Below are 62,570 nucleotides of genomic sequence, written 5' to 3' on the forward strand. Positions count from 1 at the left end.
AATTAGTAATCAAGCCAAAACTTAGGAAAAATAATATATTTTCCATATTTATTCAAATCATAAGCTCTAGCACGTTGGAAATTTGAAATAGATTAATTTCTTAATGGGAGCTGCCTTCAACTGAATTCTTCACTTCCTCCTACTTCAGTCAAGAACTAAGGCTAATATGGACAGAAGTTTCCATGATCGAATCTATAAACCATATATATGATGATATTTTGTTTGCCGGATTAATTAATGTAAAACTTAAAAAAAAAAAAAAGATTCATAAGATTAAGAGGTTGTTGCCAACTAAATTCAAGAAGCGGAATATTTCAACATAGCAACAAAGAGAATGCGCTCTCGACTAATAAAGAAGCTGATTGCACAAGAGTGCATTGAATTGGCACAACTAGCTTCTATGGCTACCCGAATTGAGTTGTTCATCAGAGAAAAGGAACAAAAGAGGTCCATTGAGCATGGAAAAACCCACACATGATTTCCATTAGTTATGATGAGGGGATAAAATCAAGGGTTAATCCTCTAATTGGTCCCTGTGGTTGTGTGGCCGTCTGAAATTAGTCCCTCCCGTAAAATCTAAGTCCTCGTGTTTGGAAAGTGTGTGGAAATTAGTCCCTCCGGCGAGGACCTGCTACACATACTTTTTCAAACACGAGGACTTAGATTTTACGGGAGGGACTAATTTCAGACGGCCACACAACCACAGGGACCAATTAGAGGATTAACCCTAAAATCAATAGAGGATCAGTTCACTAATATCATGACCACTGAATTTCTCAGGCAAAACCCTACACACTTGTGCAACCTCTCAAGCGCCCTCTGTAACGATAGAAAATGAAGTTTGATTGTAGCCAGCGTGTTAAAATGCTCCTATAATTTTTTTTGATAAGCATGCTCCTATAGTTAATAGGGAGTGAGATTCACCAAATTTAGTAAACTCCACTTTAAAAGTGCAAGAAATTGCATTGAAAAAACTAAATTGCTATTTTTTTCTCGATCATCAGTTCATGAACATTCATCATCGATTAGCATAATAGCAAATTTATTCTTTATATTTTCTGAAATAAAATATTTCTTACAGTAGGTTTTTGCCCTGAGTGGAATGAAGGTTGCTATAAAGATACCAATGATAAAACAACTAATACCAATAATTTCATGAGTTTAGAGTTCATTCTTGTCATAATCTCTTTAAAGATAGCAAGATACCATCATTGTTTGGATCTCATATAGTTAGAGCTCATTTTAAAATAAAAAACAAGGCTTGAATAAGATTTTAATTCCGCTATCCACAATCAGATTTAGTTGTGGTTCCTTACCATCTAATATTTATGTTTCCGGTCATTGTTTTTACAAATAGTTGCCATTATGTCAAAATGTTACTGGAAATTCTATAAAAAAAATTATAGCTGCTAAATTGTGTGAAATCTCCTTTATTTTGCATTTTGAGAAAAGAGCTCATAGAATATAATTTTGTTTGGAAAATTTTAATTGAAGTAACCATAGCAAATATTCCCCTGATGTGCCCCCTAATTAGCAAAAAGGAGTTAGTAGAATAACAAAACTCTATTTGTTTCTATATAAACTAAAAAGGGAGCTATTTTACTTCAGAAACCTCTACTGATTCCTGCACAATGCTGCCGCCAGAGCATCCATAATGCATGCAGTAAAACAAAAGTCAATAGTTATGTAAATGTTCAACGGTCTCCTTGCTAATCCATGACTAAACATGGCTTTGAATCATAGATGAACTCTTTCCTTGAGCAAAACAAATCCACACCCATTTGCACCGGTGAAAGAAAAGAGGGAAAAGGCCAATGGACCTTTTCAAATTGCATCATTCACATCATGAATTCATCTATGAACAGATGCCCTTGCCTTAAATGTTGAATTTTGCTGGAACATCAAAATCATCAGAATCATATCTCGGCCGCTCTCTCCCAGCCTGAATAAACAATTGAGCATGTTATCAATATCTATATACAATTTCACTGGACAGTATGAGAAAAATTATACATGCTCACCTTAGACAGGTACAGCTGATCACATGAAATTTGTTCATCCATTGTACTTAGTTTCCTCGATAGTTCCATAATCCTGTGCGGAAATTGATATACATTTAGTATAACAGGGGTGCATATTATTCAGGTGGATCACCAACTTAACAACAGCAAAGATAACCAAGCCTTTACACACAAGGTAATAGTGGCTACATGAGTCACACACACAACAGCCTAATGTTTAATTATGTATCATGTTCAAAGACAGCCAACTTACCTCTAACCCTCTCTCTCAATGGTTTGACCTTTAGTTTTCATTGGTCTCCATCTACATCTAACTATTTGAATATTCTCCATTTGGTTTTTCATTGATACTTCCACGGGTCTCCACATATACCCAACCCACTTAATATGAGACTATCATCATTTCTACAATGGGAGCCCATTTTCTCTGTAATGATTATATTTCTAACCCTATATATGCAACCATTCATCCATCGTAATATTCTCATCTCTATGACACTTAGCCTACATTCTTGATGGCTCTTTACCACAAAATAGTAAGTCTTATAAAGCATTGCAGGTCTAATAGTTTAGAGGTAAAATTCTTCTTAAAGTTCGAGTGATTCTTTTCTAATGCAGATCACCCATGAAACATTCCTCCATTTCATCGTTCAAATTTGGATTCTATGATTGACAACACCCTCTATCTCCCGATTACTTGGTATAATGGACCTACGGTACTTAAAACATGAAAACTGTGGTATTATATGTTTTCCAATTTCAACTTATAAACTAGGATTTGCGGTCTCTGGTTAAAATTACGTTCCGTATATTCTGATCTACTTCTACTCAAGCGAAAATTATTGCTTCCAAGGTTTGTCTTCATATCTCTAACATTTCATTTATACCTTCTCTCGACTCTCCAACTAAGACTACATCATCCATAAAAACATGTAGCACTACCATGAGATTGTGTCAAGGATGTGTTCACTAAGCATGTCTAGAACCAAGAGAAACTCAGAATTGTTCTTGGTAAACACCTTAAGTAATAGAGAGATCTTCTGTATCCCCAACTTAACCATTAAATAAAAATTTCAGAATATAAAAAAACGGATTTGGCAGCATATTTTTAAATCTACAAGTGAAATTTACTAACCCTCTTATATACATTATAACAAAGTCTATGTGCTTGCTCAACATAAAAAAAAATCAAAAGCATACCTCTGGATTGATGAATCAATATGCTCAATCATCTCACACGTTTTATACTGTTCAGGATCCTCTAAGAATCTCACCATTCCATCCCTCTGGTTGATTGTCGCATGTATCTCACCATCCTGAATCTGCGGTTCAAGAATGTGATTAATAAATAATATTATGATCTTAATGCTGCAAGATGACAAATAACAACATCATTATGAGCATCACCATTTGTAGCACATGCATTTCTGCTTCCTTGGAGGTATTTAACTGCACTGTGCTGGCTATATCTTGGAGAGAAAGGGTCAAGTATGTTTGGGTCAATCTTTGAATATTCCGTTTATACATGGATGATACAACCTGGTTAACCAGTCCAAGATTGTTGTCCTGATACAAACATTACAAGGAGACACTAATAGTCAGTCAAAAACAAATAATTTAAGAGAGAGCTTAATAAGTATCAAACAAGAACAGAAGAGACTGGGCAAAGACAATCGTCCTCTAGTCAAATGCCAGATGCTTCAATTAAAGAATATGATTGTTAAGGAACCCACATTTACAAACGTCTCTGTGTTTGTGTTGACATAAGCTTCTAGTTCTGCAATCTTTGCTGTGCCATAAGTAGTTGCCAATTCAATGTACGGCTGATCAAATTAAGAATAACCAAAAGATGTTAACAAGGTAGAACATACTTGACCCCAAAATTCTAGGCAGGCATGTCAATGAAATCAACAATGTGGTTAGAAGTAATTAACAAAGTCGAAAAACACAAGTAACCCAATACAAGCAAAAATAGTGAAGTATGAATTCATTTAGCATGGTAGTACAACAGAAACAATTCTAAACAAGCAATTCTTAAATTGAGGGAAGCTACAAATTACAGAGTCCCTACAAACAGCAACCTGAAATAAGAAAAACTGCAGGCGACCATGCAAAAAGTATAACTGGTATAGCAACAAGCCAAAAACAACACATAACAATCAGAAGAATAAACATGCTTTACAAAGCGAGAGAGTGTTAATTAGTCTTGCTTAACTTAATGTCATGCGCAAAATATATTGTGTATCAACACAAATGTGCAAAAAAATTGCTAATCATTGTTTATGCTAACTTCAATTATAATTATACCTGACAAAAGTGCTTTAGGTTCCTTTGAGCAACTGAAGAGGTATACTTCGGAAGACTTGAAGCTAACTGTGACTGTACATATGACAAACCAGCTTCTTAGTTACAAAGATGAAACTTCATATGGAATAAGGTCAAATTAATAGAAAAAAGAAAACAGTGCCATACACAAAGTTTGTCACTGAATAACAATGATATTTAGTGAAAGTAAAGCATGAAAGCATAGTTGGGTTGTGAAATCAAAACAAATGAGCGAACCCATTTATCACTTCGTTGATTTCTTTTCTTCCGTATTTTTTTAGGCGAAAAACTTAATCCTCAATCATATTAGAGCACTTTTTTTATTTAATGCCTTCATTATACCACGAAAAGAAAATAAATGCTTACCTGTCCATGATGAATAAGAGAAACCAATATATACTTTTTGTAAGCTTCAACAGCTATAGCATTCATACAAGTCATTGGAGCAGTTACAACCTGAAAAATATAACCATTAAGCTAATAGAGAGGTCTGAACCAAGAGGTTATAAGAAAAAACCATGATCTATGAAGCATACTCCGACACAGACACCGCGAAAAGGCTAACATCCAAAAAGTAGGACACCGGGACACTGCTTATAAATATATCAAAAAATAAAAAATCATAAATATGGCAAATCCAGCTTCTCAAAATCAAGAAAAGTTAGTCTCGTTATGAACAAAACATAAAACAACTTCCTAATACTCTAACGACCAACTGTGCTGTTGATAGACAAGGAAAGCAAGGCGCAAACCAATCTTCTGCATTTTTTGAACGAGAATGTGAATCAAACCAGTGTTATTAAATATCCGCCATTGCGGAATCTCATGGCGGGTTTTTGGCTCTCCGTCATGGTCGATATCCCGTCATAATCCGCCATCATTATTTGTCAGATATGTCGGGTTTTTGGCTCTCCGCCATCAACAACATTGAATGAAAAAGAATGTCGTGAGTAAATGAAAAAAGGAAAAAAGTTTGATTTTAAAATAATTTAGAAAATAAAGATATTTTCTTCTTTGAATTAAAAACAATAATAATAATATCGGTGTCCCACAAGTGTCCGGCTTGCTCTCTAGCCATGACTGAGCCGAAGACTATTTTGTACTCATGTTTGACACTGACACGTGTCGTACGAGTGTGGCACGTGACACTTCTTATAACCGAGGTGTCTGTGCTTCTTAGATCATGATCAATATAAGTTAGAGTACCATAGAGCACAGATGGCTTACATTATGTAGAAGGTCCAATGCCTTGCGAAAGCGCTTCAGTCCAACGCATATCATACCCCTGTCCAAAATTCAAAAGAGTAAGCATATTTCTCATTAATGACCATACAGCTACTAGATTCAATATTTCCAGCACAAGATTCTCAATGTTAACAATGTTCCACTAATTCGCATTAGATTCATATACATCACTAAATGTGAGAATAGAACAAGTTCAACCACCTTAGAAAAAAGCCTTTAGCATGTTATATTATCTAATAACCTAAAACGCGAAAGAAAGAAAGCGTGCAAGCAAGAAACACACCCATAATAACAGTAGAGAAAAACATCTCTTGGTTGTTCAATCTCAGAAACACCATCCTCCAATATGGAGAAGCCAGTTTTATAGCACTTTGCCAACAAGCAAAGCTGAAGAAACTCAGAATGCAAAGGAGTCAAGTGTGCAGGTGAGAGCTGAAGCTTCCTAACAGCAGTGAGCAAAGGACCAACCCCTCTAATGGGAGCTTCAAGCAGCATCACCAGATCCTTCAGCCTCTTACAAACCAATATAACTGCAAAATTGACCAAAACAAATTTAGGGTTTTGCAAGCAAGAACATTAAAACCTTCAGCATTGTTGAAAATCATTACATTTTTCTGGTGCCAATCGAATTTGCTCAACGCTGCAAGCAGCAACGAACCCGGTAATAACTGGAATCACAGTCTCAGCTTGCTCCTTTGAAATTGAATTTGAGGTGAATGCTTCTCTGTCATTACAATTGTAAAACCCCAATCAGTGATTAAGGGTTTCGTATAATTGGCAACAAAATCAGAATCAGAAGAAAACACGAATTTGCGAGAGCGAGAGAGAGAGAGTGATTACAGGACATAGAGAAACCCAAGGGTATGGTGGGAAGGGTGGAGTTGGGAGAAGAGGGGAGACAACCGAGTTGACTCGGAGCGGAGCGAGTCATCGGCCTGCTTGAGGATGATGTGGAGGCGAGCGATGTCGCCGGAGGTGCTCGAGAGCCCTTGGATTTGGGCGGCGAGCGCTTCCAGTGGGTCCATGACTCGGTTCACTTTGCGCTTCACGGTGACTGAGCTGTGTGACTCGGTGGTTCAGTCGATTCGAACTCAATGAAGTGAACGGTGGTTCTCTCGTGGATTTGTTCCTTGTGATACAATCCTTGGGCCTGTGTTTGGGCTCATGGGCTATCTATTATACACATGGCCCTTGGGGGTTTTTTCTTGATATTATTTGTTTGGGTACATATATTGATATTATTTTAATAAAATATATTTTTAATTATTCATGAAATATTTTTCAGATACATATTATTAGTGTGAAAATATAAAACAAAGAAAATATTTTTCATACTAATTACATCTATATCCCAATACATTAACGGTGTGATTATTTCAATTTTTATTTATTTAGAAAATTGTTCACATTTGAATGACTTAGAAAACGTTTCGTTTCTGTAGGATAGCTCAAGTGGTAGGAGCTGAGGGACATATGAGTTGGGTAGGGGGAGGTCATGAGTCTACCGAAGAGGGTCAAGATCTATGAAGCACGAGCTCCGTTACGAACACCAGACACGACTAAAATCTAAAAAGCAAAATATTGAGACAACACTTAGACATATATTAAAAAATAAAATAAAATAATGTGTATATATACATATTAAAAATCCAAAAGAGTATTATATTCACAAAATAAAGAGAACATGATGAACAGTAAACAACCATTGTCATGATATACAATAATAAAATCAATCAACTCCAAACATCACCTATATAAAGTAAAAACAAAGGCTTTTACAGCCCAAACATATGAATATGATCTATGTTCTTCTGGCAATAGAACGTGTCAAACAATATTCTCCTTACAAAGACATCTTCACCATTGAAAAACTAAACAAAGAGGCTTTGAAATTAAGGTTAAGAGTGACAAGTTAATCTCATGACTTATAACTTTTTAAGTTTTATGTCGATGAGTTTCACCAAAAAAAAAAACTAAAAAGCTTCAGTTTACAATTTAAGCACTTTCTACTTTGTTTCTAAAGAAATAGAGTTAATCTATCTAGTGGCCCTCATCATTATTGAAAAATATAGCCTTCGGTTTATCAAGTGATAAATTAGAAACTTCAAGAATCCACATCTTGCTTTCCCTTTGTTGATATGGTGTAGAACTTCTTGAAGTAAGGCGGAGATTGCTATGAACAAATATTAGATTACCCGCTCAATCTGATGTCATCTTGTCATCTTGGCTGGTGCGGGTGCGGTTGTGGAGATGGCGCTGAGGCTCTGCAGGCGCTGTCATTTGCTGCTGTTGATGGTCCATCCTTTTGCTCTGGTTTTTTCGTTTTTCGATTTCAATAGGGACTTATCCGGTGGGTAGACGCTAGGGTTTTTTCAAGGTGTTTGCTATAGTGGCAGGGTTTTTGTTAGCTTTATGCTGCTAGGTAACTTTACCCATGTTGAGAGAGGTTGTTTCTCAACACTTTCTATATTTATATATAATTATCCATTTACTTTCGAAAAAAAAATAGTCTGTGCTCCAATTTCTTTCACAACATGAAGATGAACATGGTTGCCAAAGTAACTTAAGGGAAACTTTTTTAAGAATTGGAGCATGAGCACCATGAATAAGCCACCATGATTTTGTATCCATCTTTCCCATATCAGTTAAAGAGTATCTTCAAATCCTTCTCTTCCATCGAGAATCTTGCAAACTCTATATTCACTTGGTTCCTTTCATCCACATCAACAAAATATCCTTTGAAGCATTTGGTCCTTTTACGAGTAATTTCCATATCTTGATATGGATTGATATGGACGAACTCTATTAGTATCTTCACTTAGTCATTCATGACTATAGTATTTACAAACAATATATAAATGAAATATTGTTATAAATTCAAATAACATAGAGGTAAGTAACTATAAATTATATTTAAGAATATAGATAATGACCTTGGGTTCAAAGAGTCCAATGATCAACTAATATGGCATATACTACCTCCTAAAAGGTTGATCCCTCCGACTCCGTCTTTCTTTCGAACTTGTACATGACTTTCCTTACATTTTCAATCATTGAATCTCACATTTCATATACTACATGGAGATTTGATGCTTTCGTATCCCTTTTTCTTAAAACATCATAGATAGGGCTAGTGTATAAAAGAATGTAGTCCACCTTATCCCACCAAATATCATCCAACAAAGTTTCTTTCACAAATTGGCCTTATGAGGATCATCATCCCCATAATTAAGCGGACCATTGTTCACTGATGGTGATCTCTTCAAGTCCTTTATTTATTTGCCTAAACCTCTTAAGCATCACTATAATGGAGGAAAATCTTGTTAATCTCATAGAGTGGCCCATGATGAAGTTTTTTACTAGCAACATCGTCGCATCGTGTCATTGCCATGTCATCTTTGACGTGATGTGACGAATGGTGTTGGTGTGGTTTTAAAAAACAAATGATGTTGGAGTGTCATATAAACACTTATCTGACACGCAAGCACTTCGCATGAGCTGAGCCTCAACCAAAACCAATATTTTTTCTAATAATAAGGACCAAAATTTAACATTTTTTTAGTGATGGACCAAAACTAAAATGCGCTCTATTTACGATTGCTGGAAACATAAGTAATACTTCAAAGAATAAAATTTAGAACTTATTTGAATTTTATATATCTTATTATATAAATACTTAGTAAACTTATGAAAATAGTCTATAAACTCTATTAAGTTTATTTTTATAAGATTTATATATTAGCTTATAAGTAAGTGTTTATATCAACCTATAAGCTATTTTGTGCTTACATATGAAGTTCTCAAACAAACTTATAAATAAGCTTTTATATGTGGTAAACATTCATTATTGCAAGTGCTTATTTAACATCTTTATCATCCAAACACATTCATCTTTTGTTTGACTTATTGCAACAAATATTTCAATTTGCATCTGCTTCTTCTTTCTTCTGCTCAAGCAACCTATTTTATCAAGCAAATTGTTGAGCAATGTTAGAACATATTTATCTTCAACTCGTGGTAATACATCTATATATGGCAGGATATTAATTACCTTGGAGCTCTGAACCACCTTGAGAGCTGATACAATTGCACAGTTTCATTGGAGACATGGCATACAAGAAGATGTAGATTACGTGGTTTCACTACCCAAGCAAACCTCATGAACAATGCTGAATACACACACATAACTGCACACAACGCCACTTATCAATTAATTAATTACCACAATTAATTAATTGAAATTGGAAACTAATGGGCTCAGTTATTACCACCTATATATTAATGTTAATGCTGAAGAAAGTTATAGTAATTAACCTGCGGTCAAATTGACAGATATGGTTTCTGGTGGTTTCTTTGTGTCCATTGCTGCCTGATATATATAGCAGTTGCAAGGTGATTCAAATAAAAAAGATCACCACAATTTGATTGATGATATTAATATAGTTTGCTTTTACACTAAATCACTTTATAGTGGGAAGGCAAGTAAGAATGTACCGCAAGAGGAAGGCTCCAGTTGAAGGTAGGACCCCAAAAGTGAGTGGTTTTTGGACCAATGGGACTGTTCCAAAACGAGCGGAGGGCGTTCATTTTGTGAGCTAAGCAGCCTGTCAAAAGGGACACATCAAATCAATGTTTCAATTTTTAATTTATTTAGTTTGCATATTTCTAGGAATAAAAATAACGCAGCGGATTGGTTGGTCCGTTAAGCATCTCGGGAGAGTTACTACGGCGAATCTAGAAACTTCATGTTGTCATGTTGTTGCATCATATGTCGTAGTGTAGTTTAGTCATTTTTATCATTTCATATGTAACAACAAAAAAATTAATTTATAATCTCCCTTTAAACTATTTTAAATTTATTTTCATAAGCTATTCAGATTAATTTATGACTTAAAAGTTATGCTTACATATAATATAGGTTCAATTCAGTTTAATAAGTTTATCAAATCAATTTATCAATAAATTTGTATGCGATAAATTTGTATTGTCAATAAACATTTACGAGATAAGGTCTACTGCGCTTAATTAAACACTTTACCAAAAGATTTTTTTCCTTTATCCCTCCTTCTTTTCCAAAATTAAGAATCCATTCTTGTATAAAATAAAAAAATTATATGAACAGGGAGATTTAACTCCTACATCTCAGTTGATCTATTCTGTTTATATGTTTGCTTGGTATTGCATATCGTAGATCTTCAAATATCTATATACTGAAGAACAGAGAGCGAGAGAGATCTTATCTTACAACCTAAGAATATGTAGAATATATGTTGCCATATCTAAAATAAGAAATGGGTATAAATAATTAACAAGAAATTAAAAAAGCAATAGGAGTACCTGATTAATTTGATTGACTTCTATTCAACGTCAACACCTGCTCTGTCTTCCACACGTAGCTATGGTACTTGGAAAGGAAACACAAGAAAAGAAGCCAACTGAACTGAACTCTAAGCTCTCTTTGCTTCACATGACAACAAATCGATGGAAAGATAAAGGAAAGGGGAGATTATGAGGGGAACAAGTGACTGGACATCTTGTTTAGAGTCTTTAGACATTAAATTTAAACTGACTGAACAGAAAAGTTTTGCAGGTCCCACACATGAAAGTTATGATAAAATATATTTATAGCATTTTTGTAAGAGAATAATCTATTGACTCCAGGAGTAAAATAATAAAAATGAATTTCAATAAAAAAGTTTCTCGAGTAGGTTTTGAGTGTCGGAATTTATTATGAAAAAATACTAAATGCAGTAATATGTACTCCATTAAACTTCCATTATTTCCCCCTTGTAAAAAAGATATATTAAACTTCCATTAGAGTCCTATCTCTATGTAATACTTGATAGTGATTCAAAAGCAGACGACTAACATGGAGGTAAAAAAGAAAAAAAGTTATCAAATGGTGTTGTGTATCAGACGTGGATGCGATAAATTCTGGCATAAAATATGATTTTTCAAGTTTATGTCACGTTGTTTTCGATATTAAAAATGCATTTGCTTGGTAGACACTAGACAAGTCCCTCACGTTTCTCCAACAAACTGGGACAAGTTCAATGCACTTACATCCTATCCTCTCTTGAACGTCATCCATGATTAAAATGCTAGCAATCCAATCTTTCGAACCCTCTCTAAAGGATAAAGTTTCATACACACTTCTCCTTTGAGGTGGAGAGGTGGAATGAGGAGAGAGATAAGAAGAAAAAAAAAAGTAAGAGAGAGAAAGTATGAGATGTGATAGATGATAAGAAGAGAGAGATAGAAACAAAAAGAGGTGGAAATGGAGTGTTTAAAAAAAGAGGTGTGTATATATCATTACTCTAATCATCATAGCTTGGTACCCAAAAAGTTATTTGTTGAGAGGAACTGTAAAAGTTCTTCTGAACTAGTCTACACTCATAAAAATTATATATTCAATGACACACTTGATACGCAACAATTATATCAGGTAATATAATATGATAAATTACGATATTTAACATCTACCACACGTTCAAACCATTCTGGATTTTTCATAAGAGCACCACCATTTGCTAAAATCTGAGAAATAAATTGATAGACGAGAAGATCTACAACGAAAAAATGCAACAACAAAAAATCCATCTAACATGTTGGTATTTCTATCTTTGCCACTAGTCCTCTTGAAGTGAGGTGAATGTAAGTATTGTTCTATAAGTGCTCTTTGAGCCCAACAGCTTTCACTGCCTTGACCTAGGCACCATCCCCTCACGCTAAATTTTTTGTAACAAAATTAAGAGGAACTTGTGGCGGAAATCCACACATATAGCAGAGTATCACTAAAATAAAATAACAAGTAACAAAAAAAAATTCCTTTGACCATAAAAAAAATCCTATATTCCACCCGAGTTCTAACAACTTGCTAGTTCTAAATTAGCTCTGACATGTAGCTATGTCAGTTACCATCAGCTCCAAAAGTTTGATCAAATTTTGGGAGTTTGGAGACAGCAATATCTTCATAAGCTTTGTCTTGCTTCACATTCACATAATTTGTAGTTTTCAAAACCTGAAAAACATTAGAAACAACAGAACAAGGTTAAAATCTTTGTCCTTCAACATTGATAAGTAACAGAAATACATGTATGATCAATAAAAACAGGTAAAGGAGAAAGGTATTCCTCCTTCATGCCCCCTCTGGTTCTGCAAATCATATCATACTCTTGGCCTTCTTGACCACCAAAGGGTTTCTATTTTTTTGAAGCGAACACAAGAAAGATGACCTAATTGGCTCCAAACCTGAGCGATTATACAGTTGTCAACAAACCCGAATTGGAACGTCTTTCTTGTGTTCGTATTGCTACCTTTGCTTCAGATTGGTTACTTGTTTTCCACTGGTTGGGGTCTTAGAGCCTTGTCTTTCCTTGGAATCTCAGCATTCTATTATGTTAGATACAGAAGGTACCTAGATCTCCTTAAGTAAGCTTTCTTACATATGTGCTCTAGTTGTGACTGTTGAGAACCCTTGTTCCTTATCCTCTCATGGTTCTAGAACTATTTCAAAAAATTTGTGGGCTTTACTCTGGTGCCACTGACCATATGACCTTCAACTCTTCCCATCATTTATCATACCACCCTTGCTCTACTAATCATGTCACCATATTCAACGGTTCCCATACTCCAATTGCAGGTTGTGGTAATATCAGACTAAGTCCTTCCTTGTACCTAAAAATTGTGCTTCATGTTCACAAACTTGCATGCACCAATCTTATTTCCATTTATAAACTTACCTAAGACTTAAAGTGTGTAGTGGTTTTCTTCCATTCTCATTGTGTCTTTCAGGATTTTGACACGGGAAGGAAAACTGGAGTTCCTATAGGATGAGTGAAATTGGAGCAACTGTTGCTATAGAAAGCCATAGTAGGAATTTTAGGGATTTTGTGTTTGAGACACTTCTTGTCTTACCATAAAGGTTTAGCTGGAATTCCATGATAACATTGCAATGGGGAAATACTATTATATACAGGGGTAGAGTATCTTTATCAATAACTTCAGAATCCAAGTCTGGTCTCTAAAATCAGAATATATCTAAATTTATTACAGAAATTAAACAATCTAGCAAAATAACGGGAAAAAATAACTTCATGGCCTAAACTATCCATTACAATAATTCCTTAATCAAAATAAATTATGATTATTCCTAATGAAACTGCAACCACTCATAAATAATATTGATCAACTGATAAGAATCTTGAAACATACCAGTAGTTCATAAAACATCCTTGCGCTTTCTTTCCTATCCCGTCCTCCTACAACTTCTGAAAAGTTCACATCATCCCCCTCTTTTTGTTTCCCTTGATCTTGAAACACCCTATGCAAGTGACTTGCAAATTTCCTATCATCATCAAAGAAGATAAATCATAAGACAATCTTGCAAACAATATTGAACTGCTAACAATCCAAAAGCCAACTACCACCTCACCTGGTTCGCGCAGACCACCCAGCTTCTGTAAAGAAAGGAATAACCATGCACTATTAGGAAGACCACAGAATATAACAAATATTTTTTACAATTTATAAATAAAGATTTGCAAGAGTTCTCACCCAATTTTGAATTCTCTGTTTCACATGAATTTATCTCCTGAGACAAACACAATATATGCAAGGATTCATCAATTAGTTAATACTCCAAGAATAAACAGAACACAATAAAACTGAGAAGAATTTCTAAACTCAAATATGGTAAGGAAAGAAAAATAACAATCCAAGAAACAACATCTGTCGCGTGCACATCTTCTGAAAAGCTGATTGGGGTTTTTTTTTCTTCAGAAAAATAATTGGGGCTTGGCTTTGATGCTTGAAATCATCATGTCGAATCTATTTGATACTTATATCAGTCACCGTTTTCTTACAGATGCAAGAAGAATTTACTGAAGGAGCAGAGGAAAACAGGAGGACCAGGAATCCTCTAACCAAAAATGGAAAAAACAATCAAACAAATCAAAACATCCCCATTGGCTCAAGCTGAATTATTTTATCTTGAACCTCTATCACACCCCCTCATCCACTCTGAGTTTGAAGCATGAACAATACAGCTCATGTTTTTATTGGAAGGAGAGGGGGACGAGGGATCAAACTCTAGACCACTTGGTTATAGTGATAGAGACACAGAGCTAGGTGAAGATACATGGATGATTTTATATTACATCTCTAATAAGCTCAAAAGTGCTCTCCAATCTGTGTGATGCAACTCCAACTTGGATGTTGCCTATCAGGTCCGATTAGCCTCCGGTGGCTGGTCGCAGGGTTTAGGGGCAAAGGTAAAGGCCATAATGAGAATGGCAAGGGTTTAGACGTAGAAGCAAACCCCCATGGATCAAGAGCTCTGATACCAAGTTAAAAGGAGAAAAAAAAAAATTTATTTCTTATCTAAAGACTAGTCTACATTTATTAAGTAAAATTTCCTAAAATTCAATCGTCAGAATCATTACTCAATAAAAATTATCCATGTCAAGTTATACATTAAAAGCAATTACAAGAATCTCAGAATATCCTAATATGATAATTACGGCAATTACAAGATACTGTTAGCCTATTTACATTATTTACATATTTTCAGACTTGCATTAACCCATAAAGAAGCATTAAAATATAATCCTATCCCAAATAACATTCAGAGGTAAGTGGTAACTCCTAGCTGAAAGTTTTGGAAACTTTCTGTGACCAAATTCACCTCATGCATGCAGAGAGAGTGAAACTCTACAACACCTTTTCCTACTTCCTTCTACCAAAGCCTTGATAATAGAGTGAAAAAATTCAAGAAGAGTGGGACGATATGTCCCATGCTCCTCAAACAACCAATACAACTGTGACCATAACTGTTTAGGAAACTTACAATGCAGAAAAACATGAGTAGCAGCATCTGAATTCTTGCAAGTAATTAAGTACACCTAATTTAATATAGCCTATCAAGATCAGACCACGGTTGCTGGATCATGACAACAGGTTTATCAAAATCACCCTCAAAAGTGGAGGACACACTTTGGAGAAGAAAAATTACTGTATAATTCAAATTAAAAAGAAATTCTAACAAATCATACTATACCACTGCAAGATAGTTAATAAGATGAATTGTCGCAAATTTGCTATTGCCTTCCAGGTTACTCATAAGCATAAATGTGGTGAAAAAGCAAAACTTTAACATTATTGTGCATTATAGTAGTTACCTCATTTATCAGATTAAGTTCGTCATCTTTTGTTGAACATTGCTCCTGCTCTACACTTTCATAGGAATCTGAAGATTCTATATTAAACTGCAATATGTTTTTTTCTCTAGGTAAGTTGCTCAGGACAATTATGGATGTAGTGAAAACTACAAATTGTTACTGTCAGAACATAAACAAAACTTCCATGATTTAGCTATTTATTACCTTTTCCACCAGCTCAGGCACTTCAGTCTCTTCCAGAGGTTGCTCTCTCTCTGTGTTTGCATCAGGATTTGAAGGTTGCTCTTTCTCTGTGTTTGCATGAGGACTTGAAGGTCCTAAGTTATCTGAATATTGAATTTCAGTTCTCCTTGGGAGCTCAACTGACCTAACTTGTATATTTTGGCACGGAGGGGGGGTTTGTGGAGCAGTTGCTATATGTTCTGGATTGTCAAAAGTTTGACACCCTGACACATCTAGCGCCCCTGGAGTTTCATTAGTTACTAGTGGATCTAGGCCTTGAGGAGGGGTTCGTAGAGAAGTTTCAATATGCTCTGGACTGCCAACAGTTTGAGATTTTGACACATCTAACCTCTCTGGAGGTTCAACAATTTCAAGGGAATCTGATATTTTCATTTTCTTAGAGAAAAGGGATTGAAGCTGCTGCAGGAAACCTGCAGAAAAACAAGGTTAGTAAAGATAGAAAATTTTATGAACGAATAGAATGATAAACTCAAACTTACAAGGAAAAAAAGACTCATTGAATCCATCAGGAAGACTGGAAATGCAGGATTCTCTCCGCTTAGAAAGCAAAGTAGGACGAAATTGTCTTCGATTAGAAATTAAGTCACTTGTATCAATTAAGCTCCTTTTAAGTACCCTGAAATGGTCCAGAATGCAGTATCTTCAGTCAGAGTTCAGAGCATCACTATGTTGAGGGAAACAACAAGACTTGAAAGTCCAAATAATGTGAGCTAAATTAATGTTCAGTTAAAATGGAATAGTAGTTGTTCTTTCATTTATTAGGAGATCACATAAGATACATATGATTTTAGTGCAAATCAAAATAGGACGGTTTAAGAAAGCAAGTACAAGATGAGGAACACGAGAGACAAAGAAGGATGAAGAAAGTATGTAATTCAATCTGATAAAGAAATTGCAATGGTATTTGTAGTTTTGTTCCTCACTTATCTTAATTAAAACAAAGCTTATTGTAACACACACGCAACATTTCAAGTTCATAATATTCAATATACATAACATGATTCATAATAATCAAATGACATGGTGGCCATGAGATATCCAACTAGTTCAAAGCTTAAAAATTGTATTAACATCTAATATAAAGAAATAACAGGAAAAGAGGAAAAACCAATGTAAAAGTTCATTAATAAATGTTAGATAATGAATGGATTGACTTAGTGATGCTTTCAAGAGTGAAAATGCAAACTACATCGTAAAGGTTTTTTATTTATAACAAACTTACAGCTTTGTAAGCTATAGCTTGAGGAGTGTTAGAATTTTTGAAAAGTATTTCATAATATTTTGGTTGTATCTCAGAGTAATTTAGATTAGAATACACTAGTTTATTTGTTATAATTGGTTCCAACATTTCATTTTGTTCCACGATTTGTTTGCCTATATATTATAATTAGACATCATTTATTAGTATAAGCTATAGATAGAGCTTAGTGCTTTGTATTTTGTACAACATTATGCCACATCCTTCACACCGATATCAACAAAGTTCTATGACTGGGTATTATTTTTCTCCCCCTACGTCTAAACCCTATAATTTCAACATTATCTAACAATAAGCAAAATTTCATAAATAAAAAACTCATACTTGTGACGCACCTATCAACTATGATGTTAATGATCATATCATATTATCAATTTGAAAGGATTTACAGCTTAGGAAAAAATATGGGAATAATATTCTAGATATAAGGCACCGTCCTTTTATACCAGTCTTCTGCACAAGGAAGAAAGGTAAATAACCATTAAAAGAACAGTATCTCATACAATGGCATTATAGAACTCAGACATACTAATAAATTGAAGAAATAACGGTTGAAAAGAAGATTGTCTGAGAATACTTTTGTTTGCTTACTTATCAGACAGGACTGTCATTTTATCAATAACAGGTTTTCTTTTCCTTGAAAGGTGACCAGGCTTTCTTACAGCTCGTTTAGAAATAGGAATGAAATCTGATGTAGTAGTACCTGCCAAAATAGATTTCATAAGTAGGAAACCAAAAAAAATTGCCAATATTAAGAAAATGTCAGCAACTGCAGTGTCAACTTTCAAGGCCTCTACAGAATAATGGTTTTACAAACCTGGTTTTGGTATTCCAACTGAATGACCTTGAAACCTAGACTGAGGAGTTACATCAAGATTTTTTGACTGTTCTGGAATAGAACTAGGTGTTCCATCTTCAAATGAAACATTTTTTTGAGAACATTTTTTGCCTTCTTTACCATGCTCTTTAGTAGACCCTCCAACGACTTCTTTCTGGCTCTCCTTGGCAACAGAAAACGCAATATGGTCCACACATTCATTTTGGGAAGATATATTATCCTGAGGCCTTCCTATACTTTCTTGAAAATTTCTTGCTTCATGAATTTGAGTAATTTCCTGATGCAGTTGGCATGATGAGCTTGACGTTTCCCTGGCCATAATATGGTCATCGTCAACTTCACGAGATTCATTAAATGCTTCAACATTTCAAGTCCATAATATCCAAGATGCATAACATGATTCATAATAATCAAATGAAATGGTGGCCATGAGATATCTAACTAGTTCAAAGCTTCAAATGTATATTAAGTATTAACATTCTAATATAAAGAAATAAGAGGAAATGTGGAAAAACCAATGTAAAAATTCAATAATAAATGTTAGATAATGAATAGGATTGACTTAGTGATGCTTTCAAAAGTGAAAATGCAAACTACATGGTACTATTTACTAATTAAAAAAATTCCCCCTAACGAATGAATTTAAATGAGATTTCAATACTCCTGGGGTTGGAGTCTTCGGTACTACTTCCACTCATATTGCGACACCTATTCATGTTGCATGCATTTTCATTTTTTCTAAATTTAATTTTTAAAAAATATTTTCACTTTTACACTAAAGGAGTGCCCAGTCTTCAGTAGTACTACAGTAGTACTCAAGATTTGTTTGGTGCACATTTCTATTTTGTCACGTCTCTTGTTTCTTAACATGGTGTCTAGAGCCTAATGAGAGATAACCCTAATCCATGAATATCAGGTGGACCTACTGCCAATCAGCGATGCCATATTGTCATCTATCCGGCCAAAGCATCCAACTCTTCCTAACTATCACCAAAGACAGAACCCCAATCACTAGCACTAGGACCCCTACATAAAGTTTATTTTGGATCTAACTCCCTATAACAAAGATCATAATCTCTATGACGAGCATCTGTAACTGCATAGCATCAGAATCTCACTATCATCTGTAGTTGGCCAGCAGCATGGGCTAGGCACCATAGAACATGCCACAGTGCATGCCATAGCGATGATGACCACCATAGTAGTGGATATGCATCTTAGTGTTAGCCACCTTTTACCAAAGAACTTCCAAGTTTTCCTACTCATACAACTGTTTCTCATACAATGGCATTATAGAACTTCAGACATACGAATAGATTGAAGAAATAACGGTTGAAAAGAAGATTGTCAAAGAATATTTCTGATTGCTTACTCATTAGGCAGGACTGTCATTTTATCAGATTTTCTTTTCCTTGAAAGGAGACCAGGCTCTCTTACAGCTGGTGTAGGAATAGGCATGAAATCTGATGTAGTAGTACCTGCCAAAATAGATTTCATAAGAATGAAACAAAAAAAAGCCAAAATGAAAATAAATGTTCAGCAACTGCAATGTCAACTTTCAAGGCATCTCCAGAATAATAGTTTTACAAACCTGGTTTTGGTATTCCAACTGAATGACCTTGAAACTTAGACTGAGGAGTTACATCAAGAGTTTTTGACTGCGCTGGAATAGTAGGTGTTCGATCTTCAAATGAAACCTTTTTTTGAAACACTAATTTGCCTTTTCTATCATGCTCTTCAACAGACCCTCCAACGACTTCTTCATGGCTCTCCTTCGCAACAGAAGACGTAACATGGTCCACAAATTCATCTTGAGAAGATATATCATCCTGAGACCTTCCTATACTCTCTTGAAAATTTCTTGCTTCATGAATTTGAGTAATTTCCTGATGCACTTGACATGATGAGCTTGACATTTCCCTGGCCATAATATGGTCATCGTCAACTTCACAAGATTCATTAAATGCTTCAACGGATAATACCGTTTCCTTTTCTCGCTCAGAAAACATACTGATATCCGTAGATTCCTCCTCAGATATTCTACTTCTTTCTTTATTTATTCCATCCACACATTTCACAATTTCTTGAACTATTTCATCCACACATTTCACAATTTCTTGAACTTCTTGGTCTTCATTCATTTGTTGATCTTCACCAGACAAGTTGATAGATTCTTTTTCTGTTTCGTCAACAATTAAAACTGAGTCAAAGTTCATTGGTTCCTTTCGAGAAAATAAGCTATTCTCAAGTTGTTCTTCTCCTGCCACTAAATTAATTGAACTATCTGGTGGGGAATCTTCGAAGTCCATGCCCATCATCAGACGATGAAAACTGCAAGGGATATCACAAAATCACATAGGATCAATGGAGAAGATATGCAATGATTCCAAAAGGTATTCAGCAGTATGTTATGATGGAATAAAAAAATTAATTCGAAAAATTTGATAAACTTACTGTTCCACCAAAGAATTATGAGCAGAAGAGGAGCTTCCACCGGAATCAAAATCCTCAAACTGTAAATAACAAAACTAAGATATTGTGATTACGCAGAATCAAGAAAAGAATATCTGTTTGCATAGTATCTATAGTCACCAAATCTATTTTTGTGCAAATTTAAAACCATCAACAATGTGGAGAACTCCAAAATAATAAGCAAATAACATCTGATGACGGCAATTGCAATTACAACAAAATTCAATTTAACTAGGTCACCCAGTCATTCACTGATGATTTGGAGTATCCCCAGACACCCTGAAGATTATTCCAAATATATATGACTACAGTTATTGTGCAACTTTATTAGTTAGTATCATATTCCATCACCTAATATATCCCCAAGTATATTTGGTACAAATGTATAGATGTCATGGAAAAGTTACTGAATCTTTTCTGCCAATTTTTTCACTTCAATACTATTAAGAAAATCTATATAATGAAAATAAAAAACAACAGGAAGATATTGAATACAATGAAAATTTATGATGGCAATCCAATAAAAGTGACAAGGACCAATTAACCTAAAAACTGTTAGCTGGAAGCCAAACCAAAAAATAATCATGTACGTATTTTATACATTGCATGTATTGGGTGTAATTGAATAAAATTCTCACTTAAGGAACTCCATAAATGATAATTAATTATTAACCATCATAAAAGTGGCAATCAACAAGAGATCCAAGGAGATATAAACATGAGGGAAAATAGCATTTAACTAGACAGGAGTTGATTGGGAATATATTACCATAGAGCTGAAGATAAACAAGACACTAGCACTTGAGTAAATGAAACTGAAGCAACATTATTCAGGTAAAGCTCAAAGGATTCAAAACCTACAGTGTAAATCCTAGTAAGAAGTAAGAATTATGGAATGCATACCTTGTCGTGCGAAAACTGCACAGATCTCTCAGTTTTAGATAAAACCTCTGTTTCATTTCATAGCATATTACTTAATCAATAGAATAAGACTAACGTTACAACCAAAGGAAAATTGAGAAGCAATTCTAGTACCTTTAAGAGTAATTTTTTCCTTGGGAGCAATATGGTCTCTGAAATTGACAGAAGATAAGTAATGAAATGCGCAAAAACTAGAAGATTTTTTTTTGAACCAATTAAACTTTTAAATCTTACCCGCCATCATCCTCAAGTATGTCCAGATCAAAAGCATCCAGCTCAAATCTTTCTGGTATTGTAACAAACGTATGCAAGGTTTCTGGATGTGCATTCCTTTTAGTGGTGGTGATAACAAATTCTTTGAATTTTGATAGTACCTTGTTACAGTCATGCAAGAGATATTCAACCTTTTTTGAGTATATTCTCACAACACCGAGAACAAGATAGGCCAGCACTCTATAGGATGTAACATCCATTTCACCTTGCAAAATCTTTTCTGCAGAAGGATAAAAAGGAAAAAGAAAAAGTGAAAACAGTTTCATAATATCAAACTGGATCGTACAAGGATGATTAAATCAAAACTTCAAACATTATTAAAAAAAATTTGGAAGTAATAGGACCAAGCAATCTCACAAAATCTATATAGAAGTGTTTGTTACCAACTGCTAATATAATTAGATATGATCAATCAGTTCAGAAGAGCAAATAAGATACATTAGTCTGACATCTTTCAAATTTTGGTAGCCAAGACGAGTATCAAGCAGCATTTTTGCAACTTGTACGTTCTTTAACATGCCTTATCTGTTAAGGTACTGTTAACTTTCTGGTATCTGTATGTTGATACAAACAATAGAAATCAGATTCATTTTCTCCAAAACCATAACCATTTTCCCCCTCAACGAACAACATGAACGTTAACCGCATCCATCATTTCCAGTATTCTTTCTCCATAAACTTGAATTCAGTTCAAATAACTTTGACATTTTCAAGAGGATTTTAATTTGCCATGGCAATTAGCAGTAGGCATATAGGTCAATAATCACCTTAAAATATTAGACATGGACATAATCACTATAAGAGTAAAAGTTGTATGTATGAATGACCAAAAAAAACTTAAGCTGGAAAAGGTTCATCAGATTTTACCATAACATTTTTTTTTGCTTTGTGGGGTAAGGCTATTCTGTTAAACCAAAGGCCAAAGGGTGTCTGAACATGAATAAAATGATTTAGAATCCCACATAAGAAAATGACTTCCACCCCTTAATTTCACTGCTCAGAAGCTACAACAGCAATTTTACAACCAACACCATCTAGAAAGCGACCCTTTTGTCACCAATTTCTCAAACTATTAACAAACACAGAAGAACACACAAAACAGTGAAAACCCACTCCTCCTATGATCATTTGAATAATAAAGAAATGACACCCTGAAAAAAAGGAACAGAAAAACACAAACTTTCTTGTCTCATAGTGAAATGAGAGAAGTCAACAGCATTATCAGCACAACCATGATAAAAACACTCAACTTTTCTGAGTAAAATACAGTCTTTCCATTGTTTCTTCACATAAAGGAAATGGGAAAAGGTTGAAACTATGGGAGAGAGAAGAGAAGAAAAAGACTAACCAATACAAGAGGAAATGTCAGTGTCCACGACTTGAGCTTTTTTGAGCTTCTTGTAGAAGTAAGCTGCAACCCACATAGGATCTCTCATTGAACAAAGGCTCTTGGTGTTCAACATTTCACTAGCAGCTTTATCACTCTTACTCTTACTCATCTTCTTCATCTTTTCTCTGCTCTGAGAAGTGTTTCTCAGTCAGAGTTTGAATTTCAGAATGAGAGGATGAATGAAGTACATGGGTGTGAGCAAATTTTGTTGTGGGAAACGGTAACCTGCAGTGGCCAAGAAGCTCTTTCACGCCAAAAACAACAATGAAAAAAACATCAACCTCTCCGAAAAAGAATAAAAGTCAAAACAAAAAATGTTTTTTTGTTGTTAACAAGGAAAGCAACTTAATTACCTTGAAAATTTATTTTTCCTTTTCAATTATTAGATTTTAAGTAATAAGTTTTCATTGTATTTGATGTTTTTCTTTTATTCATTTTTTTGTTTTTTTTTCCTTAATAAAAATAGCAAAGATAAAATCACAGTAAGAACACATCCATTACATAGAGAAAGGATAAGATCAGTTATTAATATTTTTTAACTTGATAAGATCATATTTATTGAGTATTAATGAAATTTACTTTAAATATTAATTGTCAATAAGAAGTTGAGGAAAAAAATTAAATATTAAAAATTAGTATTTTGACTTTTTATATTTTTTATTAAACACTTCCAATAGAAAAGATAAAATCAAGTTGATAAGATCAAATAATAACAATAGAAATGAGTTATTTTTTTTGAAAGTTATAGTAATGAGTTATTGATTACCCTTTTATGTTATTAATTGTATTGACTATAATTGCTGCTCCTACAAATAATTAATTATTTGAATGTAAATTAATTAATTAGTTAAGTACCAAAAGTTAATTAATTATTAAATATAAATTAAAGTTAGTCAAGATATTGAATGTCAAACACAAGTTGAGGAAAAAATTAAAACATTAGAAAATAATATTTATTTTTAAAAAATATTTAATATTAAAATTAGTTAATGATACAATACTATTTATTATTAAGTATTATAAAAAAAATTAATATTTTAAAATTTTATTATATAATATGAACTATTTAATTTTGCATGTGCGTATTATTTGAAATATTTTCTTTAAATATTTTTATGAATCTATTATCTATCTATATAAATTGACTTGAAGAAACATTAATGAGCCAATTAATTATGACTTGGGTCAAAAAAGTCAAATTCATTAAGAAACATATTATAAATATATTATCATTAAAATATTAATTGCCAAAATATGTTTATCATAAAATAACAAGAAACAAAATACTATCAGTACTACAGTAATAATATTAATATTAATGAGTATTGAGTTTTTCCAAAGATGTAAATAATAAATTTGACTTGACCAAATCAATAATGTGAGAATTAGTTATGATTTGAATTAATATTTATGAATTCATTAATAATATGTTTATTACTGTTAAATATGGTAAAGTTTACTGGAATAACCATTAATGAGATAATTAATTATTATTTAAGTGAAAAATAAAGTCACTATAAAATACTTAAGAGAATTACTTATGATTTAGCTATTAAACGAAAGGTTTTATTATTATTATTTAATGCAAAATTGTAAATTCATTTAACAAGATTCATATTCTAAAGAATATTTTCAAAAAATAAAGTATTAAAAATAATTTATCAGAAAATATAAAATAAATAAACAGTACATAGGGTGGTAAAATGGGGCTTGACTCGTTGAACAAGCATGTTTGGCTCACTTTTTTTTTGGTAGGTTGGAACTTTGTACCCAATCCTAAAAGTGCATTAGCCAAACTCAACCCTCATTTTTGCCAATGGCGGGTTGGGCTCGGGTCGACCCAACCCGCATTTCCACCCATGTGTTTAGGTTATGTTTTGTGCAAAACTTTCATATGATTGCATTACATTATCGTTTATAATTGTTGATTGATTATTATTGGTTGAAGTAAACTTTTGTTGATAATTATACATCATATCTAGTAATGGTAAGAAGGTTAAGTGAGTGCATATAAAAGAAAACGTAATATTTACCAATAATTTACTGAATTCATTGACACATACAATTGATAGTTGTTAATGCAGTTTTCAATAACAAGACATAGTAAATATTTGTTGGATATAGTCATTGGTGAAACTTTCTTATTGAGTTCATAATCTTTAAAGATAAACAACAAGTATGATATTATGATGACTCTAATTTCTGCATTTGACAACATATAAAAAGTGAGATATTTTTTTAAGCTTTAATTGCATATTTGGTTTCGCATAGACACTTCTCACAATTTCGGTCTCCAACAAAAATTAATTCCACTACATGTTCTCAACGAATACCTCCGATTGCAAAATTGATTTTCTGTGCAGATTTCGTGTAAAATCTAACGGAAAGCTAACGTGACATTTTTTTATAATATCATGATTAAAAAAATTAGGTTTTTAATTAAATCAAATTTCGTCTATTGCAATTTTGGTCCCTCTCCCTCAACCGTCACTACTTCTCCTTCAATCACTATCCTTCCTTATATTGCCGAGTGCTCTTTTTTTTTCCGGCCAAAACCAAATTTTTTTGGTATAAGACATGTGTTCTCTTTTGGAGGCAATCATGTTTGAGCGGGAAATATCCACATCATATACGGCCGACTCTCCAAATGAAATATTTTTTCGATCCTCAAGACTCGAACTTTATACCTTGCTAACAATGCTAAGAGGATAGACATGTACCACTTAAACCAACCGGTTGTTGCGAGAACCAATTTTTATTATTCTTCCATTTCGTATTGTCATTCCATCATACTAACCAGCATTGCTGTTTCCGGTATCCTCACCAAGCAAGCAAGACTGATGTGGGAAGTTTATGACGATGATTTCTTTGATCGAGTCCAAGAGTTTAACTCTCAAGAACGCACTCTCTAGATTGATTGAACAATGCAAGAACCTCAGGGAACTCAAAAGAATTCACACCCAGATTTTAACGTCTCCAAATTTACACTCAAGTGACCAATATCATCTCATTACTCGGCTACTTTTCTCTTGCTCCTTCGGAAGCTCTTTCACCTATGCCACCAATGTTTTTCACATGATCAATAACCCAGATCTTCGTGTCTACAACATCATGATCAGAGCATATGCAGGCATGGATGGAGTTGATGACAGGCATTTCTGCAGGGCTATGGTGCTGTACAAGAAAATGCTTTGCGATGGCATTTTTCCCAATTGCCTTACTTTTCCATTCCTCATAAAGGGTTGCACTAGGTGGATGGATGGAGCTAGTGGTGAAATTGTGCATGCCCAAGTGGTGAAGTTTGGATTTTTGAGCGATGTTTTTAATGGGAATTCTTTGATCAATTTGTATATGACTTGTGGGTTGTTGAGTAATGCACGGAAGCTGTTTGATGAAATTCCTGTTACAGATGTTGTCACTTGGAACTCGATGGTTATTGGGTATTTGAGAAATGGAGGGCTTGATAATGCATTGGATTTGTTTAGGAAGATGAATGGGAAGAATATCATATCTTGGAATTCGATTATTACGGGGTTGGTTCAAGGTGGACTTGCAAAGGAGGCGCTCGAACTTTTCCATGAAATGCAGCAGATTTCGGTTAAACCAGATAAAATTACAATAGCTAGTGTCCTTTCAGCTTGTGCTCAACTAGGAGCTATAGACCATGGGAAATGGGTGCATTCTTATCTGAGAAGAAACGGCATAGAGTGTGATGTGGTGATTGGAACAGCGCTTGTCAATATGTATGGCAAGTGTGGACTTGTGCAGCAAGCATTTGAGATCTTTGAAGAAATGCCTGAGAAGGATACCTCGGCATGGACAGCGATGATTTCGGTGTTTGCTCTTCATGGATTAGGTTGGAAGGCTTTTGATTGCTTTTTAGAGATGGAAAGAGCCGGAGTTAAGCCAAACCATGTTACATTTGTTGGATTATTATCAGCTTGTGCTCATTCTGGCTTGGTGGAGCAAGGTCGTTGGTGCTTCGATGTAATGAAACGTGTTTACTTAATCGAACCACAGGTTTATCACTATGCTTGCATGGTTGATCTTCTTAGTCGAGCAAGGCTCTTTGATGAGTCAGTGATTCTTATCAGGAGCATGCCAATGGAACCGGATGTTTATGTCTGGGGTGCATTACTCGGAGGCTGTCAGATGCATGGAAACGTTGAATTGGGAGAAAAAGTGGCTCTTCATTTGATAGACTTGGAGCCTCACAATCATGCTTTCTACATGAACTTGTGTGATATATATGGCAAAGCTGGCAGGTTTGATGCTGCTAAAAGAATTAGGAATTTATTGAAAGAAAGAAGAGTTCAAAAGAAAATCCCTGGCTGTAGCATGATTGAAATTAATGGGGTGGTTCAAGAATTTTCAGCTGGAGGGTCATCTGAACTTCCTATGAAAGATCTGGTATTGATCTTAGATAGATTATGTAACGAGATGAAGATATGAGTTTCATATTTTCTGTGTTCCATATTCAGTTTCAGATCCAATAGTTTCTTGAAAAAGGATGAATTACAAAGAATATTGAGGAATAAGACAACCCTTAAGAATTGGAAAAAGTTCCACCTATGTAAACTAGAAAGACATAACTATCAATGGAAAGAGAAGACATAATTTGAATCTGCCCAAGGTGATAATTACCAATTAATCACAAGACACGATCATACGACAGATGCCAAAATTATTGCTCTACTCATATACATTAGATTAACCACATAGCTCAATTGATGTCCTAGTATGAAACCACAAATTTCGGTAATATTATAAGCTAAAATACATAATACATGATTATCAAAACATGGATTTTAGATTTTTAGGTAATGTACCTCATGGTTACCATTGACATTATGCAAAATAACTATAAAATCTAATTTTCAAAAGCACGTTACCATCAGTCTTTGAACATTCGGTATTAACATTACTTTATCTGATCTAGGATATCAATCGCACGATCGCGCCTGAATTGCGTTATAGCTTTGCACCTGCCCCCTAGGACAATGTGACTCATCACGTCTCAATTGTTGTCGTTGCTAGAGCAGCCGCTATCGAGGTTCATTATGTGGTCGTTCGCATGCTATCTCGGCACAACAGATTGACTTGAGACTTACAACAATGACTTTGACTTTAAAACGTTAAGTGAGTACTTTTAGGGGCTTCTATGGAATTTTCACACAAAAGAAACCCTAAATGAGTACTTTAAGGGCCTTTTCTAGTATTTCCACGTGAAAGAAACCCTAAATGGTAGCACCCCTCTACCTCCATTGCCTGAGTTGTCTTCTTTGCTCTCTTAAGCACGAACAACCACCGCCTGACTTTCTCTCTGATGAACCTTCAATGACCACCGTTTCGCGGCCATCCCATTACACAGGATCTTGTTTTCCTAGTTTTTTGGCTGACCACGACCCTCCACGATCCGTTATTGATTTATGTATCTAATCTAACTATAACCGTAGAATCACCTATTACTATTTTACCATCATAGTAAAATGCGTGACAGTTCAACTGCTATCGATTAGTTCCATGACAGAGGTAGAAATAAGAATTCCCTACATCAAATATATTTCCTTCTTCAAGATTCTAATTTTTGGTATTTTAAGTATTGGCAATTTTTTAAATGTTTAAAATAGCTTTTGTGAGCTTGTTATTAATTCTTCTGAAGTTCCATCAATCTCACCAAAATATATGGCTTGCAAATGTGAATGGGATATTAGAACTATTAGTTCATGAATAATAGCACTATGCAATGCAGCTTGAGCTTAGCTGCTAGCCTGCTACTGCGAAAGTTGCTAACACATATCCTTACTACGGGAAAAAGCATGTTGCCATTAGAAGTAAAAAAACATATAATAAATATCCAATATTATCAATTTATGCCATATGGAGAAAAAAAAACAAATTAAGCTATATTTTTCTTATATTTACTAGTCTCTATACATGTAGGTTGCAATTCGGAGATTACAATCAATTGTTAAGCACGTGAATCATAATCTCTCACAAAAACAACCAAATTTGGGGTCCAACTCCTCTAAAGTATAAGTCCCCACAATCATTGATTAAGTTTCTTTATTGATTTTTCAAAGTAATTAATCAGTATTAATCGTTGTAATGACTTATTTTACCATTTAAAGTGAGGCTATGGCTATGTTTGGCATGCCATTTCAGCTAACTTATAGCTTATTTGACTAGCTTAAAGCTTATTTGACTAACTTAAAAGCTCTTCAAAAGTGTTTGGTGAATGAGCTTATTTCAGTAGCTTAAAGTTTTAAGCTATAAGCTATCTCAGGTAGCTTATAGCTTAAAGCTTATTAAATTTATTCTCATTTTTATCCTTATTATTTTATTAAAATTCCACCATTACCCTTATATTTATAAAAACACTAAACATATTTTCCCCTCACACTTACGTATGCAGTTCCCGCCACACCGCTGTAAGAATTAATATTATATTTTTAAGATGATAAATAACTTGAGTTAATAAAAATATTTAAAGTGATAATAATTTTAATATTACTATCATATAGGTTTAATCTGAAAATAAAGTAATGTTAAATATAAAAATAATTATACAAGTATGTCATTTTACAATTTCAGCTTGTTTAACGGCTAGTTTTACCAAATACTTTTGTAGCTTTTCAGCTTTCAGCTAACTTATCAGCTTTCAGCTATCAGCTAGCTTATTAGCTTTCAGCTAGTTTTTCAGCTTTCTGCTAGCTTTTCAGCTAAACATGCCAAACATAGCCTGAATCTCTCACTCTAGAGGAGTCAAATCCCCAAATTGGAGTTTATCAAGTGAACAAACAGACAAATGTTACCTTTGGTCAAATGTTTCGGACTATTGGAACATCTAACTCATACATAAGTATTTCACAATTTTCCATCCATCTATATATTCTGATAAGTTTTCATTATAGCAAAATCTAGAGCAGTAACGACCGTGTTTGCAATTCAGAATACAGATCTTTCTTCTAATTACTATCCTGGAGTATCACAAATTATGTTCAATCTTTGTTATCCTAATAATAGGGATATTTGCTTTTCTCTGCAAGGGTTGTGAGACATCTTTCTTGTGTGCTGGTCCTAGAGTCTTCTTTCACTGCTCTAGAAGTTCTTAACAAACAAGCATCTCTAACTAAGTTTGTATGATATTTTATCTTTGATCCTTTGAAATTTTGATTTGGTGTCTTATTGACTCACATAGTTGCTACTTGTACAAAAATAAATTGGCAGATATCTCATCATAAAGGTTCTTGGATCTGTCACTGGTTGGAGTTTGTTTTTTGTAACAGAACTAGGTAAAGCATTCAGTAAATGATTTATTAGGAAAAAAATGCTAGAAGCCAAATCATACTAAATTTACAGCACTATTAAGATCCTAACATAATGTTTAATTACTCAGTCAGCATGACCCGCAAAACAAATGAAGCATACAGAGCATCCTTACTTTCTTGATGTAAAGTATGGGGTGAACACAATTAGTCACAGTTCCAGCAAGAGGAATATAATATTAACGAACAGTAAGCAACACATGGGGTAGTCAAAACAACATGAGAATATGATTTTCCCTTTCATTCTGAAAAGGAATTTCATAGTGGAAAATTGTATGCAAATGATCCATGAAGTATTACAATTTTTTTTTCTTTTTCAATTTACACTTTATCTAATGATTAATCTAAATTTAAAGCATTCAAGCTTGCCTCCCCGCAGTGTTCCTTCTCAGAATCATTGTCTAGAAGTCCAAGGAATACAGTTAAAAATAATCCAATTTTGTCATCTGCTTAGCAATTTGAATGGCTTCATCAAAGCTCTCAATTTTCTTATACAAACATAAGGTCATAGCAGACAAAAAGAACTGTGCATCTGCCCATAATGAAACACATATATAGACCCCGAAAACATAAACTACCTTGTATGTCCAGCAAAAAAAAATACATAATGAAAAGACTGAAACGGGTAAAATACATAGAAGGAAGCACAACATTCCTAAGTGAGCCACAAATTTGTTGTAATAATATTTAGACCCAGAGATTACCTGCTTCCACAGGCTTTAACAAGTAAAAAAAAACTCAGCACAGGTGTTCAACTTTTTTAATAAGACATTGAAGCCAGCACCCAATTAAAAGGGCTAATACTCAAAATTAAAGGATACACACCCACATAACAAATTTAAAAATCTATTCCTATTTCAGTTTACTGCATTAGATAAGCAATACCCAAGGATGTACCAAAAACTACAAGGACACAAAGTTTATGTGTTCAAAGGCACCAAAACCAGCAGAACATAGTATTCAGAACTAATTACAAATGCATTTATCTAGGAATGGTTTTTAACTATCAACAAGCATATCAATTACTTAATTAAAAGCTCGCATGTTGCAGAACTCCTTGGGCATGAGTCTAATTCTATTCTAATTTCAGCCTTTTTCCCATGAGATAGTTTAGGGAAACTGAAAATTGTCATGGTATGCAACGATGTTGAATTTTGCAAAACAAACTTGGAAAACTTTATCTCACATTCGGTGCCTCTAAAACTGCCAATAATGCAGGTTTGGAGCTGTGAAGAAAAGCATTCAGGAACCACCACAGGTGTTTTTGGCCAATCCATGTATGGAGTGTTTCCTGTAAGAGAATAGTATGATTTGAATGGGTGCCATTCTCATTGATAGCAATAGGGTATAAATACAAAACTGAATATACAAAAGTCAAACTATTTCCTATTTTGCCTAGCTTAATTACAGGAATACAATCAATATAATTGCAGGAATAAATCATATTCTATCACACCCCCGCAGTCGAAGCGGGAGGTTCCCGGACGCTGAGACTGGTCCGAAAATCATCAAAAAGAACCCGGGGAAGGCCTTTGGTGAAGATATCAGCGATCTGATGGCGGGAAGGGACATGAAGAACTCGAGCCTGGCCGCGTGCGACCTTTTCCCGAACAAAGTGGATATCCATCTCAATATGTTTGGTACGCTGATGCTGCACAGGATTTCCAGAGAGATATATAGCACTAACATTATCGCAGTACACCAAAGTAGCCTGGGAAAGAGGAAAGTGAAGCTCCAGCAGGAGATTGCGGAGCCAACAAGATTCCGAAACAACATTAGCAACACCTCTGTACTCAGCCTCTGCACTGGAACGAGAGAGAGTAGGCTGACGCTTGGACGACCAAGAGATGAAGTTGTCACCAAGAAAAACACAATAACCAGAAGTGGAGCGTCTGGTGTCAGGACATCCACCCCAATCAGCATCAGTATAAGAAATAAGCTTCTCAATAGGGGTCGGATATAGGTGCAAACCAAAGTGCAAGGTTCCCTGAACATAGCGCAGAATGCGCTTTAGTGCCAACATGTGCTCAGTGCAAGGAGCATGCATGTGAAGACAAACCTGCTGAACAGCATATGAAATGTCAGGGCGAGTGAAGGTGAGATACTGGAGAGCACCTGCAAGACTACGGTACATAGTGGGATCCTCATATGGAGTGCCGGAGGATGTACTGAGCTTCTGCTTGGTGTCAACCGGAGTAGCAGAAGGGTTGCACGAAGTCATGCCGGCACGTGCAATAATATCTCGAGCATAGGTGCTCTGACTGAGGAATAAGCCACCTGCATGTCTAGTCACGGCAATCCCGAGAAAATAACTCAATGGACCGAGATCCTTCATAGCAAATTCAGAGGAAAGGAGTGCCATAATGGATTTGCGAAGGTCATGGGATGAGGTGGTGAGAATGATGTCATCAACATAAAGGAGGATGTATGCCATGTCAGAGCCACGCCGGTAGATGAAAAGGGAGTGATCTGAAGTACTATGCTGGAACCCAATGGTAGAAACATAGTCGGCAAAGCGCTGGTACCAGGCACGAGGCGCCTGCTTCAGACCATAAAGAGATTTCCTCAGTCGACAAACATGATCAGGATGATGAGGATCACGGAAACCCAATGGCTGGTGCATGTAGACAGTTTCGTGCAAATCATCATGGAGGAATGCATTCTGAACATCCAACTGATGAATGGGCCAAGATTTGGAGAGAGCAATGGTGAGAACAGTGCGAATAGTCGCTGGCTTCACCACGGGGCTGAATGTCTCATCACAATCCACACCTGCAATTTGAGACCTGCCATCACCTACAAGACGAGCTTTGTAACGCTCAAAACAGCCATTAGATTTCTTTTTATGCCTAAAAATCCACATGCAGCGAATGACATTAGCATCACAGGGTCGAGGAACCAAATCCCACGTATTATTCATAATTAGAGCATTAAATTCAGACTGCATTGCGGATTTCCAATTAGGGTCGGACAAGGCAAGTTTAGGATTTTTGGGTAAAGGGGAGATGGTCGGATCATCAATGGAAACAAAAAGGTTGAAAAGCTTTCGGGGTTTGTAAATACCTTGCATGCTACGTGTGGCCATGGTCCGAGTAGGAGGAGCGGGTGGGACCGGTGGTGTAGGTGGCTGAGAGGTATCGGGATGATCCGAAGGGGGAGATATAGAGGGGGAGGTTGTAGAGTTCGAAGAACCCGTCAAAAGAGGATGCGGATGGGTCGGTGGTGTGGCTTGGGGTTCAGGAGTGGGAGGTGTAGTGGTCCACTGATGAATAAGAGAGGGATGTGGATCATCAGTGAAGCAGTCATAGGTCAAGGTGGATGAGGGAGACATGTGTTTGAAGGGAAACTGAGTTTCATCAAAAAGGACATGCCGAGAGATAATAACCTTTCTGTGCGACAAATCAAAACACTTATAACCTCTGTGATTAAGGGGATACCCTAAGAAGACACACGGAGTCGAGCGCGGTTGCAGTTTGTTAATACTCATGGATGGATGCAAGGGATAACAAAGACAACCGAAGATACGAAGGTGTGTGTAGGTAGGATCACGATGATACAGAAGTTGAGTGGGAGATTGATTTGACAACGCTTTTCGGGGAAGGCTATTAAGGAGATAAGTGGCCATGTGAAGTGCATGATGCCAAAAGGAGGGAGGAACATATGAATGCGCGAGAAGAGTGCGAATCATGTTGTTAATAGTGCGTATTTTGCGTTCTGCTTTGCCATTTTGAGAAGAGGTGTGAGGGCAAGAGAAACGGAAAATAAGACCATTAGCAGCACAATAGCGATGGAACAACGCATTATCATATTCACGCCCATTATCACATTGAAAACATTTAACTTTTTGCGAAAACTGTGTTTGAATTTGATTAGTGAGAGAGGTGAACATTTCAAAAACTTGAGATTTGTTACCTAAGGGAAACGTCCACAGAAAATCAGTGTAATCATCCAGAAATAAAACATAATAACGATGGCCAGAAGAACTTAAAACAGGTGATGTCCAAAGATCACTATGTAAAATATCAAAAGGCATCAAAGTAGCATTAGTGGATGAAACAAAAGGCAACTTAACATGTTTGCCAAAAACACACGAAGCACAAATAGTTTTAGAAGTCAAATGTTCACATGCAATGAACTTATTCCTATGAAGAGACTGTAAAGCAGAAGCACTAGGATGACCAAGGCGATCGTGCCAGAAACCAGAAGCAAGACCAGCAAAATGAGTGGGATTGGTGACTGGATAGAGATCGCCGACACTATCACATCTCAGAAGAGGGATCCCCGTCTTGAAATCAGCGACCGAGAAGCCAAGAGGATCAAAGGAAACAGAAACGTTATTGTCAGTAGTGAGTTGTCGCACAGAAATCAAATTCTTAATAATATTAGGTGTGTGCAAGACATGGTTAAGGTGAAGAGATTTGTGGTGGTTTGAGGTGGGTATGGTTGTGTGACCGGAGCCCTGAATTGGAATACCCTGACCACTACCAACAATCAGTTTCTGATTTAAATGACTCAAATTAGAATAAGACGAGAGATTACCTTGTGATGCCGCTGAGTGAGACGAGGCGCCAGTATCCATGTACCAAGTGCTGTCGGGAGGAGTGAGAGTCATGGTGTGCATGGCAGCCGCAATGTCAGTGGGTGCTGGGGAAGCACTAGCAGTGTATGCCTGAGGACGAGCACCGAGGATGCCTGGCTGGCGCGGAGGACCGGTGGGGCGAGTCCACTGAGAGGTGGGATAAGGACATGGCGGCATAGCCCAAGGAGGAGGAGCCCAACTCCATGGAGTCCAAGATGGAAACTGAGGTGGCTGCCAGGGTGGGTTGGGAGCTGCAGTAGAGGAGCCGGATGAGCCATTGGACCGGGATCCCCCGCGCTGATCACGTCCACTAGAGCGACCCTGATTGCCGCGATTGCGACCAGATCCAGAACGATTGTTCGAGCGACCAGTCCCAGAACGGTTGGAGCGCGGCTGAGAGGAGTCATCAGAGTCCCTCGGGGACGAAGTATGCATAGCAGTGTGAGTGGTAGTGCTCTGCATTTTCGCCAGACCAGCCTCCTCAAGAGTGAGCATGGAGCGAGCATGAGAGAATGTGGGCAAGGGTTTGCTTTGACGAATCAGTGTAGCAACACCGCGAAAGGGCTCAGTCAAACCAGAAACCAACTGGAGAACCAAACGATGATTGGTGACAGGAGCACCAACATTCCTCAGCTGATCAGATAGGTGTTTGAGGCGCTGACAGTAGGCAGAAACATTGGGAAAATCATCCATGCGAGTAGAGGAGAAATCCTGCTCGAGAGCAACAGCACGGGAGTTCTGGTTATCCTCAAAAATAGCAGTCAAACGATTCCATGTTTCCATAGCAGTGGAGCCCTTCTCCATGATTGTAGCAAGCAGATCAAAGGAAATGGTGGAGTAGATCCACTGAAGGACAGTAGAGTCAAGAGTTTGCCATTGTTCATAAGCCGGATCAGTCATAGCAGGACGATCCTTCCCAGGTTGGGGAATGATGTGGTGAATAACACGGGTGGCCCTAGCATGGGTCGCAAACAATTCAGCCCACATATCATAATGATCCTTTTCGAACTCCAGGATAAAAGGGATGCTATTTTTGATATTGTTGACAGCGAGAGCAGGGTGGAACTCCGGTTTGCTTGAGGAAGGAGTTGGGGCAGCAACCACGGATGATGTGGGTGTCTCATGATCCGATCCGGTGGAAGACATGGCTGCAAAACTCGAAAAAACAATTAAACAAGAGTGAAAGCTGAGTGAACCGGAAGGAAATAACCGGTCTGGGTGAACCAAGGGCCGTTGTTGGACCGTGAATATGGAACCCGCGTGACTGGGCTGTCACGGGTTTGAAAAAAAATTGCAGGAGGAAAGACCCGAATGAGAGGAAGCGGGTCTGGCTTGCTTGAGCGGCTCCTGGCGATGGGAACGGCGGCCAGAGGAGGAGGCGACGGTGCTGGGGCGTGCTGGAGGCAGAGACGCACTTGTGTGAGGAGGAGAAGAGGAGTGTTGCGTCTCTTACGGTTGCTGGGCACGGAGGAGCAGCGGCTGGTCCAAACAGTGGCGAGCACGGACGGTGGCAGTGACACACGCTGGTGGAGGAGCACTAGCGTGGGAGATGGACAGCAACGTAGAGGCAGCGCAAGGAACGGCGCGGCGCGGCACGGCGAGGAGCGGTGCGGCGTGAGAAGGAAAGGAAGCACAGATGTGCTTGGCCGGCAGCGGTGTGACCCAAGGGAGGAAGAAGGAGGCCGGCAGGGAAAAACAGAAGCGGAAGCAGTAGGGATCAGTTAGGTCGTGATACCATGTAAGAGAATAGTATGATTTGAATGGGTGCCATTCTCATTGATAGCAATAGGGTATAAATACAAAACTGAATATACAAAAGTCAAACTATTTCCTATTTTGCCTAGCTTAATTACAGGAATACAATCAATATAATTGCAGGAATAAATCATATTCTATCATTTCCAAGGACAAAAGTTTGAAGTTGAGGGCAATGATTGAGCAAATAAAGCACTGCTTCCAATTTAACAAAGCGGCCTCCCAAGATGAGCCTAAATTGGAATAAATTGGGAAATATAGGAATGTCTGCATCATGGCAGAACTGCAAGAGTTACAAAGGAAAATGATCAGAAATATTGATAAAGAAAACAAATAACAAACTGAATTCATTCTCCTTTTTCCAAATACAAACCTCACGGACAAACTCATCAATATTATAGGCTCTCAGTATCCTCATCCTCATGAAAGAAAGATCTGCTCTGACAAGCTTTGATAAAGGTTTAAGCTTCCCCTTACCCTTAGATGAAGGGTCAATATAATCAAAACTTATCTGATGTGCTTCCAAAGTTTCAAGATTGGGACACCCATTAAGAAGCTCCATTAAATGTTGAGCATTGAAAAAATAAACACCGTTCAAATGCAGAGCTTTGAGTGAGGGAAGTTCAACACTAGAAAAATCCTTAAATTTCGTGCACTGCATCTTGAGAACAACTAGATTGGTGCTGCTTAAAATGCTGCACGGCAAGATCAAGCCCTGCATAGTGCAACACTGGATTTGGAGGCTCTCAACATTGCGCACTGTTGCGGCGGTTAACCATGTCTGAATATGGTCGGTGAATGTTGCATACTTACCTTTGAGATGAAGCGTTTTGATGGGTTGGTGAATACTTCGCCGGAGAATGGCGGCGTGTATGGATTGTATGAAGGAAGAGGGTGGTTGTATAAGATCGAGAGCTGGGAGTGAAAGCCAGAGACGAAGCTTTTTGATGGGTTGGTGAATACCACAGGCGAGAATGGCAGCTGAGATGAATTTGATAAAGGAAGAGGGCGGTGATCGTACAAGAGATCTAGTCCCAGGTGGAGTAAATCTATACTCATCAAAATCGAGAGTGGTGACTGAAAGCCAGAGTGGTCTGAACCTGTTGGACACAAGACTTGTTGCAAAAACATCTTCAGTGGGAAGGAATGAGAGAATGTGGAAGAGAACTTCATCGGGTAAGTTGCTAATTCTATCAGTATCAGCCATTGCTGTTGCTACTCCACACTTGTAGGAGAGGAGAATCAATACAATGGAGAATTATTTCCCAGCTTCATACTCAGGCTATGTTTAACATGTCTGCCTAACTCATAACATGCCTGCCTAACTCATAAGCTATTAAGTTAGGTGAAAACCGGAAGGTAGCGGATAGCCAAATGGTTGATAAAATTAGTTGAAATTGGAAAATGACGCACACTTCTATAATTATTTTTTATTACATCGGAAAACGCACTTGTACAATTATTTTTACATTTAACATTATTTTGGTTATGTTTGTCATGTCATTTCAGCTAGCTTCTAGTTTATTTGACTAGCTTATAGCTTATTTGACTAGCTTAAAATTTATTTGGCTAGCTTAAAAGCTCTTCAAAAGTGTTTGGTGAAGGAGCTTATTTCAGTAGCTTAAAGCTTTAAGCTATAAGCTATCTCAGGTAGCTTATAGCTTAAAGCTTATAACTTGTTAAATTTATTCTAATTTTTCTCCTTATTATTTTATTAAAATTCCACCATTACCCTTATATATTTATAAAAACACTAAACATTTTTTCCCTCACACTTACGTATGCAGTTCCCGCCACCATTCCTACCACACCGTTGCGCACCACAGATATTAAAAATATTATATTAAGATAATAAATAACTTGAGTTAATAAAAATATTTAAAGTGATATTAATTTTAATATTAATATCATATATGTATTAATATGAAAATAAAGAAATATTAAATATAAAAATAATTATACAAGTATGTCTTTTTATGTCATTTTACAATTTCAGCTTGTTTAACAACTAGTTTTACCAAACACTTTTGTTTCAATCACGTAGCTTATCAGCTTTCAGCTATCAGCTAGCTTATCAGCTTTTAGCTAGCTTTTCAGCTTTCAGCTAGCTTATCAGCTAAGCATGCCAGACATAGCCTTTATTTACACATTAATACATATATGACATTAAAATATTTACCACTTTAAATACTCTAAATCAATTCAAATTATTTACCATCTAAAAAATATAATATTGATTTTTAATTTATTTTTGGTTTTTATTTTAATTAATTGAAACAGAATAAAACAAATAAATTTTAATTTCATAAAGTAATTTTTTTGAAATTATTTAATAAAGTAAGCTTATATTTATCTAAATTAATGAAATATATTTTAAAATTTTATATTAATAATTGAATAATAATTATTTCAAAATAAAAATAATTAGAGTTTAATGTATAAATATAAAAATGACAATGATAGAAGTTTATTAAAATGATAAAGATAAAAAATAAAATAAATTTAATAAGCTTTAAACTTTAAGTGATACTAGTATTTGACTAAAATATCTTTACTTATAATTTTCTGGTAACAAAAAATAGTAAATACTTTTGTGGTTATGGTTTTTTTTTTTAAACTACTTTTGTGGTTATGGTTAGTCAATATAAAATGTGATACATAAGAATAAATTTAATTAAGAAGGTATAGATGAGAAAAATGCATCGATTTTCTTTCTAAAACTATAAACATTTTAATGAAAATAGTGAGAGACTAAAACACCAAACTTTCTGGAATAGGGGTACCACTTAATATCAAATTACTTACCTTCAATTTGGATGCGCTATGGGTAGCTCAATTCTTAAGCATTGAGGGACATAAAATGATACGTGCGAGTTCACGGACCAATCCCTGAAAAGGATAGAAACTCCATCGCTGGGAAAATAAAAATATAAACCGTGGGCTTAGTAGACCAACTTCCATAAGTCCGCATCAAAACGAAAAAGGAGTTATTAGGCATTGGATTTGTTTAGGAAGATGAATGGGGAAAATATCATACTTGGAATTCTATTATTACAGGGTTGGTTCAAGGTGAACTTGCAAAGGACAAAAATATGCGATGGTTATTTGGCCAAAAAAATATGCTAACTCCTAATTCTACACAACTACCATTGGGATGGTTCTGGAAGCAGCGGTACAACAGCTTAATTTTAATTTTTAATTGAAGAGTTTCCATATTCAGTTTCAGATCCAATAATATTTCTTGAAAAAAGATGAATTACGAAGAATATTGATGAATAAGGCAACCATTGAGAATTGGAAAAAATCAACCTATGTAAACTAGAAAGATATAGTTATCAATGGAAAGAGAAGACATAATTTGAATCTGCCCAAGGTGATGATTACCAATTAATCTCAAGACACGATCATATATACAACAGATGCCAAAATTCTTGCTCAACTCATACACACTAGATTAACCAACCACATCGCTCACGTGATGTCTTAGTATGAAACCACCAACTTTGGTAATTACATATTACTACATATGAAACATGGTTTAATCTAAAATAACATGGATTTTAGGTAATGCACCTCATGGTTTTTCCCTTGACATTATGCAAAATAACTATAAAATCTAATTTTCAAAAGGACATTACTCTTGAACATTCAGTATTATTACTATATCTAATCTAGGTTATCAATGCACGATCGCACCTGGATCGCATTATAGTGTTGCACCTACCCCCTTAGGACGATGTGGCTCATCACGTCTCAGTTGTTGTCGTGGCTAGAGCAGCCTTTATCGAGGCTCATTCTGAGGTCGTTCGCATGCTATCTCGGCACAATAGGGAAGGCCTTGAGACTTACAATAATGACCTTTGTTGTTACTTTTGGTTGTCTGCATTTTTTCAAAAACAACCTGATGTCCTAGCCGATGTTGTGACATCTGCCTTGATGAAGGCCAGGACATCCGCCCCTGCTGGCATGCAAGTGGGTCCCTTGTGGTTATGCTTTATGGTATGATCTGTGCTTACTTGAAGGTCAAGTAACTGTGTGTTGGGAGCCAGTTGCGGGTTGTTATTGTTGAAGCAAATCTGTGATTAAAAAGATTTGTTTCTATTTTTACTTGTTGATCACTCATATCAGATCTTGAAAGATTCTCTGCTGATATGAGTTGGATCAAGGTGTTCTTCAGCCCAAATAAACCCTAGCCGCCTCTGCTGAAGTATATATTGACAAAGACCTGAAGCTTGAAGTTGATCGAGAGAATTACCTTGAAGATCAAGTGTTCTTAAGAGTGTAAGTTGTTCTTTGTCTTTGTTAGTTGTGAACTCGTCTTGCTCACTGATTCTATAAAGTGAGACTGAGTTCTGTGTTGTGTTTGAGTGTCAAACAAACTCTGTGTTATTGTTGTTCACCAATCACTGTGGCAGTGATTGAGGAAAAGTGAGAGGGGGTTCTCATACTTAGGGGGAGACCTAAGTAATAAACCACGGGTAGGAATAGGTAGAAAGGCTGGGAACTGGGGCAGTTCTGTTAAGACCTTTTTGTACTTGATTCTCTATAATAGTGGATTATCTTTCTCTTGGGTGGAAGCCCTCCAGATGTAGGTGATGTTGCACCGAACTGGGTTACCAATCCTCTGTGTTCTTTATTGTTATATTGTTGCTACTGTGTTGTTTCTACTGTATTAAACATTGTGGCTTAATTTCTGTACTGTTGTGCAATTGTCGAACTGATTGTCCCAACATCGCGTTCGACATCTGTCCTGTGCACGAACCAGAATTTCAATTGGTATCAGAGCAGGCACCCTATTCTGTTGGGTGAGCTCCAGGGAATATATTCTGGTTTCATGGACAACGCCAAGGAAGAGGGATCAATAAATAGATCTGATCTTGTGATCTCATGTATCTGCTGCTGTTTATGTTGTGTCTCTGATATGCAACCCAATGATGTGCACCGTTTGAGGGGGAGTTCTGCTGCTGAGAGGGAGTTATGTTTATCTTCTCTGAATCTCAAGTTGTTTTAAAGGGGGAGATTGTTGTTACTTTTGGTTGTCTGCATTTTTTCAAAAACAACCTGATGTCGAAGCAGATGTTGTAACATCGTGCTGTGACATTTGTCCTGCGGATCTGCTGTGTGTTTGGCTGATTTTTCTAGAAGCTTTGGATGGATTTCGTGATAATCAAGTTAAGGTTATTGAAGAAGCTTCTATTTGTTATCTGGAATATAATATAGTGGAATCAAATCTGTTGAAGAAGATTTGATTTGGTTTAAATTGTGAAAGATGTTATCTTTTGTTCAAATCTTATTTGATAAGATTTGTTACTGGTTTAAAAGATTTGTTCCAGATCTGTTTTATGGACTCTATTTTCGTGCAAGCCCATTGAAGATCAAGACCAGAAGAAAGCCTATTTAAGGAGGCTTAACCCTAGTTGCAAAGTGTGCCTTGGGCACCCAAGGATTGGGTTTTTAGGGTTTTGTTTTGTGAGTCCTTGTTCTGTTATTTTGTACACCACTCTACTGCCTCCATTGATAATCATATGGCTTAGAGTTGGTTTGTTTAGTTGAGTTGTAATCTCTTCAAATATGTGTTTGATCTTGAGATCGTTTATACTCTTGTGTGTAAGAGACCAATCACTGTGGCAGTGATTGTGAGAGAAAGTGAGAGGGGGTTCTCATACTTAGGGGGAGACCTAAGTAATAAACCACGGGTAGGAATAGGTAGAAAGGCTGGGAACTGGGGCAGTTCTGTTAAGACCTTTTTGTACTTGATTCTCTATAATAGTGGATTATCTTTCTCTTGGGTGGAAGCCCTCCAGATGTAGGTGATGTTGCACCGAACTGGGTTACCAATCCTCTGTGTTCTTTATTGTTATATTGTTGCTACTGTGTTGTTTCTACTGTATTAAACATTGTGGCTTAATTTCTGTACTGTTGTGCAATTGTCGAACTGATTGTCCCAACATCGCGTTCGACATCTGTCCTGTGCACGAACCAGAATTTCAACCTTGACTTTAAAATGTTAAGTGAGTACTTCTAGGGGCTTCTATGGAATTTCTACACGAAAGAAACCCGAAATGAGTAATTTAAGGGGCTTTTCTAGTTTTTCCATGTGATTGAAACCCTAAATGGTAGCACCCCTCTACCTCCACTGATTAAGTCGTCTTCTTTGCTCTCTTAAGCACGAACAACCACTACCCGACTTTCTCTCCGATGAACCTTCGCATACCACCGTTTCGCGGCCATCCCACTATGTAGGATCTTGCTTTCCTAGTTTTTTGGCTAACCACGACCCTCCACAATCCGCTATTGATTACTATATATCTAATCTAATCTAATTATAAACATAGAATCACCTATTACTATTTTACCATCATAGTAAAATGCATGACAGTTCTAGTGCTATCGATCAGTTCCATGACATATGTAGAAATAAGAATTCCCTGCATCGAATACATTTCCTTCTTCAAGATTCTTATTTTTTTATATTTTAAGCATTGACAATTTTTTAAAGGCTTAATTGCAACTTTGGTCCCTAGCGTTTACCAATTCCACGATTTTAGTTTCCCACCTAATTTAATTACACGGATGGTCCCTGACTTTGTTGTCTGTCTGCAACGTTGGTCCTACCGTTTATTTGTTAATGGAGGAGGTTTACGTGGATGGTCACTTAGCTGATGTGGAAGTCGAATTGGAGAGAGAAAGAGACCAGCAACTGATTCAACCTTCTTCCTCGCCTCCAGGGACTCGTTCATTCTTTATCTCTTCCCTTTTCGCTCAATCTCAAGCTTCGAAACATCTTCCCTCACGGTGCTCTGTTTTTACATGAGGAAGATGGTAGAAAATGACTGTTGCAGGTCTCACGTGCAACTCACATGCTTCCCTCTCTCTTCAGTCCTTCTTTCTCTCTCCAATTGGACATCTACGTAAGCCTCCTCTGTTAACAAATAAACGGCAGGACCAACGTTGCAGACAGCCAGTAAAGTCAGGGACCATTCATGTAATTAAATTAGGTGGGGGACTAAAATCATGGAATTGATAAACGTCAAGGACCAAAGTTGTAATTAAGTCTTTTTTAAATGTTTAAAATAGCTTTTGTGAGCCTGTTATTAATTCTTCTGAAGTTCCATCAATCTCACTAACATATATGGCTTGCAAATGTGAAATGGGATATTAGAACTATCAGTTCATGAATAATAGCACTATGCAATGCAGAGTGAATGCAGCTTGAGCTTAGCTGTTAGCCTGCTACTGCGAACCAAATCTAAGTTGCTAACACATTTCCTTACTACGGGAAAAAGCATCTTGCTATTTGAAGTAAAAAATATATGATAAATATCCAAAATTATCTATCTAATTGAATGACATAGGGAGGGAAAAGAAAACTATATTTTTCTTATATTTACTAGTCTCTATACATGTAGATTGCAATTCAGAGATTACAATCAATTGTTATGCACGTGAATCACAATCTCTCAAAAAAAAAAAAACCAAATTTGGGGTCCAACAAAAAAACTATACTTTTCTTATATTTACTAGTCTCTATACATGTAGATTGCAATTCAGAGATTACAATCAATTGTTATGCACGTGAATCACAATCTCACATGAAAAAAATTCAAATTTGGGGTCTAACTCCTCTAAAGTGTAAGTAACCACAATCATTGATTAAGTTTCTTTATTGACTTTTCAAAGTATCTAATCATTATTAATGGTTGTGATGAATTATTTTACCATTTAAAGTGAATCTCTCACACTAGAGGAGTCAAATCCCAAAATTTAAGTTCATCAATCAGACTTTTGGAAAATCTAACTCATACGCAAGTATTTCAAAAAATTTCATCCATCTATATATTCTGAAAAGTTTTCATTGTAGTAAAATCTAGCTGCAGTGAAGACTTTGTTTAGAATTCAGAATGTAGATCTTTCTTCTAATTACTATCCTGGAGTATCACAAATTATGTTCAATCTTTGTTATCCTAATAATAGGGATATTTGCTTTTCTTTGCAAGGGTTGTGAGACATCTTTCTTGTGTGCTGGTCCTAGAGTCTACTTTCACTGCTCTAAAAGTTCTTAACAAACAAGCATCTCTAAGTAAGTTTGTATGACATTTTATCTTTGATCCTCTGAATCATTGATTTGGTGGCTTCTTGACTCACATAGTTGCTACTTGTACAAAAACAAATAGGCAGATTCATAAAGGTTCTTGGATCTGTCACTGGTTGGAGTCTGCTTTTTGTAACAGAACTAGGTAAAGCATTCAGTAAATGATTTATTAGGAAAAAAATGCTAGAAGCCAAATCATACTAACAGCACTATTAAGATCCTAACATTGTTTAATTACTCAGTCAGCATGACCCGCAGAACAAATGAAGCATACAGAGCATCCTTACTTTCTTGATGTAAAGTATGGGGTGAACACAATTAGTCACAGTTCCAGCAAGAGGAATATAATATTAACGAACAGTAAGCAACACATGGGGTAGTCAAAACAACATGAGAATATGATTTTCCCTTTCATTCTGAAAAGGAATTTCATAGTGGAAAATTGTATGCAAATGGTCCATGAAGTATTGCAATTTTTTTTTTCAATTTACAATTTATCTAATAATTCATAAAAAATTTAAAGCATTCAAGCTTGCCTCCCCGCAGGGTTCCTTCTCAGAATCATTGTCTAGAAGTCCAGGGAATACAGTTAAATATAATCCAATTTATATTTCAGGTAGTCATATGACCTTTTATTGATGATTGAAGCAATTTGCATGTTTCTTTATTTCAGGTAGTCAACTTTGGCATACAACTTGATCACAGAATTATATATAACTGTATACCCTGGCAAGCCAGCTCTTTTCATTTCATCCACATAACTAATGGCTTCTTTAACCTTTCAAACATCATACAAAGCATTGATCAATACCCTTTCCAAATAACTTCCTTGTTCACACACACATAAAGGCACATATATATATCTTCTGCCATTTCCAACTGGCCTAATTTCACAAGACTGGAAATCTTCTACAGGCTTCTTTCTCTGTTAATCACACGCTTTATTTAGCTTTAAAACTAATTCAATCTTCAACATACTATGCAAAGTATTACAAGATAAACTAAGGAATGACTGCAAACTCAACCCATGCTCTCCCTAGTCCACAAATAGTTGCTGTGACATCTTATATCTATTTGACAAAATAAATAACTAATTTCTCAAAATAATTCTTTCTCAAAATTCATTACATTCAACATGAACACACACCTCCAAGCTAAAAAATGAAAAGAACCGTGCACCTTTCCATGATGAAACACACATATAGACCCCAAAAACGTAAACTACCTTGTATCTTTCCAAGGACACAAAAAATACATAATGCAAAGACTGAAACATGTAAGAGATATAGAATGAAGCACAACATTCCTAAGAGAGCCACAAATTTGTTGTAATAAGATTTTAGACCCAGAGATTACCTGCTTCCACAGGCTTTAACAAGTAAAAAAAAAAAACTCAGCACAGGTGTTCAACTTTTTTAATAAGACATTGAAGCCAGCACCCAATTAAAAGGGCTAATACTCAAAATTAAAGGATACACACCCACATAACAAATTTAAAAATATATTCCTATTTCAGTTTACTGCATTAGATAAGCAATACCCAAGGATGTACCAACAACTACAAGGACACAAAGTTTATGTGTTCAAAAGCACCAAAACCAGCAGAACATAGTATTCAGAACTAACTACAAATGCATTTATCTAGGAATGGCTTTTAACTACTAACAAGAATACCAATTACTTAAATAAAAGTTCACAGGTTGCAGAGCTCTTTGGGCATGATTCTAATTCTATTCTAATTTCAGCCTTTTTCTCATGAGATAGTTTAGGGAAACTGAAAATTGTCATGGTATGTAACAACGTTGAATTTTGCATAACAAACTTGGCAAATGTCATCTCACTTTTGGCACCTTCAAACTTTGTAATAATGCAGGTTTGGAGCTGTGAAGAAAAGCATTCAGGAACCACAGGTGTATTTTGCCAAGCCTGGTTTACAAGACAACATACGTTTTGAAGGAGAAAAGTTTGAAGTTGAGGGCAATGATTGAGCAAATAGAGCACCACTTCCATTTTAACACTGCCTCCCAAGATGAGCTCAAAATGGATTAAATTGGGAAATATAGGAATGTCAGCGTGGCCGAACTGCAAGAGTTATAAAGTTAAATGATCAGAAATATTGATACAGAAAACAAATAACAAACTGAATTGATTCTCCTTTTTCCAAATACAAACCTCGCGGACAAACTCAACAATATAATAAGTTCCCGGCCTCTTCATCATCCAGGGAGAAAGATCTGCTCTGACAAGCTTTGATAAAGGTTTAAGGTTCCCCTTACCCTTACCCTTAAATGAAGGGTCAATAAAATCAAACCTTATATCCTTTGCTTTCAAAGTTTCAAGATTGGGACACCCATTAAGAAGCTCCATTAAATGATGAGGCTTGAAAACATGAACCATGTTCAAATGCAGAGTTTTGAGTGAGGGAAGTTCAACAGAAGAAAAAACCTTAAAAGCCACGCATTTCAACTTGAGAACAACAAGGGTTTTGATGCTGAAAATGGAGCAGGGTAAGTCCTGCCCAAAGGCCAAACAATTGAATTGGAGATTCTCAAGTTTTGATGGGTTGGTGAATACCTCGTCTGAGAATGGATGCATCAATAAAGGAAGAGAATGGTCGTAGCAAACGTTTATTCCCATGTCGAGTATATCTATGTTCGACAAAGTCGAGATTGAGAACTGAAAGCCAGAGTGGTCTCCATCTCTTGGACACAAGACTTGTCGCAAAAGCATCTTCAGTAGGAAGGAACGAGAGAATGTGAAGCAGAACATCATCTGGCAAATTGCTGATTCCATCCGCCATTGATGCACACTTGCGAGGAGGAGGATCAAATCAATGGACAATTATTTCGAGTTAATATTAGGGTTTCACTTTCTCCTTCTTGAGTGATTTTTGGATGGCTTAAATACTCTTTTGTCCCCTGTAATTGTAAAGCAAATCAGACTTGATCCTTGTAAAATTTTCGCATTAAATTAGATTCCTAAATTTCTTTTTTTAATCCAATTAAGGATAAAGTATGTTTCCGTCTAATGTGAAAAAAATTTACCCAGTCAGCTTTTCCACGTGGTTTTTTTCTTTTTTTTTATATACAATTAATTGTTATTCCTTTATTTTTAATTTCAACTCATTTCATAAAAAAAAACCTAATCTAATCTTAAAAAATAACCTAACCTAATCTAAAAATAAACCTAATCTGAAAATCTAATACAGTATTGAGAAGGAGATTGTTGATCATTGCTTGGATATTTTGATCAGAAAGCGGTGGTTAATCAGTCGCTGTGGTATTTTTTTTTATGGTGAGTGAGGGTATATATGTAATTGACTTAATCATCCATTTACCATACTAACAATCCAAAATTTTAATAGGATATCAATAGTTTTTAAATTGAAAGAAATGTCATTTCAAAAACAAAAATTTAAAAGTGCCATGTGGATAACTCAAGTGGTAAAAACTGAATGCATGGTGTTAGAGAAGGGAATGTTGAAAGAACAGTTCATACAGGCTGTAATTTATTTTGATTTAAAAAAAATTGAAAGAAATGTGCATATATATGTGCATCCCAACTAGTTATCATACCTACTTCAAAAGAGAGAAATCGCATATTCGAATCCCACTTCTATTGAATGCATGAAAGTGTAATGCTTCTTCTTTCTCAAACGATAGTTTTATAAGGGTTAGGGAATTGAGATTGGATTGACTAGTTTACTCTATCACTTAGGTACAAGATAGGAATTAGTTGTGTTGAACTGATTTTAAAACCTTTAATTCTTCAATTGAATCGACTAGGCACTAAGGTATTAGACTTAGCAATTAAAATTGAATGTTTTGCTTGATTATAGTATTAGCGAGTAAAGCTACATCATAATAGAAGGAAATCTGAAGAAGAAAAGATGATGATGATGCTTGCGTTTCTGGATCATTCTTTGTGCGGCTTGAGAGGAGATGGGGATGAAATAATGATGAAGATAAAATGAAAAAAATTAGTATTCTGGGATTTTATTGTTGGAAGATGAAGAAGAATAAAAATTCCAGAAGATGATGAAGAAGAATAAAATTAGGAGCAGATTAGCACTAAATGTTGTTATTATTAAATATGTTTTTTGAATTATTTAAAAAAAAAACGGATAACCCACAATAATAAGTCAAAAGTAGGTTGTGCAACTTTGCACAACCAAAAACTTGGGCATAATAAATTTGCCCTGATCCTTGGATATATTGATTTGGTGTCATATTGGCTCACATTGTTGCTGCTTGTACTAAAACAAATAGGAAAGGTTCTTGGATCTATCAGTAAATGGCTTTGGGGATATTAGGAAAAAATTTGCTAGAAGCCAAATCATACTAACTTTTCAGAATTAATAGTGAAAATGACTGCTAGTTAGTTCCAACTTCCAAGAAAATAAAGAAATGCAAGACATCCAATCCCCTACCATGCATTGACTAAAAGATCCACCACCACCTCCGTGATTCTCTCAGGAAAGCTTATTGCAGTTTGAAAGGCTTCATCAAACCTCTCATATTTCTTATACAAACATAAGATCATTGCAGACAAAAACTCATTTGCAGATCTATTTTTCTTCAAGGTTTCAAATATCTCATTTGCTTGGTCAACCATAGATTGCTTAGCATAAAGATCAATCACACAATTTGAAGAATATACGGAAGGATGATTGAACCAAGTTGAAAGTTTCTTGTGCATTATGGTTTGTGTCTCCTTTTGCATACAACTTGATCAAAGAATTATCTACAACTGTATGCCCTGGCAAGCCAGCTAGTTTCACTTCAACCACATAACTAATGGCTACTATAACCAGTCCAACATCAGAAAAAGCATTGATCAATACACCTTTCCAATGACTTCCTTGTACCTATAAATGTATATATCTTCTGCCGTGTCCAATTGGCCAAATTTCACAAGACTGAAAATATTCTACAGGTTTCTTTCTCTGTAATTCACACATTTTCTTCAGCTTTAAAAACCAAAACTAATTTAATCCTCAACATAATAAGCAAAGCATTACAAGATAAACCAAGGAATGACTGCAAACTCAGACCATGCTCTTCCCAAGTCCCCAAATAGTTGCTGTGTCATCTTATATCAATTTAACAACACAAATAACCACTTTCAAATTTTTCTTTCTACACACCCACACCACCAAAAGCTAAAAATGAAAAGAACCATGCATCTATACATATATAGACCCCAAAAACATAAACTACCGTGCCTCTTTCCAAGAACACCGGTCCAGCAAAAAAAATACATAATGCAAAGACTGAAACAGGTGAAAGATATAGAAGGAAGAAGAAAATTCCTAGGTGAGCCACATATTTAGACCCGAGAATACCTTCTCTGTTTGGCTGCTTCCACAGGTTATAATGAGTAAAAAAAACTCAGCACGAGTGTTCAACTTTTTTAATAAGACATCAAAGCCAGCACCCAATTAAAGGGGCTAAGACACACAAGGATAAACATCAGCATAACTAATTTAAAAATACATTCCTATTTTAGTTTCTGTTACATATTCAAAAGTTACAGCAATAGATAAGAAATACCCAAGGAGGTACCAACAACTACAAGGACACATAGTTTGTTTGTCTTCAAAAGCACCAAAATCAGCAGAACATAATATTCAGAACGAATTACAAATGCATTTATCAAGGAATGGTTTTTAACTACTAACAAGCATATCAATTACTTAAATAAAAGTTCACAAGTTACCGAGCTTCTTGGGCATGAGGCTAATTCAGTTATCATTTCAAGCTTCTGATGATGAAATAAGCTAGGTCCACTGCAAATTGTCATGGTACGTAAGGATGTCGAATTACGCATAACAATCTTTGCAAATTTCATCTCACCTTTCAGGCCAGTAAAATTTTTAAAAACACACTTCCAGAGCCGTGACACAAAGCATTCAGGAACAGCGAGTGAGTCTGGCCAACCCCTGTCACGACCATGTAGGTTTTCAAGGACAAAAGTTTGAAGTTGAGGGCAATGACTGAGCAAATCAAGCACCGAGCTCCATTTAAATTTGCGTCCCAAGATGAGCTCCATATGAATTAAATTGGGAAACACAAGATTGTTTACGTTTACATCGCAGTACTGCAAGAGTTAGAAAGATAAATCATTAAAAACATTGGTATATTTCTAAAAAAGCTAACTAATTGAATTCAGTCTCTTTTTCGAGATACAATTACAAACCTTGTCGAGGCGCAGAAACTCTACATTACAAAATGCTTCCAAAGGAATATCATCATAAGTGAAGGAAGAAACATGTGCCCGGGCCAACTTTGGTAAAGTTTTAACCATGCCCTCAAATGAAGAGGGATCAGAGGGATCAAAGGATATAAGCTTCACTTGCAAATCTTCAAGAATAGGACATCCATAAAGAAGCTCCATAAAATTCTGACGCTTTGGAAACCCAACACCCATCAAATGCAGGGTTTTGAGAGAGGGTAGGTGTTTACACGGATTTTTGGTAAACAAATATCCTCTTAGTTCGACTAAAGGAAGTTTAGATTCGGGGTCCTTTTGAGAAAACGCTTTGCCAAAGTGTAGTGTGTGAACGGATGTATTCTCGACGACAATAAACAACTCAAACGAAACTGGACTTTATTGAATATGAGTCGAATACAAAACAGTCAAGCAAACTAAAATAACATGAAAGCAAATTTCGACAAAACAAGCTACACACAAGAACTGGAAATCAACAAACTGAAATGCAGGGAAACTAAAGCGTTGGTTCTGCAACATACTCCTCCATCATCACGTTTTGCTCTCGAAGTCTCATTGATGCGGACGTTTGGAGCTTTTGGTGAATTTTCGGAGTTTTTTAGTTGGGAACCCTTTCTTCTGCTGCTGCTTCCTCTATTTATATTGTTATTTCTGCCCATGTTCTTGGCGGTTTTTTTTGGATGCACGATGGCTTCGTGGGTTTTGAATGTTGGCGCCATACCCCACGTTTAGCCGATGGTCTTCGCGCACGTGACTCTATTGCCACGTGGATGGTTCTGAGTCGTGGGCAACCGTTGCTATTCGTGGCATCGTGGGTGTACGCACGTGCTTGTAGTTGCTGGTTATTCGGTAACTGCCTCTTCCATTAAGATGATCGAGATTTCTTCATCTTCTGAGTGTGTCGAGTTATGGCTTTTACTAACTTGTCTTTGAGGGACATTGTGTGCTGAGTTGCCGGCTTTGCCCAACCCTTTCTGTCGAGCAACCACTTTTGCACCATGGTGTCGAGAATTGTAGTACTTGTAATTTTGGCTTAACAGTTGCCCCCCAAAAATGTTGGTTGTCGACTGCTTTAGCTCAAAGACACCAAGCATTTTTTTTTTGCAGCCGTTCGATTCCAACGATTCAAATGCTTTGTGCTCTCGACCATTCGATCTTCAAGTCCAATCAGCAGCCATAACGTCTGATGACTTCTCCACTAGCTGACAGTTATAGCCTTTTTAGGGCCATGATTTCGCCTATGCGAAAAAGCTGAGAGGTGACATGAATTAACTAATAAAATAATCGCTTGGACCCCAAATTTTATAAATTGCTGCTCAATGCGGCTTGGGTTCCGTTTTCCCTTCTGTTTATAAATACCCTCTTGGTATTCCTTGTTCAAGCTTTACTCTTTCCTCCAACCTGCAACTTCTTCTTCCAGACTTCATCACTTCATCTTCTTCCGTCTTCTCTGAAATACTTACTGCGTCTTTCAATGGCTTCCAATCCTGAGCAAACCATTCCGTTGGCCACTGAGCTTAAGCTGGATGAGTCCAAGCGCGTGCCAATCCCAGAGCCTCCCAACGAAGCAGAGAAGAGAGCTATCTGGAAATCCTAGGTACTCATTCCTTTCTCTGTTAATGGTACTTTACGCGCCATTTTGGGCCCTTTGAAAGTAGTGAAGCATGATAGGCCCAATAGTCTCCCTGAAGAACATGAATCATTTCACCCTAGCGTTAGGGGAGAGGAGCTCATTTTGGCATTTCAACCCTCTTACCGTATGCCATTTCTTTCTGACCCAAAACGAGCCTTTCGTTCAGCCCCTCCTAACCCTTCTACTAACGACAAGGCCTACCTGAAATGGTTAGATAGGGTTGAGGGAGATAAGAGACAACACTGGAAGGATGTAGGGATTCTCGACTTGATTCAGCTGTCGAGATCTCCAATCTCGTATAACCCTGCTATGCTGCTGAGTGCACTTTATTTCTGGGAGAGGTCCACTAATTGCCTTCATGTTCCCTTTGGTATGATCACCCCCACCCTCTTGGATGTTGCTGCTATCACCGGGTTGTGGCCCATTGGTGATGATTATCATTCTGCACCTGCTCCTGTTAAACCCATCTCGATCCCTACTGACAACGTTTCTTTTAGCCGATTCATTAAGGACCATTATGTCGAGAGTGGTGAGGTGTCTGATGCTGAACATGTCGCTTTCTTGCTGTATTGGCTGTCTGCTTATGTCTTTTGCACCAAATCTTTGCGCATACCTGCCAAGCTTTTGCCTTTAGCCAATCTGCTTCACGAGGGTCGACAACTTGCTATGGCTAGGCTCGTCCTTGGCAACCTGTATCAAATGCTGAATGAAGCTGTCGAGGATATCCGGAGCACTAAGACCGTCTCTCTGAATGCGGCTGGACCACTTTGGCTGTTTCAACTTTGGTTGAATGCAGTCTTCGAATCTCTTCTGCCGGTACAAGATAATCCCCTAACTGTTTCTAACACCAGGATCGATGCCCATAGGCTCGAGACCCTAACCCCTGCTTATGATGCGTCGAGTTTCGAAGCTGACTTCAGGAAGTACTTTACCATGTTTCTCGAGCTGAAGCACTACCGTTCCAGTTTCTCTCCTTACAGCAAGGCTATTCGTGGCCCTTTCTGGCTGAGGAATTCTTATCCTAATGCCTCTGACTCTGCGTTGCCCAAGGAGCACCACATCATACTTTGGAGGACCCTCTTATCTCCTAGGGTTTTAACTGTAGGCTTTGCTAGCAGTGACTACACTCTATGTGGCTACAACCCTCAATTGGTTTCTCGACAGTTTGGGCTTAGCCAAGTTCTACCCAACACTTTATTTGACAAGAGTCTAGTCCTGTACCCCGGAACTATTAAGAGGGCTTCTGTTTTCGACAAGACTGTTCAATTTTATAACAAAAGACTCCTCAACCTGAGCCCCTTCACTTACGCTCCTTCATATTATGCCACTAATGCTTTCAAAGCCTGGTGGTCTGAGTATTGGGCTCAAATTTCGAAGCCCCTCGTCGATTGTCTGCAATGCATGACAGATGCTTTTCTTTTGCAGAAGCAGGATCCGAAGAAGACCAAAGGTATGCACCTGGCAGAAATTCGATCTTTTCAAGAGTTCTTTGGTGTGGTATATTACCCAACTCTTCGCCTTCGAGATACAGTTGCGCAAGCAGCTCAAGTATTAAGGCAAAAATGGGAACTTAAAGCCAAGAAATCCAAGTTAGTGGTTCCTCCTGGTGAGGAAGGTCTATCTTTTGTTATTCGAAAAACTGGCTTTAGGTTCCCGTCTTTGCCTACGAGTAAGTTTGCATTGGCTTTTCCACCGGTCTTGCCTAAATGGGTTGACCATGTAAACATAAATGTATTGGCCAATCAAGCTCTACCTCCTCGAAAGCGAGTGACTTGGACTAAGTACCACCTATGGAACTTTCCGTATCATGTGCCCGTCGAAATCTTCAACCACATATCGCTGAACATGCGTATTGGTCAAGGTAATACTTCGACTTGGCCTTGGTTTTCCTGTTTTACTTCTTAATTTTTCTTTTGTTTGCAGCTGAAGTCATTATTCGACCAGCTCCTCAAGCTATTTCCCCAGTGGCTCATTCCTCCAAGGACCAGCCAGTCGTGATTGAGGATGATGATGATGATGATGAGGATGATGATGTCAGTCTTGCTGACAAGCTCAAGGTACTTTCCTCATGCTTTTACCTTTTCCTTTTCGATTTCCTTGGATTATGGGCTGACGTATTTTTCGACAGAGTCGGAAACGGAAACCTAAGCCTGTTGCTTCGGCCAGTCAGAAAAGGGCCAAGGGGTTGGTGTTTCCACCCCTAGTGGGGCTTCTAAGTTGGCATCTGATGCTCAAACAGAAGTCGCTGACAAAGAGGGTGGTGGCGGCGCCGCCATTCAGGTATGTTCTCCATTCTCGAGGGTACCTTGTGACATTTTTAACCCGTGATTTCCTAATCTGAGTCATCTCTTGTTTGTTTTGTTTCCTTTAGACTGATGTTCATGAGCACTCTACTTCCAATCCTCCATCCCGGGAGAATTCCCCAGCTCCCATTCCTGCAAAATCCAAAACTGAAGGTGTCGAGAAACCTCCTAAGGCCGCATCCTCAGCTAAAAAGACCTCCGCATCTGAGGGAAGAAGGAAGGTCAGGAGAAAATCTCGTCATAAGTCTCCTCGCCGTTCCAGAAGCTCCACCAACTCGAGCCCTTCTAAGGACTCTGCTTGCCAGGTATCTTTATACTTTTCATGTTTTGTTGACTCCTCTAATATGCGTTTTACTTTATCGAAAGGGCATTAAAGAAGTTTTTCTTGCAGGAGACTCAGGGTGCAACTTCTCCCATCCGCGAAACAGAGCCTCTTCCAGGCAAGGATGACAGCCCTATGCCTCCTCCAAAATCGACTGCCACTGTGCAACATTCGCCTCAAACCAAGGGTGGCTCTTCATCTCATGTGTCTAGTGAAAAGCTCGACACTTTATTTGAAAAGGACCCGCTGGCAGCTTTGGATAGCTTCCTCGATGGCACCTTGGAATGGGACTCTCCACCCCGTCAAGCTGATGCTACTGCTGAGACTGCTCAATCAAGTGGGGTAGCCAATTCTCAGCAGATCGAGGAGAGTATGGGTCGGCTGAAGGCTATTGTCTTCGCCAATGAGTTTCTCGACCAGATCCAAGCTGATCCTCAAGCGAGCCATGCTGCTAAGGAATTGCTTGTCTTCCTTCTTGGCCAAAAACTCGATTCTCAACAGGCTGCTGCTTTGGCTAACCTTCAATCTTTTTTAGTGGATGCTTCAGCCACCTTTCATCAAATCAAGGACGTTGGTCAAGCTGTCAGCTTTAAGGAAGCAAAAGTCTCTGCTGGTAAAGCTCAAGTTGCAGCAATGAAAGAGGACTTCAAGAAGTTCACTGCTAGGAAGGTTTTGATCGCAGATGAAATCTCTGAAGTCGACATCAAACTTGAAGAGCTGCATCGAGAGATTACCAAACTGGAGAAAAAGCGAGCTGATTTGGTCGAGGAAGGCCCTGCTGTGAAGGATCAGTTGGATGTGCTTACTAAAGACTCCAAGGCTCTGATCATCTCGACAAAAGAGGTTATCAAGGAATTGGAGATTGATCAGGCTGTGAAGAAGGGTCTCGATGCCAAGATTGCCACCTTTGCTGATTGTTTGAACTCTTTTAAAACCCTGCTGTAGGACTTTTTTTTTTATTAATATGTAACGATGGCACTATTCTAACCATGGCTTTCGATGCCAATTGCGTGTAATATTTCGACAATGGTTTTGGCACCTAAGCCATATAATTTGACGTTTAATTTGCCAAGTCTTTTCAGTTTCCACTACGCATTTATTTTGACGGCTATTCATTTACTGTTGCATCGTTCAAACTTCCTTGCACGCCCTCACATAGTCGTCGCTTTGTTCCTGGGGAATGAACCAATTTATTGCAATCTTATACCACGTTTTCTTGATTCAATGCAAGTCTTTGTTCATTAAAAGCCAAAGCTATTCACGATGGTGGTGGTGATCTGCATGGCCTATAACCGTAAGATGAAGAGTTGGCAACTGATTGCCATTAATTAATGCATTCCTTGGTTGTTACCCTATAAATAGAGCGTTTTTGGTTACTTCTTTTCAGTAACTTCTCCAAACTCTCCCTTGTTTCTTTTCCAGAATTCTTTTCCTGCTTTCATAAATCCCTTCAGCCATGGCTAGCCGTCGTGTTCTCAACCAGATCCGGAACTTGGCTTTTGATCAAGACTTATTCTGGGAGTTGCACTCTTTCCTTCCTTTGGCTGAAGAGCTTACGGGGCTCATTAACCAACTTCTTTCGAGGAATATTATTGCCTCGGTAAGAATTCCTCTTCAGGAGTTCTTGAGCCTCCTGCATGAAGCTGTACCTCTATATGAAGAACACCGGGAGCTTACTGCTCGAGTGTTCTTTGCTGAACACCAGATTGACGAGAAGATGGAGGAATTTGAAGAGTTGAAGGCTGCTCTTAGCCAGGCGAACCTCGAGGGGAGTGTGGGAGCTCTGAAACCCTTGGTGGACAAGCTTTCTTCTACTGCCCGTGAAGAGCTGGATATTCGACAGGAGAAATCGCGACTGGAATCCCAACAAGAAGATGTCTTGAGGCGCATAGAGCCTCTTAGGGCCAGATACAATAGTTGTAGGGCCAACCCTCCCTTTTAAAATTTCTTTGCCATAGTTGTAATGCTCTATTCTACTCAATAAAACACTCGCGTTTGGCAATTTATTTTCTTTTACTTCCTTATTCGATGTTTATCTCATGCAATGTTGGCTTATACATTTTTAAATATTTGCCATTTATCGTCATTTGTCGATTACCTCCTAATTCCTTAATCGAATAAGCGTTGTTTAAAAGTACTTTCTCGACTGTAAAAGGGCCTTCCTAGTTTGGGGCCCACTTTCCATAACGTTTATCTTTTTTATCAATTGGTAAGATGACCTTCCATACGTAATCACCAAGCATAAAAGACTTAGCTCTAACCTTTTTGTTATAAGCTTTAGCAATGCGATCCTTTTGCCTGGTTAAGGTATCCAACACGAATAGTCTTTCTTCGTCGAGATTGACTAATTCGTCAAGCATCATACTCCAATAATCTTCACTTGGAATTTCCTCTTGCCTTTGAATTCTGCACGATTGTAAATATACTTCTGCTGGTAATACCGCTTCTTGACCATATGCTAGTCGAAAAGGCGTTGCTCCGGTAGATTCCTTAGGTGAATTCCTGTAAGCCCAAAGCACTTGGCCTAACGTTTGATGCCAGTTTTTAGGTTTTCGACCAACATGTTTTTTAATCAAGGAGATCAATGTTTTGTTGGCCGCTTCGACTTGACCATTCGCTTGAGCATAATAGGGGGTCGAGGTTAGGAGTTTTATACCCCAAGATTCTGCGAATGATGCTACCTTTTGGCCTACAAACACTGTGCCTTGGTCTGTAGTAAGTGACTCAGGTAGCCCAAAGCGGTACACTATGTGATTCTGAATGAACTCGATCACCGTGTCCTGGGTCACATTTTGTAGAGGAATTGCCTCTACCCACTTGGTAAAGTAATCTATAGCCACTATGATGTACTTATGCTGCCTAGAAGAACATGGGTTAATTTCGCCAATTAGGTCTAAAGCCCAACCCCTGAATGGCCAAGGCTTAATGATCGAGTGTAATTCACTTGCTGGCACATGTTGTATCCCCGCGTGTCTCTAACAATCTTGGCACCTCTTGGCATACTCCATACAATCTTTCATAATAGTAGGCCAATACATCCCTTGTCAAAATAGGATCCATTTCATCTTGATTCCTGCCTGGTGGGCACCACATAGCCCGTCGTGAACGGCCGAGATCGCTATGAACGCGTTGTCTTCACTTAAACACTTCAGTAGTGTTCCGTCGACGTTTTTCTTGAATAGCTCGTTTCCCATGATGATATAGCTCATTGCCCTGTATTTTGTCTTTCTATCTGTAGTACCCACAGGATTTTGCAAGTAATCGACAATTGGCTTTCTCCAATCATTGAGTGCCATATTGTCAATGACCAGGATGTCGAGGTTAGAGGGGTTTAGTTTTTCTTTAACCTCGGTAAGCTCTTTTAACCTACATTTATCGACCATATATCCTGATGCGATTTGTGCCAATTCATTGGCCTCTTGATTGTCCACTCTGGAAACGTGACCTAGCCTAGCTTCGTCGAATTTGGCCAACAAATTGCTAGCTTTCGTGTAATACCTAGCTAGATTTTCACTAATGCACTTGTATTCCTTGGTAAGTTGCTTTATTACCAACTCAGAGTCCCCTTTTACGACGACATTCTTTGCCCCAAGGGCTATCAGGATCTCGAGGCCTGATGTTAATGCCTCATACTCAGCCTCATTGTTTGAGCAGTTACTCTTAATCCTAAACTTGAATTTCGTGGGGATGCCTCTTGGGGATACTATGAACATCCCGATCCCAGTGCCATTCTTATGGCTAGAACCGTCGAAAAATAGCTTCCAAGGTTGGATGCCTACGTAAGTTATGATTTCTTGAGGCAAAGTATGGTCTGCCAGGAAGTCAGCAATTGCTTGTCCCTTAACTGCCTTTAGTGGGGCATAAGTTAGTGAATACTCGGTTAGGGCTAAAGCCCATTTACCAATTCGACTATGCAAGATAGGTTTGGATAACATGTGCTTTATTATATCATAATGAGAAAAAACCATTACATCGATTGGCTTTATATAATATTTCAGCTTTACACAAGAGAAGTACAAGCATAAACACAATTTCTCGATCATGGTGTATCGAGTTTCTGCATCATTTAACACCCTGCTTAAGTAAAATATGGCTCTTTCTTTGCTATCTTCATCTTCTTGAGCCAACATGCTTCCGATGGTTCCATCCGTGGCAGAGATGTACAGCTTCATTGGCTTTCCTCTTATAGGCGGTGCCATTATAGGTGGGCTGGACAAGTACACTTTGAGTTCATCGAACGCTTTTTGATGCTCTGCTTCCCAGCGGAACGCATCTTCCTTTTTAAGTCGAAGAAGTGGGGAAAATGACTTGGTCTTCTCACTGAGGTTAGCAATGAATCTCCTTAGGAAGTTAATCTTTCCCAATAGTGATTGCAGTTGTTTCTTGCTGGTTGGTGGACTAGTGTCGAGAATGGCTTTAGCTTTGTTCTTGTTGATCTCGATGCCCTTTTTATGCACCACAAAACCCAAAAAATCACCTGCAATAACACCAAAGGCACATTTAAGGGGATTCATCTTCAAGCCATATTTTCTCATCCTCTCAAAGGATTTCCTTAGATGCAACAAATGGTCATCCCTTGATGGGGATTTCACCACAATGTCATCAATATAAACCTGCATGAAGGTTTCTATAAAATCATGAAAAATGGTATTCATTACCCTTTGGTAGGTCGCGCCAGCGTTTTTCAACCCAAATGGCATGACCACCCACTCGTATGTCCCCAAGGCACCAGGACATCGAAAAGCTGTTTTCGACACGTCCTCTTCTGCTATGAAGATTTGGTTGTAGCCTGAGTAACCATCCAACAAGCTTAAGTATTCGTGACCAGCAGCTGAATCCACCATCATCTCAGCAATAGGCATGTGATACTCGTCTTTTGGAGTGGCAGCGTTAAGATCTCGGAAATCTATGCAAACTCTCATCTTTCCATTCTTCTTGATTACTGGAACCACGTTGGCTAACCAGTCCACATATCGAGCTGTTCTGATAAATTTACACCTGAGGAGTCTTTCGATTTCTTCCTTGATTTTCACCAGCACATCTGGATGGAACCTCCTGGGCAATTGCTTGACTGGTTTCTTGTCTTCTTTGATGGGTAACTTCAATTCCACCACTTCTCGACTGAGGCCAGGCATTTCATCGTAATCCCAAGCGAAACAGTCCTTGAATTCCTTGAGTAATTTCACCATCCTGTCTTTTAGCACCGGGTCAATGAGAGCACTGATGTACGTTGGCCTCTTTTCTAAGCCATCACCCAGGTCCACTTCTTCTAAAGGGTCTTGCGCTTCCATTTTCTTGGAAAAATCGACCACTGGCTTCTCGAAGCCCAATGGGCCGTCATCATAAATGCAATCTAGCCTCAGATTGCAAAGGTCCTCGAATCCGCATTCCTCGGCACTCTGCTCGTTTTCTTCTATGCACGTGTCATCCTTATTTGTTGTTGCCTCCTCCTGAGGTGTCAATTCGACGGGCAGGATTGAGGCATTGGTTTCGTCAGTAGCCATTTTTTTGGCTATTCTTGCGGCCTCTAAGGCCGTCCTTATTCTGTTTTCGGCTGCGTAAGCCGAAATTCGAGCTAGGCTCGAGTTAATCATCTTTAACCTCATTTTGCCACTCAGTTGTGGCATCCTTTTCTTCATCGCTGTGCCATCCACTCATGGCATCAGGTTTGTATGCTTCATTAAGGTTTAAACCCCTGATGGGATCCAACGTCACCGAGTACTCCGAATACGGGTTGAAATATTGAGAGGCCACTGTGTCTAGAGGAGCAATTGTGGCTAAACTCTTTTCGAAATTTTTTCTTACCAACGTAGCTTGTTTCTGCTAAATAGTAGCTTTGATCTGCTTGTACATTTTCGACAACTCCATCAGCTTTCCAAATGGATATACGTTGGTGTAAGGTCGAAGGCACTGCCCCCACGCCATGAATCCATTCTCTTCCCAGCAGCAAATTGTAATTGGCCTTTGAAGGGACCACAATGAACAATGTGGAACGGGCTACTGTTCCTACGGTTATGTTCAACATGATTGCCCCTAGGGAAGAACCTGTCTTTCCTTCATAATCGGAAAGCACCATGTCATGTGAGATTAGATCCGCTTCAGTTTTACCTAACTTCTTGAGCATAAATCCGGGCATGAGGTTGATTGCAGCTCCCCCGTCGACAAGGACTTTGTTAACACCCTTCTCCCTCGACTCTGGCCCAAACAAATAGCGGTTTCAAATGGCTCTTCATTTGCTCGGTTGGCCTTTGGAAGATAGCTCTTTCATCTTCGACAGATCCTCTCTGCATCACATAATAACACAAAGGATTGTCATCTGGTTCGTCGTCGACATAGTAGTCTTCCTCGCTTTCAGTGACCTCTGAGATTCTATCGAATTCTGCAGGTAGGATGGACACGATGCAGATGATGTTGAGCTCTTCTCCATCACTGTCGTCGAAATCTTCGAGCATGTCTTCATCCTCATCCTCGACGACATCCTTCCCTTTTTCCTTAGCTGGATTTGGTGGTACGGTTGTTCCCTGTTTGATGGCGTGGTCCAGCTGGTTGATAATCGACGCTACACTAGGTTCATTGCGAGAGTTGTCTTCTGGCTTTATGTCCCATAGTGAACGGAACTTGCCACTCTTTCCCTCTCAGCTTTCCTTTTCCTCAAAAAACGCCTGAACTGAGTCCTGGTCATTTGTTCAGGAGCATAGTAGTTCCCAGAGCCATAGGAGTAGCTTCGTGACACACGGGAATTGTTGATGTAAGAGGATCCCTGGCCTAAGTCGATTTTCTGCCACTTAGGGTATGGTTTTGGCCTTGGAGGCGCTGGCCTAAACCATTGGTTTCTTGGCAATTAGCATTGGGAGGTAAGTTTTGTCTTTATGCTTGCTTTCTGCCTTTATGGCCATCGAGTTCCTGGTCTCTTTCGACCCACTCCTCGTGAATGTACTTCAGTCTCCTGGATACAGGAGCCTTTCTCTGATAATGCCTTTTCATTTCTGAATCTTGATAGGCCTTGGCTGCGGATTTGTCGAAACAGCGCTGCATCGAGGCACAGCATAACTTCTTTCTCGCCATCTTTGCTGCGGGATAGAAACTCGACAAGGGTTTCTCCAGCCTTGGGGTAAACCTCTTCCAAGTTCACTTCTTTCACGACGTCTGGTTCTTCGACGGCC

At 37.4% G+C, this 62,570-nt stretch overlaps 7 protein-coding genes across 7 annotated transcripts; 1 reads left to right on the forward strand and 6 right to left on the reverse strand.

The window, feature by feature from the left end:
- Positions 1-1,455: 1,455 nt before the first annotated feature.
- LOC130729665 (COP9 signalosome complex subunit 3) lies at positions 1,456-6,701 on the reverse strand. The gene is made up of 11 exons (XM_057581484.1): positions 6,432-6,701; positions 6,200-6,315; positions 5,875-6,121; positions 5,574-5,631; positions 4,713-4,802; positions 4,329-4,400; positions 3,755-3,844; positions 3,429-3,587; positions 3,222-3,343; positions 2,022-2,094; positions 1,456-1,942 (listed from the first exon to the last, which is right to left on the reverse strand). The coding sequence occupies exons 1-11, from the start codon at positions 6,614-6,616 to the stop codon at positions 1,877-1,879; spliced, it is 1,278 nt and encodes a 425-aa protein (XP_057437467.1). The 5' UTR covers positions 6,617-6,701; the 3' UTR covers positions 1,456-1,876.
- A 2,687-nt stretch (positions 6,702-9,388) lies between these two features.
- LOC130729667 (mitochondrial pyruvate carrier 1-like) lies at positions 9,389-11,143 on the reverse strand. Its single transcript, XM_057581486.1, has 5 exons — positions 10,929-11,143; positions 10,086-10,195; positions 9,906-9,960; positions 9,643-9,778; positions 9,389-9,551 (listed from the first exon to the last, which is right to left on the reverse strand). The coding sequence occupies exons 2-5, from the start codon at positions 10,176-10,178 to the stop codon at positions 9,512-9,514; spliced, it is 324 nt and encodes a 107-aa protein (XP_057437469.1). The 5' UTR covers positions 10,179-10,195; positions 10,929-11,143; the 3' UTR covers positions 9,389-9,511.
- A 935-nt stretch (positions 11,144-12,078) lies between these two features.
- On the reverse strand, positions 12,079-23,425 carry LOC130729666 (sister chromatid cohesion 1 protein 2-like). The gene is made up of 16 exons (XM_057581485.1): positions 23,123-23,425; positions 21,736-21,994; positions 21,616-21,653; positions 21,484-21,530; positions 20,563-20,621; positions 19,700-20,439; positions 19,481-19,586; positions 18,088-18,419; positions 17,862-17,973; positions 16,492-16,628; positions 15,974-16,422; positions 15,770-15,856; positions 14,148-14,184; positions 14,026-14,050; positions 13,806-13,938; positions 12,079-12,612 (listed from the first exon to the last, which is right to left on the reverse strand). Exons 1-16 carry the CDS (start codon positions 23,280-23,282, stop codon positions 12,502-12,504), a joined length of 2,832 nt encoding a protein of 943 aa, XP_057437468.1. The 5' UTR covers positions 23,283-23,425; the 3' UTR covers positions 12,079-12,501.
- Positions 23,426-25,750: 2,325 nt separating this feature from the next.
- Positions 25,751-27,769, forward strand: LOC130729668 (pentatricopeptide repeat-containing protein At5g66520-like). Its single transcript, XM_057581487.1, has one exon. It carries the CDS (start codon positions 26,018-26,020, stop codon positions 27,614-27,616), a length of 1,599 nt encoding a protein of 532 aa, XP_057437470.1. The 5' UTR covers positions 25,751-26,017; the 3' UTR covers positions 27,617-27,769.
- A 9,187-nt stretch (positions 27,770-36,956) lies between these two features.
- LOC130721096 (F-box/FBD/LRR-repeat protein At2g04230-like) lies at positions 36,957-38,033 on the reverse strand. Its single transcript, XM_057571831.1, has 2 exons — positions 37,200-38,033; positions 36,957-37,109 (listed from the first exon to the last, which is right to left on the reverse strand). Exons 1-2 carry the CDS (start codon positions 38,031-38,033, stop codon positions 36,957-36,959), a joined length of 987 nt encoding a protein of 328 aa, XP_057427814.1.
- Positions 38,034-46,570: 8,537 nt separating this feature from the next.
- LOC130732506 (putative F-box/FBD/LRR-repeat protein At4g13965) lies at positions 46,571-47,775 on the reverse strand. The gene is made up of 2 exons (XM_057584539.1): positions 47,091-47,775; positions 46,571-47,000 (listed from the first exon to the last, which is right to left on the reverse strand). The coding sequence occupies exons 1-2, from the start codon at positions 47,709-47,711 to the stop codon at positions 46,596-46,598; spliced, it is 1,026 nt and encodes a 341-aa protein (XP_057440522.1). The 5' UTR covers positions 47,712-47,775; the 3' UTR covers positions 46,571-46,595.
- A 1,867-nt stretch (positions 47,776-49,642) lies between these two features.
- Positions 49,643-51,339, reverse strand: LOC130732507 (putative F-box/FBD/LRR-repeat protein At4g26350). Its single transcript, XM_057584540.1, has 2 exons — positions 51,117-51,339; positions 49,643-51,017 (listed from the first exon to the last, which is right to left on the reverse strand). Exons 1-2 carry the CDS (start codon positions 51,312-51,314, stop codon positions 50,610-50,612), a joined length of 606 nt encoding a protein of 201 aa, XP_057440523.1. The 5' UTR covers positions 51,315-51,339; the 3' UTR covers positions 49,643-50,609.
- Between the last annotated feature and the right edge of the window lie 11,231 nt (positions 51,340-62,570).

Source organism: Lotus japonicus, chromosome 1, assembly GCF_012489685.1.
Source record: "Lotus japonicus ecotype B-129 chromosome 1, LjGifu_v1.2".
NCBI lineage: Eukaryota > Viridiplantae > Streptophyta > Magnoliopsida > Fabales > Fabaceae > Lotus > Lotus japonicus.

Coding starts and splice junctions, on each gene's coding strand:
- LOC130729668 (XM_057581487.1), top strand. CDS start 26,018: ATGACGATGATTTCTTTGATCGAGTCCAAGAGTTTAACTCTCAAGAAC.
- LOC130721096 (XM_057571831.1), bottom strand. CDS start 38,033: ATGGCTGATACTGATAGAATTAGCAACTTACCCGATGAAGTTCTCTTC. Junction 37,110..37,199: donor TTGATGAGTTTGTCCGTGAG/GTTTGTATTTGG, acceptor TAACTCTTGCAG/TTCTGCCATGATGCAGACAT.
- LOC130732506 (XM_057584539.1), bottom strand. CDS start 47,711: ATGGAATCAGCAATTTGCCAGATGATGTTCTGCTTCACATTCTCTCGT. Junction 47,001..47,090: donor TTGTTGAGTTTGTCCGCGAG/GTTTGTATTTGG, acceptor TAACTCTTGCAG/TTCGGCCACGCTGACATTCC.
- LOC130729667 (XM_057581486.1), bottom strand. CDS start 10,178: ATGAACGCCCTCCGCTCGTTTTGGAACAGTCCCATTGGTCCAAAAACC. Junction 9,961..10,085: donor ACTGGAGCCTTCCTCTTGCG/GTACATTCTTAC, acceptor TATATATATCAG/GCAGCAATGGACACAAAGAA. Junction 9,779..9,905: donor ATCTGTCAATTTGACCGCAG/GTTAATTACTAT, acceptor CGTTGTGTGCAG/TTATGTGTGTGTATTCAGCA.
- LOC130729665 (XM_057581484.1), bottom strand. CDS start 6,616: ATGGACCCACTGGAAGCGCTCGCCGCCCAAATCCAAGGGCTCTCGAGC. Junction 4,803..5,573: donor CATTGGACCTTCTACATAAT/GTAAGCCATCTG, acceptor TATATTTTTCAG/GTTGTAACTGCTCCAATGAC. Junction 3,588..3,754: donor ACACAGAGACGTTTGTAAAT/GTGGGTTCCTTA, acceptor TGTTTGTATCAG/GACAACAATCTTGGACTGGT.
- LOC130729666 (XM_057581485.1), bottom strand. CDS start 23,282: ATGAAGAAGATGAGTAAGAGTAAGAGTGATAAAGCTGCTAGTGAAATG. Junction 15,857..15,973: donor TGCCTGAGCTGGTGGAAAAG/GTAATAAATAGC, acceptor AACATATTGCAG/TTTAATATAGAATCTTCAGA. Junction 13,939..14,025: donor GGGTGGTCTGCGCGAACCAG/GTGAGGTGGTAG, acceptor TGATGATGATAG/GAAATTTGCAAGTCACTTGC.
- LOC130732507 (XM_057584540.1), bottom strand. CDS start 51,314: ATGGAGCTTCTTTATGGATGTCCTATTCTTGAAGATTTGCAAGTGAAG. Junction 51,018..51,116: donor AGTTTCTGCGCCTCGACAAG/GTTTGTAATTGT, acceptor TAACTCTTGCAG/TACTGCGATGTAAACGTAAA.